The 72,089-nt window shown below is 36.1% G+C and overlaps 3 protein-coding genes, 1 long non-coding RNA gene and 1 other non-coding gene across 8 annotated transcripts; 3 read left to right on the plus strand and 2 right to left on the minus strand.

Annotated features, from left to right (window-relative positions):
• Window positions 1-853: 853 nt before the first annotated feature.
• LOC120088207 (cytochrome b5-like) lies at window positions 854-2,996 on the plus strand. The gene is made up of 4 exons (XM_039045334.1): window positions 854-990; window positions 1,095-1,196; window positions 2,253-2,319; window positions 2,442-2,996. The coding sequence occupies exons 2-4, from the start codon at window positions 1,110-1,112 to the stop codon at window positions 2,720-2,722; spliced, it is 435 nt and encodes a 144-aa protein (XP_038901262.1). The 5' UTR covers window positions 854-990; window positions 1,095-1,109; the 3' UTR covers window positions 2,723-2,996.
• Window positions 2,997-4,867: 1,871 nt separating this feature from the next.
• Window positions 4,868-7,925, minus strand: LOC120089118 (uncharacterized membrane protein At1g16860-like). Its single transcript, XM_039046541.1, has 4 exons — window positions 7,517-7,925; window positions 6,506-6,661; window positions 5,441-5,652; window positions 4,868-5,357 (listed from the first exon to the last, which is right to left on the minus strand). The coding sequence occupies exons 1-4, from the start codon at window positions 7,832-7,834 to the stop codon at window positions 5,132-5,134; spliced, it is 912 nt and encodes a 303-aa protein (XP_038902469.1). The 5' UTR covers window positions 7,835-7,925; the 3' UTR covers window positions 4,868-5,131.
• Window positions 7,926-17,099: 9,174 nt separating this feature from the next.
• On the plus strand, window positions 17,100-17,203 carry LOC120070414. Its single transcript, XR_005479906.1, has one exon. It is a non-coding gene; the product is annotated as a small nucleolar RNA R71 (small nucleolar RNA).
• Window positions 17,204-19,566: 2,363 nt separating this feature from the next.
• Window positions 19,567-32,532, plus strand: LOC120067322. Of its 4 annotated transcripts, none has more exons than XR_005478970.1 (5): window positions 19,567-19,867; window positions 25,640-25,717; window positions 25,916-25,974; window positions 27,204-27,374; window positions 31,213-32,532. It is a non-coding gene; the product is annotated as an uncharacterized LOC120067322 (long non-coding RNA). The 4 variants fall into 4 exon arrangements; XR_005478966.1 differs by lacking the exon at window positions 27,204-27,374 and adding an exon at window positions 30,374-30,730; XR_005478971.1 differs by lacking the exon at window positions 27,204-27,374.
• Window positions 23,929-25,318, minus strand: LOC120067315 (homeobox-leucine zipper protein ATHB-7). The gene is made up of 2 exons (XM_039018877.1): window positions 24,875-25,318; window positions 23,929-24,793 (listed from the first exon to the last, which is right to left on the minus strand). The coding sequence occupies exons 1-2, from the start codon at window positions 25,214-25,216 to the stop codon at window positions 24,443-24,445; spliced, it is 693 nt and encodes a 230-aa protein (XP_038874805.1). The 5' UTR covers window positions 25,217-25,318; the 3' UTR covers window positions 23,929-24,442.
• Window positions 32,533-72,089: the final 39,557 nt, after the last annotated feature.

The raw sequence follows: 72,089 nt of genomic DNA on the forward strand, positions 1-72,089 counted from the left end.
ATTATAAATAAACAAACCACGTGATGCACGTGGCAAGGATAGGCAGTATTTTAGAAATTATTGTTATTATCATTACAGATCCATCCAACGTCCACATATTATAATAATTAGATTAAAAGTCATTTCAGGTCTGAATTTTTGTAGAGAATAATATAGTCCTTTTAATCTTTTTGCAAAAAATTTTTATTATATTCAGTGCTAGTTAGTTATCGACCCATAAATAATTTCATTAAATCTTAACCATCCGGAATAAAACATGTTTGGTGAAGAGTCATTTGCATAAAGACAATTCAATAAATTGCTAAATATATGTTCTTTCTTAAAGTACGAACTACTAAAAATATTTTTTATCCTCAAATATTTGGATATTTTACAATCTAATCTCTTACTTTTTGAGGATTTTCAATTATACCAGTTTAATTAGTAAATTGTTAGCTTATGTGAGTATTGAAAAAAAATTAAAATGAGGAATTAAACCACTTAAAACATGAAAAATAGAAAATAAAAAAAAAAAAATTGCTCTTATATAAATCTCAAAAGAAAAATTTAAAAGTTCCTTGTTAGACAGTATAATTCGTCACCTTAATTCCTATCAAATTAGTAAGTATTGTATTGCATTAGATTATCCAAAATCAATTTTAACATTCGCCGATAATAAGAATAAAATCGGAACTCTTGATATCGAAAGAAATGTTGAGACCTTAAATTTTAATGAAAATGTTAACAAAAATTTAGTACCATGAAGACACGTTTTAGTCAAGTATCACGTGGGATGGGAAATTAAAGGAAGATTTGGGGAGCACTTGGTAAAAGAGTAGGAAAACAGGGACTGAAATGAAATTGTTTCAACAAATTCAATCGGGTTGTCTTTTAGCGCCGTGAAACCTGCCAAATAAAAGTCGCAAGAAATGGCTTGGATGGTAGTCAAATACAGAAGAAACCGTGCTGATTTGGGTCGTTTCTTCTCCAATTTCTTTCTACGTTTAATCTGTAAGAAACCCAGATTCTTCCTCAATTGTTCTGCATTTAAATCGTCTGATTCTCTAATTTAATCGACTTCTTCAGTGTGAATTGAGCTTGATTTTTGTTTGCAGTTGATTGTTGCAGAAATGGCTTCGGATCCTAAGGTTTTCGTCTTTGATGAAGTGGCTAAACACAATCACCAGCGGGATTGTTGGCTTATAATCTCTGGAAAGGTCTGATATATGTAACAATCGCTCTTATTTGTTGGGTATTTTGTAATCTCCATTTAGTAAAATTGTTTGGTTAGAACTTAATCGTATTTCCCATTGGAACAGTAGACTCATATGTGACCAGATTGAGGGATGGGAGATTAAGCTTGTTTGTTTCTTGATCTTCCTCCTACCCATCTTCACAAATTGATAATCAATGTATTCGATTTAAATATTATTTTGATCCGTGTACGGTTTTGACTAATTTCAGTCTACGTACTTTTAACTTTCCTTCATGTTGGTCACTGTAGATAGGAAATTGAATGCACAGAAAAGCTATTAGCTAGCACTGTAGAGACTGATTTCCTTTATTTCTGAAACAACTAATATACATTGTACTGAAAACAGACAGGAAGTTATTTCCTCATCTTTTCTTCTACAGTGAAAACAATTGTTCAGGATTTAGATATTAAACCTATGTAGATGTGAGACACATTTCATGGAACTCATTTAACAAACACTTGTTGGCAAGACTCTGGTATTGTTAACTTTGCAATGAGTAAGCTCCAACAATCAAAGAAGAATGTTAGGGCCTTGAAGTTATTTGGAGTTTAACTACATAATATGAATGCATATTCAAAACTCTGACCTTTTAAAGGTCTATCTTTAAAAGTCTATCTTTAATTTAAAACTCTGACCTTTTAATAATATTAGTGATTCTATCTTTAAAGGTCTAGGTGAACAGAAAGTAATACTTGAAGAATATATCCCAAAACTTCAATTAACGTATTCTGTATAGAACATTGAGATTTTTTTATGGATCATCGGAATACCCTGTTCAATGCTACAAGTCTTGGGGATGGAAGACACATTGCAAGCCATGGCAACATATCACTACAGAGTGTAGTGAAGTTGCAGTTTCTGAAATTGTTTGTGCTGTTGTTATATCAGTACTCATCTCCCAGATATACATATAATCAGACCTTTCCAACTTGGGTGCATATATATATATATATATCCTTACTCCTTGATATTGTCATTGTGTTTCATTGCTTTGTCCCTGTGCATTTCCCATTGTAGGTTTATGATGTCACCCCTTTTCTGGAAGAACATCCTGGAGGTGATGAAGTCTTGTTATTAGCTACTGGTAAGTTTTGGCTCAACATTTTTTTCCCAACTTGACTACTTGTTACTGTATTTCAACATATCCAGAAAAGGTTATTGCATCAAGTTATGAATGATTGGAAAAACAATCTTGAATCTTTGCAGAAAAAGATGCAACCGATGACTTTGAAACTGTGGGTCACAGTTTATCTGCAACAGAGGAAATGGAAAAATATTATGTTGGGAATGTTGACATGTCTACGGTTCCAAAGCCAGTCGATTATCGACCAGCTGCTTCCCAATCAGCAAAGGCATCAGCAACGGCAACAATAACAACGTCGTCAGCTCAATCTTCAGGATCTTTGATAAAAGTATTGCAATATCTGATTCCCCTGTTGATTATAGGTGTTGCATTTTATCTGCAATACTATGGCAAAAAACAGTAATCGAATTTCTCAAACCATAAATGTCTTGAGTTTTGCAATAAGCCAGAGCTGTGAAGACATTCTATCACTTTCTGTTGAAGACATTCTGTGTCATCTAGGTTTATAGGTTTCTTCCTAATTTTTTAGCAGAGAATTTCAATTTGTTTCTTGTTCATTCATAATCCTGCTTTTCTGTCTTTTGTTCTACAATATTCGACTTTCTGTGCATGATTTAACACAATTGACTCATCAGATATATCAGGTTGAATGAAGATGAAATAATGGGTTGTCTGAATTGAGATTCTTTCCCACTTGCCAACCCTTGTTGAGGGAATTATACTGGTGTTTTAATGAAGTGGCTTTCAAAGTACAGAGATGAGAATGACAAGCATGGTTACTGATTCTGATAGGATTAGAGATATTGAAAATTGATCCAAGTGGAAATTATATTTTTCCCTTGGTTCAACCATTGCAAGAGAAAAAAAATTAAACCATTGATCTTTGAGGTGGTAATCCGTACCAGATTGACATTTTAATTATTTTAACTAATTTAATTAAAGTGCCTAAAATTTTTAAACTATATAAATTTCATATAATATACCTTTTATAACAATAAATAAATAATAGGTAAAAATATTAATATAACATCATTAATATAATAATAAATAATAAGTACAAATATTAAATCAAAGTGTCCATTTTATGACAACTCTCACCATCTTATGAGGCCTTTAGTGGATCTAGTACAAATATTAAAAGTAGCTTTCTCATATTTATTATTATTATTATTATTATTTAATTTGGTTAAGAATTTAACTATTGTAATTTATAAATATGCAAATCATTGTTATAAAGAAAAAAGAAAATAAACTTAATTTTTAAAAACAAAAACAAAAAAAACGAAATGGCTACCAAATGAAGTCTAAACTTTCCAAAGAACTTTGGTAAATGTAAAAATCAAACCTTCAAGGCTCAAACTAACTATCTTAATTTCCACCTCTCTTCCTCCATTATTCATTATCTTTCCTTCAATCCCCACCCTACTCCTCTCTCCCTCAGCACGACATCGATCTCCCTCGTTTCCTTCAATTGTTTTCCATCTAACTCAGCGTATGTGTTATTTTGCAACATTGTTGTGAACAAAGTACGGAGGCGAAGGAGGCATATACGCTCACTAGATCGGAAGATTATTCCACTTCAACCAAGCTCCCTTTTTTGTCGCCTATATTTGCTAAAAAGCAATAGAAAGAAAAGGCGTTAGTTAATTTTAGCTATTCATATTCTATCAATTATATACTCTGGGAATTCCTTCTTACAAGGACTTCCATTTTCTTATCATCCCACAATCAGAAAAAATTTATAAGAAAACATTCAAATGATTCATCAATATCATTAGTCAGAAAGTCCTTCTCTAAAAAAATAAAACTAAGAAGAGTACAGCTTGGCTAACACTGTAAACAAAGTTGGAAAATAAACTAAAAGCTTTAATTGGTTTAGTTTTTGTTTTTCTAGTGACTCTTGTACAGCAAAACCAGCAATAACGAAACCGCTATGAGCACCCCATTGCCGCCAATGGATGGAAATAATGCTTTTGGGACCTTTCAGCCACTGCAGACTGTCCAACCTCCTCTTCCTTTCAGATTTTAGCCTTAAAAAATGACAGAGTACCAAGGGAGAGTGGCGTTGGTTGCGATTGAAGGGAGGGGGAGAGGTGGAAATTCGAGAGAGAGATTTTGGAGAGATAAATTAAGTAAAATATAAGGGTTTAATTTTCAAATTTATTAGAGTTTGAGGGTTTGATTTTAACCTTCATTAAAATTTAAGGGTTTAATTTTTCTACTTGAGAGGGTTTAATTTTTCTACTTGAGAGTTGAGGAGTTTAATTATTACTAATTGAGAGTTGAGGAGTTTAATTGTTACTACCGCTATAATTCAAATGTAATTTTTGCAATTTGCCCAAAAAAAGACTTAATGTTACATATGTATGCTTTAGAGTTTAGATTCTATTTAAAAGAGATTGATCTCTTGGTTTGGGAAATATTGAGAAGTCACATAAAAAGTCATCCTTTCAAAACGAGTACAACGAATGTTATAAAATGTGAACCTCTAACTTCAAAGGAAGAAGTACATACTAATTACTAGAGCTATCTCATCATCAAGTTGGCAACATATTTTGGTTAGCAACTAAAAGGTTTAGCTGAGATGGTTGATTTCCACAAAATTAATCAATGTACATTCAAGTAGAATTTGTAGTTGACAGAAACCTATAGAGACGTGAACAAATGTAACTCTGGAAACTGAAGGAGTAGAGAAAGATGAACTAAAAGAAGAATAAAGTCACTAAAACAAAAGGTTAGGAATTCTAGTGGACTTCGCCTCTCATCCAAAATTTCCATCCAAAATTTCCATCTACAACATACAATCCAAGCTTCATCCGTCAGCAAACTGTTCTTGATGACATATCGATCCCTGACCGAGCGAAGGGCCAGTCGTCTGTGAGACCCCAAGAACTAGTCCCTCAATATGAATGGGAAGAAGAAGTTTCCGCCATACACATCCGGTAGAGATTACTTCTGGAGGTTGAACTATTGTTATATGACCGTTATTCCTATGCAATATTCCCATTACAGAGACAAAGCCGCCTTCCTGAACATATCTGCTAAAAATATATGGAATTAGCTACTAAAATTATGGCCAAACGTAGTCAAACAAATAGGTGTTATCACGATAAGTGGTTACCCTTCTTCAAGTCGAAGCATTCGGGCTTCAGTAGAAATGTTTCTGTCTCTCAGCCATTTTCTCAAGGAAGGAGACAGAATCTTGCGGTGTCTTGTAGTACTAACAAGCTTGCTCTCCATAATAAGAGGAACCAGTTTACTACCAGGGCCGGCCCTTACCATAGCTCTAATACCAGATTTTCTATCAGTTATGTAGAAGTCAGTGGTGAACCTCTGCCAGGTAGAAATTTGAGCACGTGATATCAAAAATCTAAAATACATACCCATGTCGAAAACAAACAGGTGCAAGCTCTCTAGATTTCCAGATGGGAATAGACACGTATTCCTACCTCATCTTAGATGTCTAAAAGGGAAAATGATATAAGGTATATCATTGATGCATCAGATTAGCAATACAAGTATAATCCATAAGATTCTTTTACTGTATTCTTTAGAACAATAAAGATTGAATTTGATCGTTTAGAAAAAAGGAAGTTACATTAAAGAAGTATAGTTTTTCAACTTTATACATTCCTTTGAATTTGATGGCTTAGAAAAAAGGAAGTTACATTAAAGAAGTATAGTTTTTCAACTTTATACATTCCTTTGAGCAGTATGATACCAAGGCTTCCGGAGAAAGAACAACAGCAAGTTACTTTGAAAATATTATGCTAATCCTCCCAAATTTGTTTCTTCATATAAGAACTCTAGACCATAAAGGTCAACGATGGAATAAGAAAACTCAAAATTACATTTTTGGTCTGACATAGAATCTAACTCAGCTATGCTTCAGCTTCATTAAACAGCTCAAATAAATATCAAAATGAGCAGATAAGAGTATCGAGATAATGAAAACAACTGGAACCATATGACCAATAAAGAAAAATGAAGCTAAATGCCACTTCTTTCACTTCATGCAGTAGCTTCCAAACAACATAAAGTGCCTAGCCTACTGAGCTAGGGAAAGAAAAAGTATGCAGAAAATTTAAAAGTTCAGGAAAAAAACAAAACCTCTATTGCTTTATAGTTGCAAAATAACAATAAAAACAAAGAAATGAAACGTTTCTTGGGAGTAGAATTTGCATACCTCACTATATACTAACCTCCAACCACAGTAAGGTTGAGTTATCTTTTGAAAAATCAGAGGCATTCCTCTACATTCATATAAAGAGGTAGATGCATAAATGCACCCAGTAGCCTTTTCATAGGATGATTCCAAGGAGACCGTCCCGCACGAAGCATACTGAATTTAAAAAAGCAGTGGAATATACTTAAGAACAAGAAAGAATCAAACCCCAAACAGGTAACATCAAGCCCATGTAGGAAGTACTTCCGACCATGGTTCATATTATATACATGGTGGAATAAGTTCAATTCTAAAGTCAATTCCTTTAAATTTATAATTCCAATTCATCACCTGGATGATTGGTTAGTCCTCACAAGAAACTAAGGCTCAAAATAAAATTTTCCCCAATGAAGTAGCTAGCCGATAAATAAAATTGAGCTCGAGACGAATTCTCATGAAAATGCTTTTAAACAAAACACTTCTCCCATAAACACTATCGTGGAAGGAACACCTTCAAAGTATTCTTCAAGTATTCTAGGATTTACCAAAGGACTTTTAAATATCTTTAAAAGTGATTATAATGAGCTTAATACACTTTTCACCTTTTCAAAAATCATTCCAAACTCAAAGGTTTGAGTTCCTAAAATATCAAATTGTCACAAGAAAGCATTTCACAGGTAGGATAACACATTAAAAAACACAAGAAACTGCCTGCCTCGTATTATATCCAAATGCAAACTCACTTTAGGATAAGCAAACCTACTTAGGATACCAAAGCGTATTAACAATTATCAAGTCTACAAAACGTTGGCTACTCAACAAACACATCAAAAAACAAATAATAAAAAAAGGTCCTCAACATTCACTTCAAAGCAGAAGTTAGCAGCCTCTCATAGCAATTGCTGAAAGGGGGAAACAAAGATATGCAGAAACAAATCACACCCATCAGTCGCATCAATTGAAAAGATTAAATACAACCTACTTACAAATATGATTACAAAAAAGGGAAATGGGATTAAAGAGAAGGAATACCCCTGTAATCTTAACGAGTTGACCATCGCGAGCGAGTGTGAGGTCGGAGTCGGGAAAGGAGTGAAGAAATGAGTTAATGGCGGCTTTGGAGGAGAAGTTGAGGTTATTCCAGAGGGCGAAAGCAGAGAGGAAGATGGATAGAAAGAGAAGAGAGAGGAAGAAGAAGGCGTTGTGAACTACAACAAGGACGAAAATGGAGACGGAAAATCCCAAAATGAAAAGGGGTATGAGAATGTAAAGAGCTGCAGAAGGAATGGGGCTGCAGGCGCTATAATGGTGGTGTTTTACGGTTGGAGCTGCAATGGAGAGGTCACTCATTACTCGCTCCTCCTTTCTCAGTGAAACCCACCGCTTTACTTGGTGCTAGTGCTACCATACCATACTCAAACGGCTCATTCTTTTCCTCTCTCGTTTTAATTATTTTTTTAAATAAATATTTATTATTTGACTAAATTATCCTATTGTCCAATCCTAATGGTTTTAAGCAACATCTCAAGTTTCCCCCATAGATTTCAAAATCATGCAAAATATTATTTGATATCATTTGTGCTCTCGATGAGTCATTGATCAATATTTAAGAAACGAAGAATGTGGTTGAGCTTGTCTTCAATCTCACCAAGCAGGCAAGTGTTGTTTCTTTAATTAAATGTTGTTGATGACAAATTTTGACCAAGCAATTGTACCTGATCTTTATGGGACAATAACGATAAATTTGTTATTTAGGGAAAGAGAGCTCGCGTGCAAGCAAAAAAAAAATTGGACACCGGCGTGGTGTAAACCATAGCCAGGTTGGAAGGAGATGAGAGAATTTGATACTGGTTTTTTAGAACTTACCCCTCGTTTACATTCTTCTCTGTCTTATTTATAGATTTTGACCCTCCTCCTTATTCAATTAGGGATTTTGACTAGGTTGCCTATTTAAGAATTCCAAAAGGTTGAGGCCGACCAGCCCAACATTCTTACCTGACACCTTTAGGATTTCATCCTTTTTTGGCCAAGCTTATGTTGGGCCAAATGACCTTAGGTCATTTCTAATAGGCTCGGCCTCAACAAACTTATATCCCTTTTGATCTTATTCTTCTCCTTTTCATTTGTTGTTTATTGACCATTCTATCCCTGGTTCTAGAATCCACCCACAACATCAGTCCCTACTCCCAAGTTAGGGTTTGTAGTTTCTTGGACAAAGCATATTTCAATTCTCTGAACCTATCTTGGGAGAACAATCTCCCTTTCAAACTCCACACTACCCTGTTGTGAATAATTGGAACTTGTTAGGAGCTTCTAGGCATATCAAGCAAACTCTTTTAAGGTTCAACCGACTTCCAACGCACTTCTCCATCTTATGATGAAGTTATGCGCCAAATCGCGTCAGGCCACCTCTTGGATAGCCCCCGACAACTGGTTATTGCTCAACTGGTCCTGGATTGCCCTTGGACCAATAGTCTATTGGGTTTTATGCCCTAAAACTCATAGATAGTAAGTGTTATTAAATGATCGTCATCAATAAAGAGTTATAGCTTTTAATTCAATAAATGTTATTGTGTTGTTTTCTATTTTGTCTTAATAACCCTAAATCCAATAAACTAACATCCAAGGTTGCCTTATGAGTCTTGAACTGTATGTGGAGACATATAGGGATCAATTTTCAAGATACCTTATCCTGGTGACACTATGAATATGATCCACTTTATATTTGATACAAATACAATGATCCAACGCGTTCATGTAGATGACATGCGAGTGGAGGTATCCTATGCAATGAGTTTGCATAAGAACGGACAGCGAAATAGTGACCACTAGATGTAACACCATTAACTAGTTAGGTTCTTATTTCAATAGGATGACCTAAGCAACTTAGTCTTAATCTTGAGTGTGAGGAATTGTCCTTTAATTTGTATGGCTGAGGGTGGCCAGTTCGCCTACTCAATATGCCTACCATTTTGGGGACAAGATCGAGTGGGGAGCTGGGAACATAATAATAAAAGATAGAATTCACTTCTTCCTTTCTTCGAGTTAAGTAGATGAGTTTTTCCTTAAGTGGTGTCTCCAGGATTTTAACAAAAAGCTCTATCCTCTCATTGTCCCTATAGGGATTTCTGTTTATTGGTTGGACCATAAATAGGTTGTTCATTAAAGGAGCACTGGTATTTAAGGAGTCAGAGGTAACCCAAGGGTAAAACGATAATTGACTCAGTTGGAGTTACGAACACTCGTGAAGGACTAATTTGTTGTTTTGATCTATATCCATGGACACAGAAATATATCTATAGTGAAAAGAGTGCGGTTGTGGGTCTTTAGTGGAGTATACCCACAGTTAACGAATATTGGTTAACTTGGTTAATGAGTTTAGCCAATTAATCTCATATCGTTAGAGCTTCTAATTTACGTGTCCATCAAGTCCCTTTGTTAGCTCATTAAAGGATATTAAAGAGGGATGATTTGAATTGTTCAAATCAATTTAAGGAAATTGTATATTAATATGATTAATATGCGGTGAACCGTGAAGCAGACGCCTGATTAACTTGATATCCATCAGACCATCGATTTCCTCATAATCATCCCTCAGAGGGATGCTCCCGCGTTTACACAGCGCACAGATCAGCCAAGGGAAGTAAAGTTGTCCTCGTGGTTTTGTTTTAATGGCTTTGATTTGGTCAATTATTATCCTCCCTACGTCTAGAGGAATGCACTGCATGATGCAGTAAATGGCCAGGACGCGTTCTCTTGATAATGTTTCATCATGCATTGTAGGCATGATACTTTTCTTAATCAAGTAATACTATAAGTTTGCGTTTGGTTTCAGATTCCTGGAAGCTAAGATCTTTACTCCACTTCTTGATGTTTGTCATGTGCTTCTAGGTTTGGCTACTACTCTTAACGCATCTTCTATCTGGCTTGGAGTTGGATGTTCCAAGATGCAGTTTCCCTCTGTGTTCGGGTTGCTTGTAATATTGAATACTTCATTAATTTTGTCGGCTGAGAAGCGCACCAAAACACCATCAACGAACACTGTATTTTTCTCCATATTAAACTCACTGCTATAAAATTGGCGGACAAGGTTGGGCCAAATCCTCGTGTGCCCAATGCATAGTTGACCCCAGCCTATTACGTCCACAGTTTCGATTATATATGGCAGCAATAGGTTGCGTTCGGGGAGGAAGCCCTTCTCGGCAAGGATGTCACTAAATTGCCACTTCCTTCCTTTGATATTTTTAGGTAACACGATAGTTACCTTGTGTTTGCCCGCCTCATGTGATTTGGCTTCCCGTGCCAGCTCCCTTAATTCATTTTCCAACTCTTTTTGGAGGGCAGACTTCCTTCGCCCCTGTCATGCAGGTTGGTACCACTCCAATTCCTTTTCCAACACTCTAGACCTTAAGCAGCTCTCATGCGTTGCACCCTTAGGACCAGATACGAACTGTTATTCTTCATCCTCCAAAATTAATTTTCTTTTTCTCATCACTCTCTTTTCTTTCGATGGCCCTTCATCCACGTCAGATTGACAAGGTTGCGATGCGTCCGGGCCAACTTCCCTTTCTCTTCTTCTTCCAACTTTGCTTCAAGCATCATCACATAACGCTCCGCTTCATCAATTTCAAGTGATGCGTCAGTTGGGTCAGGACGCATCACTTGTTCCTCTTCGACTTGGCCCTGATTCAAACTTGCCAAAATTGCTCCAAAAACTTCTTGCTCGTCTCTTCGAGCCAATTCCGCAAGTTCCGTGCTATTTTACTCTGACGCGAGACTATCAGAGTTGGGTCTGGGGGGAGTGATTGGTGGGATGCCAGATGGGGTATGCGGCAACCCGAGAGATGAAATGATAATGGGTGAAGGCGGCTGAAGAGGTTGGCTAGTCCTTTTGCTTCAATGGGGTAAATGGTGGCTAAGGGTTGGATGGATAAGGGGGGAAATGGACGCACGATGGGCGATGGTGCGGCGTGGAGATGGGCGGGAATAGGGTCATGCATCGTACCCACCGGCGTAATAGTCAGAATAAATGGTGGTAGGGCGGGTTGTGTGTAGGGCTTCTTGGCAGCTGTAGAGGTAGAAGGGCGTTGCCGCCTTGGTTTGGTGGGAATTTTGGGTTTAAGATTAGCGGTAGTTTTGGGTTTTTGGTGGGTTTTAGAGGATTTCAGATTTGTGGTGGTTTCGATAGGTTTCACTGAGATGGTGGCTAGGATATGGAGAAGGGTCCGTCGTGCGAAGGCTTGGTCGGAAAGGGAGGTTTTGAGGTTCGGTGAGGGTTTGAAAGAAGTGACATTGAAGCAGAAGAAGATGAAAAGAAACTTACCAGCGACCCACCTCCGTAGCTCAATGACTGGTTTTGGCTGTCGGATGCTGAAGACATTGTTGCTAAAGGCTGACCGGAGTAGCGAACTTGATCGAAGGGGCAGTAAAGCTTCGGGAGCTAGGGTTTTTGCAAAGTAGGGTTAAAAGAGGTAGAAGAAGAGAGAATCTCGAAAATTTGCGTTTTATAGGTCTGCGGGAGAGGACGTGGTGACGTCAGGCGGCACCTGACATCCTCATTTATTATGCAAATGAAAGGACGTGCCTAGAGTTTCTAGGTAATCGAGTGCTTTGTGCTTTCGAGATGCGTCTTTTCAGTTTGGGCTATGCGTTGGCTTAAGTCCAACGCGTTAGTTTTATTCCCATCCTAAGCTTCTTCCAGTTGTACACAGTTTTTTTTTAGATTAAATAAATCTCTTAAATAAAAAATCAATAACAATCATTAATTAACTTAAATCGTAACGCAAAGACAAGCAAACAAATAGAGTAAACACAAAAATATATAATGCAAAAGAAATGAAAGTAGACGAAACGTCCCTGGAATATGTGTCGATGTGAACGCAAGGATGCTTCGACGCAAGCCTCAGTTGGCTTCGCGTAATATGAGGGATGACTTCTGTCATTCTACACCATCTTCAAAGTAAGGCTTCACTCTTTGCCCGTTTACCTTGAAGGTATTTGTGCCATCCTCCCTCGTCAACTTTACTGCTCCGTGGGGAAAGATTGTTTTGATAATGAATGGTCTTGACCACCTTGACTTTAATTTTCCTGGGAACAAACGCAATCATGAATTGAATAATAAAACTTTTTGGCCAACAACAAACTCTTTCTTACTAATGCGTCGGTCGTGCCAACGTTTGGTCTTCTCCTTGTAGAGCTTGTTGTTCTTGTATGCGTTCAACCAACATTCCTCAAGCTCATTGAGCTGAAGCTTGCGTTCATCGCCCACAGCGTCCAAGTTTAAATTCAGCTTATTTACTGCCCAGAAAGCTTTGTGCTCCAATTCTAAGGGTAAGTGACAAGCTTTTCCGAATACTAAGAAGTATGGAGACATACCTATGGGAGTCTTGTAGGAAGTCCTGTAGGCCCAGAGTGCTTCATCCAACCTCTGTGCCTAATCTTTCCGCGATGCGCTGACGAATTTTTCCAATAATGATTTTATTTCCCAATTCGATACCTCAGCTTGACAGTTGGTTTGCGGGTGGTATGTGGTAGCGATCTTGTGCCTGACATTATATTTGGCAAGCAATTTTCAAATGATGCGGTTAATGAAATACGTACCTTCGTCACTTCACTAGGGCTTTTGGTGTTCCAAAGCGTGTGAAAATGTTTCTGGTGAGAAACTTAGAGACAGTCGACACATTATTTCTGGCAAAGCTACTGCTTCCACCCACTTTGATACGTAATCTACTGCCAACAAGATATATTGTTGACTGTAGGACAGGGGGAAAGGTCCTATAAAATCGATGCCCTAGACGTCAAATAATTTGACTTCAAGAATATTATTCAAAGGCATCGTGTCCCTTGATGAGATATTTTCAGTGCGTTGGCAAGTGTCGCACTTGCAAGCATACTCCCTTGCGTCTTTGAAGAGGGTAGGCCAGAAGTATCTGCTTTAAAGAACCTTCGTAGCAATTCTTTGCCCTCCGAAATGCCCTCCGTAAGGAGAGTCATGAAACTAAGCCAGGATGCGTTGTGTCTCTCCCTCCGGAATGCATCGATGCATGATGGAGTCGGAACCTTATTTGTAGAGAAATGGTTCATCCCAAAAATAGAATTTGCTATCGTGTACCAACCGTTTCTTTTGCTAAGAGTTGAAGTGTTCGGGGAATTATTTGGTAGTTAAGTAATTAACTATGTTTGCGTACCAAGGTTCCCTGCCTTCAACTTTGAATAAGCTTTCATCAGGAAATGCATCTTTGATTTCATTTTCTTGGTCTTGTATTTCCTGATTCTCTAATCTGGACAGGTGGTCGGCCACCTGATTCTTAGTCCCCTTTCTGTCCTGAATATCGATGTCGAATTCCTGCAATAGCAGCACCCATCTAATTAATCTTGGTTTCGCATCCTTCTTACTCATTAGGAACTTAATGGCTGAGTGGTCTGTATAGATGGTTGCTGATGCACCAACTAAATAAGATCTGAACTTTTCGATGCCAAACACTACAGCCAGTATTTCTTTCTCTGTGGTTGTGTAGTGTTCCTGAAAGTCGTTCAGTGTCTTGGATGCATAAGAGATGGGGTGTATCAAATTTCCTTTTTTCTACCCCAACATGGTGCCTACTGCAACATCACTTGTGTCACACATTAGAATGAAACGTTGCGTCCAATTTGGTGTTATTAGTACTGAAGCTGTAGTCAACGCATACTTCAGTGTTTCAAATGCGTTGCAGTAGTCGTCATTCAATTTGTAGGGCCGGTTCGCTTCTAATAATGCGCTCAGAGGTCGCGCAATTTGAGAAAAGCTTTTACGAACCTTCGGTAGAAGCCAGCGTGTCCTAGAAAACTTCGTTGAGCTTTTACATTTGATGGCGAAGGAAGTTTAGCTATGACATCTACCTTGGCCTCATCAATTTCCAACCCGGCTTTAGATACCTTATGGCCCAAAACAATGTCTTCAGTCACCATAAAGTGACATTTTTCCCAATTCAACACAAGATTTGTTTTCTCGCATCGAGCGAGGACGGCCTCCAAGTTATCTAAGCATGATTGAAATGAGTCTCCAAAAACTGAAAAATCATCTATAAAAACTTCAACGGTCTTTTCCAAGAAGTCAGAGAAAATTGGCATCATGCACCTTTGGAATGTTCCAAGTGCGTTGCATAGTCCAAAGGGCATGCGTCTGAACGCAAATGTTCCAAAGGGGAAAGTGAATGTCGTCTTTTTTTGATCTTCTGGGTCGATTAAAATCTAGTTATAGCTGGAGTATCCATTAAGGAAATAATAATATTCTTTTCCAGCTAGTCTATCAAGCATTTGGTCAATGAAGGGAAGAGGGAAGTGGTCCTTCTTGGTTGCCGCATTGAGTTTCCTATAATCCATGCAAATGAGCCAACTCGTGACAGTTCTTGAAGGGATGAGCTCATTATTACTATTGACTATCACTGTTATTCTTCTTTTCTTGGGGATGCATTGAACTGGGCTTACCCAACTGCTATTGGATATAGGGTAGATTACTCCTGCGTCCAACCATTTTAAGATTTCTTTCTTGACTACTTCCTTCATTATGGGATTCAGCCTTCGTTGAGGCTCAATCGATCCAGTCTTCCCTTCTTCTAGCCTGATTTTGTGCATGCAGTAAGATGGGCTGATGCCACGGATGTCAGCACTTTTGCAACATCTGCAAAAAAGAATGTTCGTTAGGCTCGGAAAGATTTGCTGAAATAATTATAGGTAAGGTTTTGTTTGTTCCAAGAAAAGCATATTTAAGGTGGTTAGGTAACAATTTCAGTTCTAGTTCTAGTGGTTCTTCTAATGATGGACGTGTTGGTTTCGTCTGCCGCTCACTCAGACTTGGCGGCTCAAGTTCCTTCATGTTTTCTTCCAACGCGAGAACACTCACACACTTTGGTCGCTTTTTCTTCAGGCAACTCTATTTTGTTCAGTTGACATTACTTCATTAATCTGAGAAATTTAATGACGTTTAACACATTAAAACTTCACTTCTGATTGTCTACACGCATGGTTCAGTTCTCTCTTGTGCACGTCTATTAATATTTTCAAGTGGCTAGAAAGGGTCGTCCAGAATGTATTTGTACACTCCTGTCTGCTTCATAGTCTAGGATGATGAAATTCCTGGAATATGAATTTGGTCAACTTTTTACCAGAAACATCTTCAATCTATTTCTTCAGGGTAATGTTGATCATCCTATCAAGCGAAAGTTTTTGAAGTGGGGTTTTTTTTTTACTTCACCAATTCCAATTCTTGCTGAAGATTGAGAGTGGCATGAGGTTTAATGTTTGCTCGCACGATCACACAACGTCTGTCCCTACCGTTCCAACGCCTCCTGATTGAGCATCGGACTAGTGAAGCTTACTCGGGGTCCTTAATGTTTCTTGGTAATCTATTTGCTGACTAACGCAGTTGCACTCTGCCGTTAGCGCAATTACTTCGTCTTCTGATTCTTCTCTTCTTTTGTCAAAATATCCTTAAAAAAAATTTGACCGTAATTTTGCGAATTGTTCTAAGGCTTCTACAAGTAGCAATATTAATGTGCAGTTGCCTCAGGGTTCAAGAAAACACTTAAAAATTGCTGTTCATTCTTCTTCTTCATCAAGCATCTAGGAAATGGATGCGTTTGCTGCACTTGCAGGTTCTCTCGCGTTAGGCACTGTGCTTGGCTTTGAATGGCTTGTGGATTCAGGCGTCCTTTCTTCTTGATCTTCTAATGTCGTTAGGCGTGTGTTGAGTTCTTTTGAAGGATTGTTGGTTCTTGGGTTCATGGTTCTTTCTGCAAGAGCTTTGCCACTTCGCAATGTCACCGCATGACATTGCTCTTTTCCGTTGTTATTTCCTGGGAGTTTCCTTGTTGCTGGACAAGACTCTTGGCTACCGATTCTTCAACTCACTGGCAATCTGCCCCACTTGTATCTCCAGATTTCTGATGGAAGACGTCTGGCTTTTTAGCAATGCGTCGTTCTGGGCGATATATTCCTTTAAAAGGTTTTCAAATAGAGATGCTGAACTCGACGCATGACCTCCTCTATTAAAGGATTGTTGGTGCGGCTGCTGTATTGGCTGGAATCCAGGTGGCGGTCTTTGCTTTTGCTGCTAGTTTACCCTGGGTGGTATGGCTTCTATTGATTACCTGCCCAAGAGAAATTTGGATGGTTCCTCCATCCGGGATTATAGATGTTTGAGAATGGGTTATTTTTAATAAAGCATACCGATTGCGGATTTTGTGAGCAATCAGAGTAGGAATGGGGATCTCCACAGCCCACACAACTAACAATGGGCTGTACGAATGTTTCTACCTTATTTACCTTTTACGGGTTTGATGCATTCCCCAGTGACATATTCTACAAAAGGTTTGTCATAGTAGCCACTTGTGTAGAAAGCGTGGCTATTGCATTAGAGTCAATAGAATTCACATTCTGAGACCGCCTTTTCCTTTCTGCTCTTGCGTCGTAAGTGTCATCCACCCATTCCATATTATGCTTGGCTATGCGGTCCAGTATTTCCTTAGCTTCATTATAAGATTTGTCCATAATGCCGCCAGTTGCAGCTGTGTCGACTGCCATTTGAGACGCTCTGTTTAATCCACCATAGAAGGTCTCCATCTGGATGGTTAACAGTAATCCACGATTGGGGCAATTCTTGACTAATCTTTTAAAGCGCTCCCATGCGGCACTTAAGGTTTCAAATTCTTCCTACTCGAAGTTCATGATCTCTTTCCGCCTCCTTGCATTTGTGGTGGGTGGGAAGTATTTCTGCATGAATTTCTCCACCAACTTTTCCCAGGTCGTGATCTCTCCAGGCTCCAAAGAACTTACCCATTGCTTTGCGTCGTCACGCAGAGAATATAGGAATAAAGATAGCCTGATAGCTTCTAGAGTGATTCCAGGAATCACAAATGAGTTGCACGTCTCCAGGAAACGTTTCATGTGGGCGTGAGGGTCTTCTCCCCGAGCACCACCAAATTTTCTAGCTGTTTGGAGCATTTGTAACATCCCAAATTTCATCTCAAATCTTGTCCCATCTATCGTTGGATATATGATCCCTGGTGAGAAATCATACAACACAGGAGACGCATACTCCCGCATGGGACGCGTACTACTGTTTGCCATTATGATAGGATTTTACGTAGTATGGGCTAGCTGTTGAGCTAAGTTATGATTCGCTTGTTCGTCCGCCATTTGTTGTTGTCTGGTTTGTTGTCTAAGTAATTGTTGCCTTAACCTACAGCGATGATTAGATTGATTTCTTCGTCGAAAGGTCCTTTCAACTTCGGGGTCGTATACAAGTTCAGGAGTGCTTTCCCTGCTCATAAACGTTTACAAGCTTCGGCTTAGCTTGTAATACTCCCTCAGCTACAGTTTTCCTACAAAAGATACAAGCAAAATTTCTAGTTAGTTTTGTTGTTGAATCCCTGGCAATGGCGCCAAAAACTTGTTCGTTGATTTCGGGATTCGAGTTTAGGAGTATATTGTATAAAGTAATTGGAAAAATAAGTGTAAATGTGAATAATGCATTGATACGTTTATGATGCGTTAGTGACGCGTTGATGCATTAATGATGTGCAACAGGACGCATGACACTCCTCTATAGGCGTTCAAGTTTTCCTGAATTAGATCCAAGTATAAATCCAACTCGGGTTCCTGGTAAGTCCAGGGTCGAACTCAGGGATTCAGATTAAAGCTAACGCAGACCTTGCATTGTAACTGTTGTAGAAATATCCTAAGTGAATGTAGAAATGAGTTATTTACACTAGCTGCTGTGTGCGTGCAAGAAGATACAAAAGGGTCAAGTAGAGAATAAGGGGTTGTGTGAAAATGGAGTTTGATGCAAGTGATATGCGTCGATCTAAGTTAGATGTACATGCACAAGAATATGATGCGTATGAGATGACTTGCTTATCTTCGTTTATGCGTTAGACTTCTATTCGGCACTTATCAATGCGAATATCATACAATACCTGTCTCTAGGATATATGAGTCAGTCACAGGATGCAATAAAACACCAATGCATCTATCTCTAGATGTACTAAGCGTTTCTAACTTGATGTTGGCTTACTTATTCTCTCGAATAATTTAAGCTAAAGCTGCTTTTACCAATTGATTTAGTTGGTTTAAGCGTTTCAAAATGGAATTTTGCATGAAGTTATAGATGCATCCAACATAAAACAAGAAATAAACAATGGCAAAGTATGATAGATCAAATATGTGAATTTATAAAGAAACTGATTGTCTTTACAAAACCAACACTTAATCAAATGAGAAGATGAAAACGATAAATAGATGAAATGAAAAGAGTCAAGCCGCAGAGTACAACCTCTTGTCCTCTTTGGCTCAATTCTAGTTCGTGTACAACCACTTGTGGAAGAATTGGAAAAAATGTCTCTCTCGAGCTCAGCTTTCTCCGCTCCTTGATTGGCGATGGTGGTGGTTCTCTTCCCTCTTGTTCTTCTCTTCACCACAGCACATCTCTAAGGTCTCAAAATTTCAAAATTATGCAATGAGCTAAAAGATCCGTTCATCTGGTGGGATTTCTTCTATTTATAGATGTCGGTCTTCTCCAACTTGATGATGGGCAGCATTAAATTCCATACCCTAGTCAGCCGCCTGACATGCTTTTCAGACACCACTCGTTGCAAATGCCCATGCTTGCAAGTGGTGATTTGACACAAACAGCCTCAATCAATTAATCACGTGCCCCATGCGTTAGACTTTGCCTACGACACTTAGAATATTTGTTGAGATCCTACAATATCATGCGTTAGTGCTGTAGTATTTTAGCAATAAACATTCTTTTGCATGTGTGTTATAGTGTTCGAGTAATTCAATGCGTTTTCTCTAAAAATGATGAGATTTTATCATTAAAGACTCTAATTGTTCCAACTTTTGAGCTACAATAACTTGTATTTCTACAAGTTATCAATATGTAAAAGAATAAAAAGCATGGAGTTAAGTGCAGCCAGACTTTATTTAATCATTGTTTTAAGTACAATAACTACACCATGGAAGATCGATGTTTTTGACCTTAAATAAGGAAGACCACGCGAATTAACATGAGTTAAACTCACTTCTGCTAAGTTGATTATATCTTTACCATTATACAATATTGATCGTGTTACCACTCAATTTTTGCTCGCTCTTCGAAAAAATTATTTTCAAATTCGCTAAAATTTTATATTCAAAAGTGAGATAATTATTGTAAGTAGTTTAGTATTTTTTATTATTTTTTTCAGGAAAAAAAAAAAAAAAAGATTCCGAATCCGAATGTAGCCTTGATCGTCTATATTAGGTCCAAACCCGCGCTTATGTATTGCGAATTCCAGCGGGAAATCGTGGAGCAGCGGCGCCTCATATTTCTATTATCGAAAGCAAAGAAGTTCCCAATCTAAGGTTTGATCCTCCTCTTCCATCATTTTCAAGCTGCCATTCAAGCTTTATATCATGAAATTTCTATAACGAATACCGATTAACTTATGTGATGTCTAACTGTTCTTATTGCATTGATTTTCTTTTCGGCATGTTCCTTAGAATCTGAACGAAATAGAATATGATCTAAGTTAGCAGATAACGATTTAGGGTTTCATTCATCGCATAGCATTGGGAAACTGGAATCTTGGCCGTGAATGTGGCATTTAACTATCGTCCTAGAATTGAACTCACTATAGCGATTAATACTGCCATCATTGAGGTTCCCCGTGACCCTCTAGAAATTGTGCTCATAAAAAGTTGTTTTAGTATACAGTGAGCAGAGCATTTAATATTGCTGTACCACTTGATGACGTCTGACTTATCGCATTAAATCCGCATTGAAAGAACCCTATCCATTTACTATTTTTTAATCCAAATTGCTTCATCTCGCATTGGATTTACTTTCCTTCTGTTTTTCTTTTCTTTTTTTTGTCCCTTTTGAAAACTGAAAAAGTAAAAGAAATGAAAAGGACGGTTGGGGGCTGCCTGTGAAAGGTAGAATTTTAAATAATTTTTCATTCAAATGTGAATCTCAAGTGAACTTCTGCTTTCAAGAATTGGGTCTTGTTTTTCCCCCTTTTTTTTTTTTTTTTTTTTTAAAATTAAATATGATCTTACTAAATTTCGCAAATATCTGAATTGTTGTAGAACTGATCAAATTAGGAGAACTCATGCTTTCTTGTGAATTATAGTGGGCTATTATATATTATAAATTGACTGCTGAAAATGTGTGATCAGGATCATACATAAGCTTTTGGAAGTTGGAGATAGTCTGCTTTATTTTGGACTAGTAATGGAACTGAGCAATTGTAAATTAATCAGTGAGAAAAGTTGCAGATAGAATTGTACTTTAAAGCTCTAAAGTCCTAATCATAGTTTATTAATATCTTATGTTTAAAAAAAGAAAAAGCAAAGAAAAATTGCCTGTTATCAGATTTATTTGACTTTGTTTACATTAAATTCCGGAGTTTTTATTGAAGCAGTACTCGTGACTTATAAATTATCACCATACGATTATTGATTTAGCTTTCCTCCTCCTGATATTCGCATGCGTATAACGAAGTTCTGGATGAACTTGACTCTGTTTCTTTTTAGGTTATTAGTTTCCAGTAGCAGCAATGAAGCTGGACTGCTGCTTTTTTCGAACTGAAATAATTGTTTCTCTGCCCTTTGTCACATTAAAAAATTCTGTTGTGCTGTCACTGTTTTTTTGGTTACATGATACATCGTTTTTATAACTTATCAGTGGACGTGACTAGGTTGATATAGATTGAAGTAGAGTGGTACAAGAAAAGGGGGGAAGGGAGGTTAAGAGATAGAGATGGGGGAGAACTGGAGAGAATCAGGAGGGGGGAAAAAGCAACAGTTTAATACCACTTGTTTTCAAGCGTGAGTTCTTATCCACACGGTTAATGTTATTTTAAAAAAATGGAAATTTATTCAGTGTTTCAAGATTTTAGAAAGTTTGATTCAAAATCTTACTTCTGCGATTGGTTTTTCAAAAACATGATTTATTATATTATTTTCAAGTAATTCTCTAAAATTTGCTTTCTTATCTATGGTTAACATGAACTGAGCTAGTTGAAAATTTGAAATTGAAGAAAGGGGATTATTTATGCTTAAAGTGAAGAAAAATGTTTTTAGTGGACAAACAATGTATGCACATAAATAATAGTTAGGGGTGTTTGGAGTGCTAAGTTATATGTTTGGAGTTCATATGTCTGTAGAGTTGAGTTCATATGTCTGGATATCTAATACAGTTTTTTGAACTCTAAATAAAATATGCTTTTATAGTTACTATTTTTGTTTTGAAACTTTTTTATTTAATAATTCTATCCATCTTTGTTTGAATAAAATATAGATTCAATTTTTTTTTGTTCATTTTTAAAACTTTTCTTTCTTTTTTTTTTGGACAATAAACGACAATTAACCTATTACTTTTCTTATAGAAATATGGTTAAATAAAATGAGAAACTAAAGTGAAATCAAAACTTTTGATTTTGATTGATTTTTCTCCATAAATTTTGTTATTATCTTCTTCTTTTTCTTCTTCTTCCCATTGTTGCTCTATATTTTTACTATGTTGTGAATTTTTTTAATCAAATCTCCCCCATCATCGTAACAGCCAATGGAATATCACCATATTTTTTCAACAGTTTCACTTTCATTTCCTCTAAATTTGGAGGATCATCAGAGAACAAATCTCTATTTTTTACTAATTCTTGATGAAAAATGTTCCAGATAATAAATTTTCATTTTATAGTTTTTTTTTTGTTTTATATTACATATTTTTCAACTACATACATACTTTTTGTTTAAATATTCTTAATACTCATTTAATATGTGAATTCATTACGTATAAATATTGCATTTAATGCAGACAAAATAATATTTTTTATATAATCAACAACTCTACAACATACTTTAAGAGTCATCAGTCTTATAGTAGTTGGAAGTGGTTGTCAAAGTTGATTAACGAAGATGATTTTTGCTGGAGTTTGTAGTCAAAGGTGGTTGTCAGAGCCTGAAGTTGGTCACATGAAGGTGTATTGGAGTTGGTTGTCAAAGTTTGTCATCAGAGGTGGTTTTTGAATTTCGGAGTTGGTTGAGCGAAGGTGGTCGTCGTAGTTGATCATCGAAGATGATTTTCGTTGGAGATTGTAGTCGGAGGTGACTGTCGGAACCCAAAGTTAGTCGCATGAAGGTGGTATTAGAGTTGGTTGTCGGAGTTTGCGTCAAAGGTGGTTGTCGAAGCCTCAAGTTGGTCATCGGAGTTACTCGCTCAAAGGTGATCATCGAAGGTGGTTTTCATCGGAGTTTGCAGTCGGAAGTGGTTGTCGGAGGTGGTTTTCAGAGGCTAAAATTTGTTTTCGAAGTTGGTCGCTAGAGCTGTCATCGGAGGTGGTTGTTGGAGTCCGGATTTCATCGTCAGAATTGTTATCGGAGGTAGTTGTTGGAGCCCGGAGTTGGTCGCCGGAGTTGTCAACGGAGTTAGTTGTCGGAGCCCGAAGTTGGTCACCGGAGTTGTCATCGGAGGTGGTTGTCGAAGCTCGAAGTTAATTCTCGGAGTGTGACAGTGGCCAATGGGTGGAGTCATTAAAAACATAGGAAGAAGGGGGAGTTGAGGTGAGTTGGTAAAATATACCAACTCAACTCCACCAATATTTAAAGTTGGTGGGCCAAACAATGAATTGGTATATTATACCAACTTAACTCAACTCATGTCGGTGAGCCAAGATGAAGTTGTACAGGTCATTACATATGTGGACTCGAAAATTCAGAAAATAGATGAAGTGTGTAGCAAAATGATCAAGTACAAGGGTAATTTTTGCATTGCGTTCATATAAAACAAAACTTTAAATTCATGATGTAAAGTTGGAGTTCCACGTCTTATATTCCTTATGCAAAACAATCATTTGCTGATTCGCATTCAAAAGCCTTCGCTAACTAGGATTTTGCACCGGTTAGTCAAAATGGAATCTCACAGTTTGATGGTCTGCCTCTAAAGTGGTTTGTGTCTTCTCATACTTGCTTCGTATAGTTGAAAATTTCCGGTTTTAAGTGTACATGAGAAAAGTATTTAAGATGATAATATGCTTTAATATTAAGATATATGGAGAGGGGACAAGATAAAATGAGATTGGAAGGGTCAAGTTATCCACCTTAGTTTATGGAAAAATGTTTGGTTATTTTTTAGCTACTTCAGCCTTTTAGTTCTTAGTGGCCGAATATGAGTTACATTGACTTGCTAACGGGTTCTGTTTTATTGGTTTCATTAGATGATATTTAGGTTATCTTACATGATTAAATTATCTATATCTTACATGATTAAATTATCTATGGAAGAACCTCCAATAGAAAAAGATGGACATCTTCTAGCTATTTTCAGCAGAGGAATAATCTCCATGATATCAAATTGGACCATTCAAAATCTAGATTTTACTGACATTATTCCTCTAGTTTCTTATGGGATGGATTGAATCTTTTGTTAGATCACTAATCAAAAGAAGCATGAAAAACCTGAGATTCTTTGTGTATAAAATGAGCACTAGTTCTAGTTCATAACTGAGCATATGAATAAAGAGTTTCATAGTCGTCCCCCATCCCTACCCCAAACCAACCAAACAGAAAAAGGGGAAAAAAACAGAAGAAGAAGAACTCTCACACACTGAAAACACTCCAGACTGCATCTCTGTCTGCATATGAGCATATATTTTTTCAGTTTTCCAAGGCAACACTCTTTGCAGGTGGTATTTCCTAGAGTTGCTCACCGAATTGTTTGGTTTTTTCTGAATTCCATCTGAAATTGTGGTGAATTTGGAGCATCAGTGCTTGAAACAACCACATTTCAGTCATTGCTATCCTTGATAGAAGTCGTTATGCTCTTAACTGTTCCTCGTCCTGTGAGCCAAAATCATTGCTAGGATGATCTATTTAAAAAGTTGGAATTTTATTTGTTTACAATTCCTCTATAGTTTCTTTGGGTGGCTCTACTTTTCACGACCAGAAATCCCACCACTGGCCATTGGTATTGGACTGACTGAAAAGGCCTTCAGAGTCTAAATTGCTCCAATTTGGTGTTGATATCAAGGAGCCTTGAGTAGGTTCCCTGAGCTGGGGATCCTCTAATCCAAGATATGCTTCCTTTATGCCACTACCATAGTTGGAAAGAACCTCTAATTCATGTCCTGATTTCTCCTCAGCTGACACACAAGGTTTTACTTCAGACTCATACTTAGTTCTGTGGCCATTTTCTGATTTGCCATCAATGGTTTCTACGGATAGACCTCCCCTGCAGCTCTCAGTTTCCTCCATAGACCTCTGCACCAGATTATTTAGCTTCTGCAACTGCCCAAATAAAAGAAATAACAATGATTAGCAAAAACAAGTAACAGCCAGTATTTTCCTAGAGAAACAAAGGACAAATACCTGTATAGTCAAAGCTTGCTTTTCCTTCTTAAGAGCTTCAAACCGGGAAGCTAGAGTGTTGTAATTAGCTCGTAAAACACTGTAGTCTCGTTCAAGTTGCTTTGACTTCCATCTAGCTCTTTTGTTCTGGAACCATATTGCAACCTGGCGTGGATGCAAACCCAGCTCTCCCGCCAGCTGCAACTTCTTTCTGGGCTCAAGCCTCGACTCAGACTCGAAAATTGACTCCAGTGATTTGATCTGTTCTTCGCTGAACCTTCTTCTGTTCATACTCTTCTTTCTCATGGCCAAAGCCTCTGCCATGGAAGCTGGAGGAGAATATTCAGCATCATCATTTAGCATGCTGCTTAAGATTCAGTTTGGTTACCACAAGGCTTTATTCCTAAACCAGGTGTTACGAGAGTGAATGATTTGTACTATCACTAATATATTTGCTCATTTATTTTATGCCTCATATATATCCAAGGCTTGTGGGGTCCTTGAGAGAGAGAGAGAATTTCTTTCTTGGCTGGGGAAGGTTATTATTTCTTCCCCCCCCCCCCCTAAAAATTAAATTAAATTAAATTTTAATTCTTTTGGCATTTGCTTTGCTTCCTCGGTTTTTTTTTCTTGATACTTTTGAAATTACTTTTAACTTTTTTTTCCCGTTAATTTTAAAAATTACATGAACAGTAAAAACAAACCATCTTCTTGTCATTTGATATGAGATTCATATGCATCTGATGTTCTCAATTTCCATTGTTGATACACAAATTTCTTCTGTAGGGTTCATAAAGTCTTACGTTTGCAGATAAGAACGAAGGGATGGGGACTCGACAAGGAACTGTGTGATGGTTGAGTGAGGTTGAACTTGTAATTTACTTTATGATTTATTTTAATTTTCTTTTTGGTAATAGGATCTGATTAGCCTTGTGAATGTAATAAGGTCTGCATCAGAAGTGATAATTTTCCCCTCTTTTTCTAATTTGTTTTAGATCATATTTTGCATAGCTTTTCATTAAAAACATTTATACAAGTATTTTACGATATTTGACTCTACAGTTGAGGCCAAGTCGTAGATCTGATCGTGAGACAACTTGAGGCATATGAGAAATAATGAGGTATTTCATTTCGTAATCTTATTTTTATTAGATTCATGATTTTTTTTTTTAAAAAACATAATATAGATTCATGAATTGGTTGCAACATTAACACTTCTATTTGTGAATTCTTTTTATTAAATCTTTAAAAGAAATTTCCTTTTCTTGAAAACAAAAAGGACGTAAAAATAATCATGAGTGATCTAAAAAATTAATGAAAATACTTTTTTTTATTAAATATTAATTAAAAGTAGTTTTTTTAGTTCAACAATTTTGAGGTGGGATCAAACTTTTGACTTAGGAATGAAGTACATTCAATTAGGTTAAACTAAGTTCACTTTGACTAATAAAAATATTTTAACAACTTAGAGAAGTTGATTAAAGTATACGTTAACTTCAAATCACTAACCTTAATTATTGAATACATTGTCACAAAGCTTTTTTTTTTAAAAAAGAAAAAAAAAACTATATTTCCATATTTAAGGGACAAATAAGAACTTAATTTTTGTAAGGAAACCATAAGTTCTGAGTAAAAAAGTTCTGAGCTTCAAAATTATATATTTGCCAAAAAGGGTGGACGTGGTTTGGCTTAAAACAGCCAGATTTTTTTTTTTTTTTTTCCTGCTAAATTTGAGGATGAAAATAACAAATTGTTAAGAGAATTAGTAATTTTAAAAGAAAAATAATCAAAGCACGTGTGATATATTGAAGTGAAGAATTGTCTTGATCTTGAGACTCAAAAATATTTTTCTATAATGTAAGTATTTTAAATGAAAATAATTTTCGTCAATTAGGTCCATATCTCTATAATATATTAATATCATGTACATGAATCATGTCGTTCATGTCCTCTCACACTCATATTTCAATATTAATATTTTTATATACTATTTAATTTGGAAACTGTTATCAATTTAAAATTATTATTTTCAGTGCAGAATTGTCTTGATCTTGAGACAAAACTATTTTTCTGTTTAATATTATTGAGTTTATAATTAAAAGGAAAAAATGGTTTCTAGAGTTTTGTAGTTTATTTTAAAAAAAAAAATAATAAAGAAAGAATATTGTCAGGATTAGGTCGAGTCACCAAAGGATGGTGCCCCACTTCAGCTTTCTTCTTTATTTCTTTTATTAAAAAAAAAAATCGAATAAAACAACAATAATAAATTTCTCTTAAAAAACAATAATAAATTAGCAACCAATAAGATCAGTTGCCGAAGGACAAGTAACCCTTACCTGTCACATGACAGCCAATGAGGTGTTGCCACATGCCCAGAAGTCAAACTTAGCGTCTCAACACGTCGTTTATCATTTTGTTGTTTCATGACGTGGCGGACTGTGAGTGGCTGAATGGCAAGACATTTGTCTAACATTTGGACACGTTTTGGGGTCTTGCTTTATTAGCTTCCGAGTCGTGTAAGGTAATAAATTTACTCGAGTGCTGGTCTCTTTTTTTCTTTTCTTTTCTTTTTTTTCTCATTTCCTTAAGCAACCTCTGTGTGCTCGCCACGTGGAGAATTTTGCACCCTTACCTTTCCAAAGAAATGTTGTAGATATTTTTAGTTCTTATTTGGGTTAAAACAACGTTTTGAATCATTTCTGATTTAAATACTATTTTAGTCTATTTATTTTTAATTTTAGTCTATTTTGATTTCTTTCCAAATATCTAATAGTCTGTTTATTGAATTTTCAAAAATCTTAAAATTAGTTCGTGCTAAGTTTTTATTAACATTTTAAAATTGTAAAAATATCTTCCATATAATGGTTTTTTTTAATGAAAATTATTATTACTATTTAACTAATTTCAATGACAACTTAACTTTTGAAGGATTGAATTTAAGATTTACTAAAAGTATAAGAGTAATTTTAAGATTTATTAAAAATACACCTAGACTGAAATTGGACCATTGAAAGTCTAGAGACACTAATATTTTAACCCTTTTTTCCCCCTTATATACTATGAGGTTTTTGACATTGGGTTTGAACTCCATCCTAGTAATCAATTTAAATAAACAATTTTAAATTTTCAAAAAAAAAATCAAAATTAATTATGACTAGGCAAGTTCAATGAATTTTCACTATGTACTTTCAACATTCTAAATCTCATCTAAATCTTGATAAGTGTTTTAATCTTACTTTAAACTTAAATAACTATTGCAACTTTTATTTTCCGCTAGATTTTCATTTGAAAGGTTGACAATTTTGAAATATTTTCATGTACACTAGTGTATAGTATTAAACTAATGACATTTAATAGAAAAGTAAACCAAATTTAGATTTTTGTTGAAATTTATTTTGTGAGTTAATTTCAAAACATTTGTTCAACTGTCAATTTTGTATTTCAATGGATTTAATTTCGTCCAAAACTTAAAAGACTTTTGCGAAATGGGTGCATTTCTACCTAGTGCAATTGACATGAATGGATATTATCAATTTGAGGTTCCAAGTTCAATCTTTTCACCTTACATATTTATAATTTATAATATATATATATATATATATATATATATATATTATATATATATATATATATATATATATTATATATATATATAAAAGTAGCGAAATATATAGTTAAGATTTTACTTTATAACGATTTAGTTTTTAGTTCTTTATTTATCTTTAAACATTATAATTGTTTTTCATAATTTCTTTATCATAGTTTTTATCTCTATTCAAGAACCAATTAAATTTTGTCAAATTTAAAAAGTACAATACAAAATTTTAAAAACTACTTTTTTTAGTTTATAAAATTGGATTGCATAGTAGATACCAAAATAAAGAAGCACATTGATAGAATTGGAAGCAGAAGTTATATGTTTAAGTAAAAAAATCAAATAGCTATCAAAATGAGACCTAAATTATTTATGTTTAAAAACCTAATAAATGTTTATTGAACTCCAACTTTGTTTAAAAAAACATGATTTTTGTTTTTGTTTTTGTTTTTTTTTTTTTTTTGAGTTCAATAACATATGAATTAAAGGATTTGAACTTCTGACCTCGTAGTCGGGAGTTTAAATTTTATGTCAATTGAACTAAGCTCATGCGTTGGCAAACACGGTTAAATGTTTAGGATATATATAATATATATAATTATTATATATATATATAATATATATATGTATATGAGTTCAATAGGATTAGGAAGAATTGAATTATAAACCTTTTGATCGCTATCACATCCGTGTGCTAGTTGAGTTATGCTTGTTTTGACAATGTTTATGATTGGAACTTTCAAGTTTCTGTCTAATTGATTTTGTTCCTAATAGGTCATAATTGATGAATTTTGAAGTGTCTAAAAAGGCAACACAATTTAATTTTGTATTTAATAAGCTACTATCATATTCAACATTTTTTTAGAATTCACAAATCTATTAAACATAAAAGTGAAATCTCAAGACTATAAGACACAAAAGTAAATTTTGTATATAATAGATTAAGACTGGTTAGATACAAAATTTGTAGTTTTAAGATATATAAAACATTTTTAAACTCTAGGATTTATTAAACTCAATTAAAATTCATAAGCTTATTTTAGCTTTTTTTTAAAGATCAATGTTTTATCAGACACCGTTTTAGTTTTGAAAATAATAACAATAACAACTAAGAGAAGAAAATAGCAAGGCAACTACCCTTTTGCAGAAGTTGTTTTCAATAGATCAAATCATTCTTTTTCCCTGAACTAATAAAGTTGAAAACTATGGACTATGTGGAATTCTTATTAACTCAATAAGATAACAACTCAGCTCCTATAGATAAAAGCAATTAAATTATTTTATTTTCCACATTATAAAAACCATAACTTGAAGTAGGCTGTTTTAAATTTATTAAGAAAGTTATGGCATAATTCATTATATATCAATAGATGTAACTAATCCCAATTTCGAAGATGTTGACATCATCGATATTGGAATTTGTTAGTGAAAATTTAAGTTTTAAAAGAAAAAAAGGTATTTTGAGAATCCCATGTTATTAACATTGGGGAGTGAGACCTCCTTTTTATACTCTAATCATGAGTTGTGGATTTGGGCCTCAAGAGATACCTATGTTTTAGAGGAAGTGGAGAGATAGATAAATGTGGGTATAGTGGACATCCCACATGCGTGCCATTGTTTTCTGGTTAGGTTTGATCATCTCATTTTTCATCCTTCACATTCCATTCTCTCGCGAACTCCTTTTTTTTTTTTTTTTTTTTTTTTTTTTTTTTTCGTTTTTCGAGCATCTCAGTTCTGATGAGTGTGAGTTTTCCGGTCGGGTACAATCCATCTCTGATCGAGACAGCTTTGTATATTCTGAGTTGTTTTATCATGGGGACGACGTGGCCATTTCGTAGAACTGCTTGCACACTTGGGAGAGCCTCGAAACGTTTTAAAGAGAGCGAGATTTGCGACTCATCTTGTAATAAGTTTCTGTTTTTCAGGTTCTATTTTGTTGACGACTGTTGTTTGTGACTGTTCATTGTTGTCAAATCTTGTCCATTGGAGGGTAGCGGTTCCAACAATTTTAGGGTGCGTTCCTCTGCCATACTGTGATTGCCCTTTCAAATCAGAATGACATTATGAAATTTGACCTCAATCGTCCATTCTGGTTTAAAGGAGCGAACTTCAAATGGTGGAAGTAGAAGATGCTGTTTTTCCTCACAGAGCCAATGGTCCCAAATGAAGATCCGACTGAACAACAAATAAAAGAAGTTGTTGATTGGCCGATTGTTGTCTGTTTTTCAACAAATAAAACAAGAGATGCCCATGTTTTAAAGGGAATGGAGAGATAGATAAATGTAGGTATAGTGGACATCCCATATGCATGCCATTTTTGTCTGGTCAAGTACGGTGCGTGTGTGATTATTTTTTATTATTAAAAAATCATTATTATTTTTTTATTTAATTAAATAAAAGAAAAGGTCTTCCGCCGATTTCATGGTCCACATAACTTTCTGCGTCTTACAGTTCTGGTTTCGAGGCCTATAAAAGGCACATGCTTTTTAGCAGTTTGATCATCTCATTTTTCATCATTCACATTCCATTCTTTTGCAAATCCTTTTATTTTTCGTTTTCTGAGCATCTCAATTATGATGAGTGTGAGTTTTCTGGTCGAGTACAGTCCATCTCTGATCGAGACAGTTTTATATATTCTGGGTTGTTTTATCATGGGGACGGTGTGGCCATTTTGTAGAACTGCTTGCACACTTGGGAGAGCCTCGAAACATTTTAAAGAGAGCGAAATCCGCGACTCAGCCTGTAACAAGTTTTTGTTTTGCAGGTTCCATTTTCTTGACGACTATTGTTTGTGACTGTTCATTGTTGTCAAATCTTTCCCATCGGAGGGTAGCAGTTCCAACAATTTTAAGACGCGTTCCTCTTCCACTGCTGTGATGGCCCTTTCAAATCAGAACGATATTATGACATTTGACCTCAATCGTCCATTCCGGTTCGAAGGAGCGAACTTCAAATGGTGGAAACAAAAGATGCTGTTTTTCCTCACAGTCAAGAAGATTGCCACGTTTATATTACGAAGAAGCCAACGGTCTCGAATGAAGATCCGATTGAACAACAAATAAAAGAAGCTGCTGATTGGGAAGATTTTTTTTTTTTTTTTGTGTAAAAATTTTAGATTAAATGGTTTGACTGGTGATCTGTATGATTACTACAGCACAATGAAGACAACAAAGGAAGTTTGGGACGCCCTACAGAAGAAGTACGATACTGAGGAGGTCGGATCGAAAAAATATGTTGTCAACCGTTTCCTTAAGTTCCAGATGACGAATGACAAATTTGTAGAGCCCTAGTCCCATGAACTGCAGAAGATAACCCATGAAATAATAAATGAAGATATGCTCCTAAATGAGCAATTCCAAATTGTCGTGATAAGTTGCCTCCTTTGTGGAAGGATTTCAAGAACACCTTGAGGCATAAGACCAAGGAGTCTTCCTTGAAGAGTCTGATCACTCGACTGAGGATTGAGGAAGAAGCCCGAAAGTAGGACCAGAGGGAGGAGATGAATATTGTTTCTGGGAAAGTCACCTCTACCGTGATGAAGCCTAACCAAAAGTCCAAGGGAACCAAGACGAAAGGTCAAAACCGTGGTTCTAGCAACCAGAACAATCAGAAGAAGCAAAAACAACCCTCGAGAGAAATGGTATAGTTCCTTTGCTTCAACTATAATAAACCTGGACACATGGCTAGACATGGTAGGAACAAACATCGTTCTGTTAGTCAGGCAAACTTGACAGAAGAACCGTTAGTTGCCATGATCACAGAAGTAAATGTGATCGGTGGTTCTGAGGGATGGTAGATAGACACTAGCGCTATGTGCCATGTCGACAAACCTTAGTCTCTTTAAAATTTATACTGAAACTAAGGATAAGAACATTCTGTTGGTGGATCACCATTCAATGAAAGTTGTTGGAACCGACGAGGTGGAGCTGAAATTTACATCTAGGAAGACTCTCACCTTGAAAGATGTCCTACACACTCCGGAGATAAGAAAGAATTTGGTCTCGAGCTATCTTCTCAACAAGGTCAGATTTAACCAAACAATAGGGGCAGATTTATATACCCTTATTAAGAATAATGTATTCGAAGGGAAGGGTTATGCAACTGAGGAAATATTCAAATTAAACCTAAACATAAATAAAATGAAGTCTTCTGTTTATATGTTGTGTTCTTTAAATGTTTGACTTCGTCATGTTAATAAGAAATTAATTAGTAACATGATTAGGTTGGAAATGATATCTAAGTTATCCATGAATGCGAGTATTGTAGTCGGGCTAAAATAACTAAGACTCCACATAAATCTGTACTTAGGGAATTTGCGCCTCTAGATTTGATTCATTCTGACTTATGTGAATTTGATGGCATCTTGACTACGAACAGTAAAAAATATTTTATTACTTTTATTGTTGATTGCTTTGATTTCACTTTTGTATATTTGCTAAAAAACAAAAGTGTTGTGTTTGATGTTTTCAAATTGTTTGTAGCCAAAGTAGAAAATTAGTTTAATAGAAAGGTTAAAAGACTTCGTAGTGATAGGGGAATTGAGTACAACTCTTTAGTGAGTTCTTTAACTCACATGGAATAATACATGAAAAGACTGCACCTTACTCTCCTGAAATGAACGAAAAAGCCGAAAGGAAAAATAGAACTTTAGCTAAATTAATAGTTTCTATTATACTCAATTCAAGAGCTGCATCTTATTGGTGGGGTGAAATCATTCTTACCGTGTGTTATGTCCTAAATAGAATACCAATATCTAAAAACACAACTTCACCTTACAAAGTCCTCAAGAATAAGAAATCAAACTTGTCATACTTTAGAATATTGGGATGTTAGACTTTGTAAGAATTCCAGACCCTAAAAGGAGAAAGCTTGCTAGTAGAGTCTATGAGTGTGTCTTTATAGGTTATGCCATAAATAGTAAATCCTATAGGTTTTATGACCCAGTAAACCAAGTGATCATCGAGTCAAATGATGTTGACTTCTTTGAGGAAAGATTTCCTTTTAAATCGTGAAATAGTGAGGCTTGGGATCTAGTAGTCTAATCCTAGTTAGAAATCCTACTTTTATAGAGGAAGCCGACCAAGAATTTAGAAGAAGAAAAAGAACTAGATCCTTCAAGGATTTTGGGGATGACTTCTAGACCTATAATGTAGAAGAAGATCCTAAAGACCTAAAAGCTGCCCTGTCCTTTGTAGATGCCAACTTATGGCAAAAAGCTATAAATGATGAGATGGACTCTTTTGAGTCAAATAGGACTTGGCATTTAGTAAACCTATCTCTAGGATGCAAAGTAATATGTTGCAAATGGATCCTAAGGAAGAAACTTAGACCTGATGGAACAATTCACAAGTTTAAAGCTAGGTTAGTAGCAAAGGACTTTAGACAAAGAGCAAACATAGACTTTTTTAACACCTTCTCCCCGATCACTAGAATTACCTCAATCCATGCTTTTTCTCTCTCGCTGCCCTTTATAAACTCGTAGTAGATTAGATAGATATAAGGACTGCCTTCCTAAACGGTGAAGTTGAAGAAGAGATTTATATGGAACAACTTGAAGACTTTATAGTCCATGGTCAAGATAACAAGGTTTGCAAGTTAGATAAATCTCTTTATGGTCTGAAACAAAGTCCTAAGCAATGACATGAAAAATTTGATAACCTAATCTTATCTAAAGGTTTTAAGGTTAATAAAAGTGACAAATGCATCTACCACAAGTTTGGAAACAATCTTTGCACTATCCTGTGTCTATATACTTGTTAATATTTGGGTCGAACTTGCACATCATAAATGATGTAAAATCTATGTTGAGTGCTAACTTTGATATGAAAGACTTAGGAGAAGGGAGTGTAATCTCAGGCATAAAAGTGACTAGGCCTAAAAAGAGAATTTCTTAGATCAATCTACTATGTAGAAAATATTCTAAAGAAATATAATTACTTTGAATGTAAACCAACATGCACTCTTTATGATCCTCGTGTTAAGTTATTCAAGAACACTGGTGACAGTGTTAATCAAACTGAGTATGCAAGCATCATAGGCAGTCTCAAATACGCTGCTGACTGCACCAAACTTGATATAACTTATGCTGTAGGATTACTTTTGTTGGTTTACAAGCAAACCTAGTATAGAGCATTGAAATACTATAGAAAGGGTTATGCGGTACTTGAGAAAACTCAAAACCTTGGATTACATTATCAGAAGTTTTTTGCTGTCCTGGAAGGGTTCAACGATGCTGACTAGAACTCCCTCTCGGATGATTTAAAGGCTGTAAGTGGCTACATTTTCAATATAGCAGGCAGAGATTCTTTTGGAAGTCTAAGAAATAGACTATCTTAGCCCAATCTATGATGGAGTCAGTAATGATAGCACTAGCAACGACTAGTGAAGAAACAGGCTGGCTTAAAAGTATGCTATCAGAGATTCCCCTATGGGAAAAGCCGGTACCAACTATATTGATCCATTACAATAGTACTGCAGTAATCGCAAAAGTTCATAACTGTTACTACAATGGAAAGATACGACAAATATGTCATAAGCACAGTACCGTTAGAGAGTTCCTCACTATTGATGCAGTTATAGTGGATCATATATGGATTGATGAAAACTTGGCAGATCCTTTGACGAAGGGACTGGCCAGAGAGAAGGTTTTCAAAACCTTAGAATGGATGAGACTCATGCCTATAGAGAGATGAATTACCTGTGAGAAAAACCCAACTTGTAGATTAGAGATCCCAAGAAATAGGTTCAACGGGTAATAACTGATCATAAGTGATATGTAGTGAATCATGCTAAAACGAACACAAAATTCCCTTCCTATGAACTAGAGTCTGAGCATGATATCTTGAAGCGTAAGAAAGGTTGAACTTAGTTCTTAATGAGATCTATACTTAATGTCAAGTGGGATACCTAGCTACAGGAGTACTCTTGATAGACTCACCTATGTGAATGTGGAAATGGAGGCCGCTTCCTATGGAGTTTTAGCCAAAGTCTCTAGAGCGTTCACTAAACCAGGATACACTGTTAGGCTTTAAAGCATAGGCTTTTGAACTACACTCTAATGATGCTATGTATGAGATATTGTTAGAGATAGGCTTCAAAACCATGAGTTACTCTAGTATATTTTGAATCGTCTACATTACGTAAAGGTTTAAGTCATAAGACACCTTTGCTTATGCACAGTGTTGTATAGACTGATATTGCTCAATGAAAAATGCTTTTCTTATGTTTTAAATTTTCAAGTGGGGGATTGTTAGTGAAAATATAAGTTCTAAAAGAAAAAAGGTATTTTGAGAATCCCACATCGCTAAGATTGGGGAGTGAGACCTTGCTTTTATACTCCCACCTTGAGTTATGGATTTGAGCTCCAAGGGGTACTTATGTTTTAGAAGGAATAAGAAAATAGGCAAATATGAGTATGGTGGACATCCCACACGTGCGCACCACTGTCATTCGGGTTTTCGTGGTCTGTGCAACTTCTCGCCTCTTACTTGAGGTTCACGCGCACGTTCCATGGTTGCGAGCGTGCAGTTGGCTCTCGAGGCCTATAAAAGGTTTCAGAAGTTTGATAATCTCATTTTCATCCTTCACCGTCCTTTCTCTCTTAAAATCTTTCTTTTCCCTTTATCTTAGTTTTGACGAGTGTGAGTTTTTTCGATCAAGTACAGTCCATCTTCGATCGAGACAGTTTTACATATTCTAGGTGGTTTTATCCTGGGGATGACGTGGCAATTCCATAGAACTGCTTGCACACTTGGGCAAAGTTGCGAATTAAAGAGTGCGAGATCCGCGATTCAACCTGTAACAAGTTTATGTTTTGCAAGTTCTATTTTCTTGACGACTGCTATTTGTGATTGTTCGCTATTGTCAAATCTTGTCCATCAGAGGGTAACGATTCCAACAGAATCTTATGTGTGGGAAATGGAGGACTAAAAAAGTGATTGTTTTTAGAATTTAAAAGGTTGGTAATCTTAATTGTAAGGAGGTGTTTATTTATTTATTAAATGAATAAAATTAAAGAAGACAAAATCACACATTCACACTAAATTTTAATATACGTTTAGAATTCATCAGTTTCTTGCAACTTTTACATGTTTTGTTATGAATATGAAGGTTGGTGATATATTTCCATCATAAAATCAATTGACAAGGAGAGGAATAACTAATCTATCTTATGCATCGTATGAGGTACCTTGATTTTTCCAATGAGGGATCCTCAAGATTTTGCCTCCTTTAGATTCACCATTTTTTAATCGAATCCCAATTTTATTTTTGGACTGAATGTTCATTTAGGTTTTATGGGCTCTTGATACTATAATAGAGAACATGTGATTCCATCATAAAACCAACTGATAATGAGAGGAGTAACACATCTATATTATGAAAAGTATGAGATTTTTCTAATGTACGATCCTCAACATGATAGAATAATAGAATTCTCTCACATTATTAGATTATATTTTTAGGTTAAAAAATATCTTTTGGTCCTTAAACTTTCATAAAATCAACAATTTAGTCTCTAACTTTGGTATGTAAACTATTTAGTCTATGTACTTTTAAAAAAGTAACAATTCAGTTGATGAACTTTAGTATATAGGGATTTAATCCTTATACTTTAAGTTTATAACAATTTAATCCCGACCGTAACAATTTTCATCAAAATTAAATATCGGTTTTTAATGTTTAACAATCTAAACTTTGTTGTTCATAAGCATATTAAGTTCCTCATTAGTTTATCGATCTACCTAGGGAAGAAATCTTAATACTTTCCTGACAGGGCCTAAATTGTTATAAATTCTAAAGTACAAGAACTATATTGTTACGTCATACTAAAGTTTAGGGGGCTAAACTGTTACAAAATAGTAAATATTTGGACTAAATTGTCACAAGTGAAAATTTAGAAACCAAATTATTACTTCCATGAAAATATTAGGAACCAAAAGTGACATTGAATTATAGTTTCACGATACTATGTGTTAATTGACTTAAGATTATGTCGTATAGGAGTATGGAGAGATCTTAACCTCTAATTTCAAGAAAATGAGTACATGTCAATTACCGCTGATTTATGGTTGGTTAGGTGAATTAAGATTAAGTTTAAGATCAACATATTTGGATTCGTTTATTTCACACTTGAATTACGTTTTAATCACTTAAAATAAAATCTCTCCACAATTGTACGTCATCTCTATTTCTCTAAGACTAAAAAATTATACCAAAGACTTTTCTTAACAAGTAGTCCTAAACCCTCACAAAAGGCTTCCATCCATTCCTTGGTCCTCCTTACTACTACACTAAGAAAGTCTATTTGCCTACCTATACTTAGCTACCACATCCTAGCATATTCCTCAACAACACCATTGGGATGTTTGTAGCTCCAAAATTCTTAGTCTTCAGCCCAATATTGTTGGTTGGGGATAGATTCCAAGAAGTCTTGGCTTGGATTATTTTGACCAAACTTCAACCTAGACTTGTATAAAGTCTTGGCGAGTGGGCAGCACAAAAATCCAGAAAGTATAAAGAAAACAGAAAATTCTCTCTCTCATGGCCTATTAAAGGGCTTAGCTAGGTTGTTTGATAATGAATGACGAATATAGCTTGATGTCAATAGTTGAAGTGTAGTGTAATCTTATATCTTTCATTTTCACAAGGGCCGTGCCTCTTCTTCTCTCCCATATTCCACTCTCCAATTGTCAGCTCCTTAGAGGGAGAGAGAGAGAATGGCGTTTGTTTTTATTTGTATTAGGAGGTTTTGGTTGTGAATTGTGATAAATTCAGATCACTTATCCTGTTTTTGCTTTGAGGTAAGATTTCAGAAAACACAACCAATCTGAATCCTCAGAGTGGCAACCACCAATTTTTATCCCAAACAAAAGTCAAAGTTGTGTGCTGGAGATGAAACGCAATTAAAAATTGCCACTTGAAAACACCTCCCCTCCCAAAGGACTGGATTAGGTTTCATGGCGTAAAGAGAGAGCCGTTGCCTTTTTTGGGCTTACATCTCTCTTGGTTTGCTATCCATTTGTCTACGATTAACCGGTGGAAAATGATAATGTTACCCATCCATACCTCAAAACCATTCACTTCATCTGAATGTTTTTGTGTTTTTGGTTGTTTGTTTCGTTACTTTTCTTGTTTTTTCATCTTGATATGTTCTTTTCAGCATTTTCTACTGCTCTCTCGAACAACTTTTATTTTAGAAACTGTGGGTTATGTTGATGGCTAAAGTGGTTTAAAGATTTATATATATTGTTTGGTGAAGCGGTACTCAGATATGGTTTAAGATGGGACGTTTCTTATGGAAAAGTCGGTATCCTTTGGAATTATAATGAGCTTTAGATAAAGTTTGAGTTGATGAAACAAATTAATACATTCTCTCCCCACAGTCGACCTTGCCAAATTAGAGATAACTCAATTGGTTAACGAATATGTTCTGGAAGAAAAAGTTAGAAATTTGAATCTCCTCATCAAGTATCTCCATATGATGTTTGTTGATTGAAATGCTATCAAAGTCTCGTATTGACTGTGAGTATACAAGGGATGGACAACATCTCTATTAGTATGAGATTTTTTTGGTAAAACTAAAAGCAAAGCTATGAGAATTTAAGAGTAAATTGAATAATATCATCTTAACATTATAAAGTATATGTGAAGATATGTGATGATCCATTGTCCTAACATTATAGAAGTATATAAGATCAAGGTTTGATGAGAAAAGTATAGGAGAGTTTAGAAAATTTTGGCACTAGAAGGATTTGTTGTGAGGACTTGAATAGGGAGCAAAAGGGAAGTCTTTGGGGGCATAATGCTTCAATAAATACCAATTATTGAGACAAAGGACTTCCAATCGCTCTCACCCAAATAGGGAAATTAAGGGTCTGATTAGATTGATTTGAGAAAAAAATATTTTTCAAAAAATTCACTTTTATTTAAGCACTTTTGATAAAATTTGTTAAAAATACATTTTAAAAATTATTTTAAATATTTGTCAAACATTTCAATTTTTTCTAAAATGACTTATTTTTTTAAATTAAACACTTGAAAATGCATTCCAAATACATCATAAATCATGCTTTAGAAACTAGACTACAACTTTCTTTATATGCACCACATAAAAGCCTCCTTCGAATCTTATTTTATTCTTTTTTTTTTTTTGGGTTAAATTACAAGTAATCTCTGAACTTTTAAGTCTTTTTAAAATAAGTTCTTGAAGTTAAAAAGAATTTAATTGGTCTCAACTTTTAATTGTATTCATTAAATTTATGAGAACCTTGTTTTTTTTTTTTTTTTTTTTATTATTATTCTTCAAAATTAATGAATTTATTAGGCATAAAATTGAATTTTATATCTACTATAATATTAAACTTTTAATTTTCTGTCTAATAGGTTTGTGAATTTACAAAATATCAAACATGTTGAAGATTTCCTAGATGCAAAATTAGAAGTCCAATGGCATATCAACACAAAATTGAAAACTTAGGTCTCATTTGATAGTCATTTGTTTTTTTTGTTTTTTTGTTTTTGTTTTTAAAACTTAAGTCTATAAACCCTACTTCCATTCATTGGTTTCAAAGTTTTGTTATCTATACTTTTACCAGTGTTTTCAAAATCAAATCCAAATTTTGAAGATTAAAAAAAAAGTTTTCAAAACTAATTTTCAAATAATAGTTTTGTTTTTTTAAAGCTGACTAAAAATTCAAATGTTTACATAGTGAAATATGAAAACCATGAGTAAGAAATTGGGAGAAAACAAGCACAAATTTCAAAAAAAAAAAAAAAAATTACCAACCGAAGTCTTGGTGACTTAATATGAACAAATAATTCACCCTACGATCTCCAGACAATTTTTTTTTTGTTATTCAACTTGGCTTCACAGTTGAGTCATATACTCGTTTTCAAGTTAGAGGTTGAGGTTCCCTCCTACCTTTATTATAGGAAAAGAACAAATTTTTGAACTTGAAGGTAAACTTTAAATATCCCTTTTTTTACCGTAATAATATGGGGCATGTTATGATTTTGGTTGGCTAATAATATTTCTTTTATTTTATTGGATATTTTGTCTCTGAATTGGTGTTGGTACTCTTTCCTTATTGGTGGCAAAGTTGCTGGGGTTATCATTTCCTTGTTTAAGTTGTTGTCGTTGGTGGTTTTCTTATCTTATGAGGATTGTATTTATTTGTCTTCTCTATGGTTTTAGGGTAAGCCATATTTTTGTCTCTGGGCTGATCGATTGTAAGTTAGAGAATCTCGTGTGTTTTGTGTGACTATTTTAATAAGTGTGATCATTAGAAGTCGTGCGGTTCTTTTAAGCTTGGTTTGACCAAGTAGATTCTTTGTAGTATGGTGGTGAAGTGCTGGTTGAATGTTCTTTCAACTAGCAGGTGAGAAGGAGTGAAGTCGTTGCTGTGTCATCAGATTTAGGGAGAGCCTAAATTTAGACTCATTGATGTAGTATAAATGTTAGGGGGAGCCTAACTTGCTCGCTATTATTCAGTTATGAGTAGATTTATTTTATGTAATCTTAGTTGAATTGCATGTTGTAAAAACTAAGTTATATTCTAGTGGATCTCTTTTCACCCAGGCAGAAAGCCTCCCGACGTAGTTGTGATTACACTGACTAGGTTAACAAGTCTCTGTATGCATCTTCTCTACTTATTACTTCTGTCTATATTTCTTTACTTTCATTAGTGGTATTTTTCTTAGGTTGTGGTATTATTGTGATTCACCTAATTTTCACTTAGTATCGGAGCGGGGTTGACTGCTTGTTCATTGAGTCCTTAATGGAGTCGATCAAGGAAGGTGGATCTATAACACGTCCACCAGTTCGTGATGGCAAATCTTTTTTGATTGGATGAGAATGCCAATTGGAAAGTCTGAATGGCCGCCTTCCTTAAATCTATTGACAGCAAGTCTTGGAAGGCGGTTCTTAATGATTGGTTATGTCCAACAGTTACTAACAAAGATGGGATTGTCAGTCAAAAGCCTGAAAAGGATTGGTCTAATGAGGAAGATCAAGCCTTTCTTGGAAACTCACGAGCTTTAAATGCTATCTTCAATATTGATCAAAACGTTTTCAGGTTAATTAACACGTGTGTTACTGCTAAAGAAGCGTGGAAATACTTGTTATGGCCCATGAAGGAACATCAAAAGTAAAGATATCAGGGTTGCAGCTCTTGACAACTTAATTTGAATCTCTTAAAATGTGTGATGATGAGAGTGTTACGGAATTTGATGTGCCCTTTTTCGATATTGCTAATGAATCTTTTGCTCTTGGAGAAAAATTTTCAAAAGAGAAACTTGTTCGTAAAGTGTTACGATCTTTACCTAAAAGATTTGATATGAAGGTTACTACTATAGAATAGGCGCAAGATATTAGTACCATGAAAATTGATGAATTATTTGAATCTCTTTGAACGCGTGAAATGACTTTCGATGATGATACGGAAAGAAAGGTCAAAAAAATTGCTTTGCAATCTTCGATGAATATAAAGCTCATTAATTAAATTCAAAGAGCCTGATAAGAATCTAGTAGAACCTATATCTCTGTTAGTAAAACAATTTGGCAAAGCTCTTAAATGATGGGACAAGTGCTCTACCTCCCGAGGCCCCTATGTTCCCCCACATGTCAAAGACATAAATAACAACAATAATAATAATGTTTTAAGACAGGGAAATCAATTTTTCAAAAAGACTGAAAGCGACGAAGGAAGCAGTAGTGGTCAAGGTGCTCGCGAAAGGAACTTCAGGTGTCATGAATGTGAGGGTTTTGGGCATTTCCAAGCTGAATGTTCTAACCTTCTGGGAAGGCATAAGAAGGAATTTTAGTTACCTTCTCAGATGAGGAAATAGACCATAGCAGTGAGTTAGACGGTGAAGTGCGTGCTCTAGTGGGAAGTCTCTCCCTTGTCTGTTTTGAAGACTGTAAGACATCTTATCATGTTGATTCTGCTTCAAAAACCCAATTTGACAAAGCTACTGCTTCTTGTGACAAATTGTCTTATGAGGAAGTTCATTAGATGTGGCATGAATACTCAAGAGCTTTAGCTGTTCAAAAGGAGAGAATCGAGAATCTAATTGCAGACAACTGTCGTTTGTTAAACACCATATCTGATCTAAAGAAAGAGTTACAAGTTATCAAGACTGACCTTGAGACCATGTCAAAATCTATCCAGATGCTCAACTTTGGCATAGATGATCTCAAGAAAATACTATCCTTAGGAAAGTCTCTAATAAACAAGGTATTGGATTCGAAAAGTCTGGGAATCGATTCTTTAAAGAAGAATCCTCTATTTTTAAAATATTCATTCCTGCTAAAGATATTGTGATGTTCGAGTCAGTGTCTAAAGCAGGTGAAAAAACTTCGATCCCCTGAAATCAATCTGTAAAAAGAAAGTGGATTTGTCACCACTGTAGGAAGGAAGATCATATTCGACATTACTGTTATCAATTAATAAAAAGAATGAGTGACATGCTATGATGGAATTATCCCAGGTTCCTTCCCCGAGGGAGATATGTTCAGAAATCCAAAATGGAGTGGAGGGTGAAAAAAGGTCATCCTAAAATTGATGTTAGATGCCATGTTGCTTTCACCTCTTTTCATGCCTCGTTAAAAGAGGATTGATACTTCGACAGTGAGTGCTCAAGACACATGATAGGTGTGGAATCTTTTATTAAAAATATTCAACCTTGTGTGTAACACCCGAGCCCTCGCGAATTTCCTTAGAGGGAGAGAAGAACTCAGAGTTCAAGTTTTGGAAGGGAAGAGTTTAACTAAGTACCTAGACTATGCCTTGGAGAAAGGAAGATTTTTAAGTGTTGAATGCATAATAGTTTGAAATAAAAAATTTGACTAAGTGTCCAACTATGCTATGAAAAATAAGAGTTGGATTCATAGCATAGGAGAGCATAGGAAAGCCTGATGGGTGCATAACACATTTAAGGGAGAGAAATTGGCTCACCACAAGTGGAGGAAACCCTAAAGAGGGAAGGGTTGGACACATAAATGGGTGCATGCTTGGAGGAAGAAGAGAGACAAAAAGGACACATGGCTATGCTTTGAGTGGAAGGAGTAAGCTATGCTTTGAGAAGAAGATAGAACCAAGGGAGAAGGACGATGAAGAAGGATGGGCGCATAGGACTAGGGTTTAGCACATAGAAGATCTTGTGAATTCTATTATGGATCTATGAAAAGCAAGATGAAAGCATAAGACAAACTTTTGTGAGAGAGTTACACCAAGGAAGCTCAAGAACCCTAGTGAACACATACCTAGGAGGGGAAAATGTAAGGTGGATATATACCCTTGCTTTAAGTTAAAGAGGGAACTATGTGGTAAGTAGGAATCAAGTTGGTGACATAGTTAAGAAACCATACGCCAAACCTAAAAGAACATGTGTTGGAAGCACATTATGGATGCATAGAGGAGATTATAGATGCATCTAGGGTTGTTGGTGAAGCCACCATGCAGCCAACCTAGGTCATTATGCATCGATTTGGAAACTGGGAAAGCAAGGTCAGATTGACAGCAAAACGAGGAACGTGGCTCAACCAAATGAAGCCTCGGTTGAGCCTAGGGTGAGGTGGACACATACTAGAACATGCAAAAGGCTAGAATGATAGCTCAGGGAGGGCCTATGTGTTGGACTGGTGGAGACACCTCAAGCTCACATGCAAATAGGAGGTGTCAAGGACCTATGTGTTGGACTTTGCATGGTGTTGACACTTAGGATTTTCATGCAAACATGTGTCATGTGTTGGTGGCCTAGGAAGGGTGACAAGGACATCTATGAGGGCCTATAAATACCCCGGAAGAACTTCATTTTAGCTTGCAACTTAATCCTCTTCCAACGAGACTCAAAAAGAGAGTTTTAGGAAAAAATTAGAGTTTCGAGGTAGGGCCATGAGGATATTTTAAAGTTAATTTAGCCCTAAACACGGGATCCTGAAGTTATTCTTGTTGGGTTGTATGCCCTAAAACTTGCAGTCTATAAATTTAAACATATTCTATTTGAAATAAAGATGTTACTCAATAAATATGTTATTGAATATGTAAATTGTGCTTGTAAATGCCTAAATCTAATAAACTAAGATCCAGACTATTACATGAATATTTGGACTTTTGTTGGAGACATAAAATAGATCAAGTTCGAGTAGATAGCCAAAACGGTTTATAGTATATGAATAAGGTTGGGTACTTTATTCTAGTAACACTATCGGATGTGAACTTTGTATCTAGTATAAAAAAATGTGATCATGAATCGTTCATGTGGAGACATGAAAGTGACGTATCCTATGCAAAGAGTTTGTATAAGACCGGACTAAGAAATAAAGTCACTTTTACTTTATAACATTGTTTACTGTTTAAGACTGACTATTTTAGAGTGATGACCTAGGTAACTCGACCTTAATCCTGAGCTAACTATGAACTCCTGTTTATTCGGGATTATCCTTATATTTGTATGGGCGGGGGTTAGTTTAACAATGCCAGCTCAATAAGCCTCCCATTTCAGGGGTAAGATCGGGTAGATAACTAAGGACATGGGGGTCCAAGACGGAATTCACTTCTTCCCTCTTTGAGAATTAGTAGAGAGGTGGTTCTCTTAAGTACTGATTTTAAGTCTTGAACATGGGGTCCCACCCTCTCACTGGCCTGAGAGGGACTCAGTTTGTTGATTGGATCACAAATCAATTGTTATCAATGATACTTAAGGAGCAAGATGTAATCTCGGGAGTAAAACAACATTTGACCCAATCGTTATTACGAACAATCTATGAAGGGTCGACTTACTGATTATAATTAAATCAAGTGGATAGAAATATATCTATAGAGAAGGGAGTGCAACTACTGGGTTTTAGTATAGTCAGCTGGTAGTTAACGAATTTTGATTAATTCGGTTTAAAGAGTTTAGCCAACTAATCTCGAATTGTTGGAGCCCATGATCTGTAGGTCCATTAGGTCCTCTACTAACTCATAAACGAATTAAACCTTAGAAGTGATGAGTAAATTTGAAACAATCAAATTCGAATTAAGAGAATTGGTAATTATATATGATATAATTACACGTTTAATTATCGAATTAAAAGAATTTTGAGAATTGGATAATATTTAAATATGATTTCACTATTAATTACATGAATAGGATTCATGATTGTGGAGTTGATGTTTAAATAATTTAATATTTGATATTAATTTAATTTAATTAATTAAAATTATTTAAATAATTATTAAGAATTAATTTTAAAATTAATTATAGAATTAATTTTAAAATTAATAGATTTTATTTAATGTTAATTATGAACTAATATTTTTTTCATTATACAATTGAAATTTGATTTCAATTAAAAATTTGATTTTGTTTGAAAATCAATTTTAAAATCCCAAAGTGGGTTTACCCCACATTTGACTTGCAAACTCAAAATTCCACTTAATTTCTCAAGGAGGTGGTGCCACTAGTGGATGGATTTGGTATGCATGCTGAGAAAAGGGTACATCAATTGAGGGGTTGAAGAAATGGTTCTTCTCTCTCTAACAGAAGTCGGTTCTTCTACTCTCTAAATTCCCAAAAATTCAGTTCATTTTGAATCCCACAATTCAATATAAGATCCTAGAGAATAGTAGAGAAGATCAAGTGGTGGTCCACAACCATTTGCTGAGGAGAATAAAGTTGGCTTTTGAGGATTGAAGAAGTTCTTCAAAGGTAAACTCTCAAAACCCTCTTTCATTTTATGAACATGCTTACTTTGATGCTAAAATTGATGAATTAGAGTACTTAATGATTTCAATTTCTTCTGCTAATTGCATACTAACTCCCTCGATTCTGACTCAGTACAGGCTCGAGATTCAAGGAAAAACTCGAAAAGCTAAGCGAAAACCTAGGGAAAAGTGTGAGTGACATGTCTTTCAAAATGAATTAATGATTTCATGATATAAGCTTATTACATGCTTTACTTAAGAGTTTTCCCGAGCATGCTATTTGTAGAGTTTAAAATGAGTTTTATGTATGCTTTTCTTATAAAATTTCTTAAGCATACTTGAGTTTTAATGCTCAGAAGCATATTTTACAAAGTATTCATTGAATTGATTTATTCCTCAGTAATTCTATATTTATGATGTTTATGCTACTGGATTGCTTGATGTTTTAAGATTGAGTACTTAAATAAATTTGAGGTTTTATGATGTTTTAATCAGGAAACCCGATACTGAAGGACTAGGATAAGGTATCTGGGTCAGTTATTGAGAAACCCGATACTGAAGGACTATGAGAAGGTATCTGGGTCCCCTGATACCTAAGGTATAACGGTATCAAGGGTACACGTAGGTGTTATTCGATATTGGTTGTGTTGAGATTACTCCGCACCAACTAAGGACTCCAACGTTGAGCGATTGAACAAAATGGCTCTCCCTCAACTAAGGCTAGAGGATGATGTTTATCAAATGTTTTTAGGGTTCTATAACATTTTTCTAAAATGTTATACCTTATGTTCAAATTTAAAACCCTGAAATTCATTAAATTGATACTTGAATACGATGATGTTTTGGAAACATGTTTTTAATGTCCATCATCGGGCGTTAGCTTATTCTTTTCCATTCTTACACTTTTTCCCCAGGTAGCAGTCTACACCCCCGAGGCTAGTTAATCTGTCAGTATGCTACTCAAAGACTCAAAGTTGTAGGGAATCCAAAGTTTAAATAGTTAGGTGGTTGAGTTTGTAAATTAATATGTGCATGTTAGGGATAAGGATAAACCTGAGAATGGTGCTTTGTAATATTAACTATTTTGGAAAGTATATATAATATAAATCATGTTTTTTAAGATTGTTGCGTAATTTGTTTAAGGAATATCTAGTTAATCGCATGTTTATAACTATTATCGGTTGCAAGGGTGCAAGTGTCTAAGGTTGGAGAGGACAATGGCTGTCACGAGAAGGTTGATATTTGCTGTCGTCACATCTTCTCCTAGGTTAGGAAGGTAATCTGGGAGGGGGTGTGACATTATAGTTCTGGTCATGTTACGTTTGGAGATAGAGCAACAGGAAAGGTTCTTGGAAAGGGCAACTGACATATCCTAGGCTTCCCTCTCTAAAAAATGTTATTCTTGTGCAAATTTAATCCGTATAAGTTTGTAGCTTTCCTTAAAGACAAATGCCTTGTGACCAATGTAGAAAATGTTGCTATCATGACATGTATGCGCTCATTTGATAACTTTACCTTTGGACTCCTAATGTTTGTTCTGATGTCTGTCACACAACTCGAAATTATGGTGCTACATTTGGCATACGCGGTTAGGACATGTTAATCATTGCCTATCAAAAAGGTTGTATCCGAAAAAGTTATTCTAGGGCTACTCTATTTATTTGGAGACAGAGATGTAGTGTGTGTACTATCAATTGAGTCTCGGAATTACTTCACATGGATCTAATGGGGTTTATGCAAGTGGAGAGCTTAGAGGGTAAACGATATGCCTTTGTCTGTGTTGATGACTTCTCTCGAAACACATGGGTGCGCTTTATCAGAGAAAAATTAGACACTTTTCAAGTTTGTCAGACTTTATGTCTCCAACTTTAGAGAGAACAAAAGGTACAAATTGTGAGGAAGGTCTGATCATGATAAAGAGTTCGAAAACTTTCAATTTGAAACTTTTTATAATTTAGAGGGTATTCAACATAAGTTCTCCTCTCCTATAACCCCTTAGCAGAATGATGTAGTTGAAAGGAAGAATCACACTTTTCAGGAAATGGCAAGGATAATGTTGCATGCAAAACGTGTGCCTCTACACTTTAAGCAGAAGCTTAGAATACAACTTGTCACATCCACAACCAAATTTCTATTCGCCCTGGCACTTTAAGTACAAACTATAAAATCTGGAAAGGACGCAAGCCAAATGTTAAGCACTTTCATGTGTTAAGGAGTGCTTGCATCTCGCAGATCAATATTCTAGAAAGAAACGGGATACCAAAGCAGATGAAGGTATCTTTGTTAGGTACTTTTCTAATAGTTATGCTGATCGTGTCTTTAACAAGCGCACTCAAAATTTGATGGAATACATCAATGTCTATGTCGATGACTTGCAAAATATTGAGCATCCCCATTGAAAATGATGAAGATCAAGGTGATACTCCTTGTGTTCACCTGATGCAAGTGACATCGGTTCCCTCATTCCATATTGCAACAATATGTGTGAAAGTAGTAATTCAGACCCAGTTGTTGTTGAGAACAAGGTGTTTTCTATATCTAGTCATGCTCAAAAGAATCATCCTCTCAGTAACATAATTGGTGATTTCAATACAATTGTCTGTACTCGCAAAAAGGAAAAATTGAACTATATCAAACTGATTGGGAATGTTTGTTTCCTCTCCCATCGAGCCTAAGAATGTCAATGAGGTTATGAAAGATGAATTTTGGATGATTCTATGCATGAGGAGTTAAATCAGTTTCAACGAAACGCGGTACGAGAATTAGTTCCTCGTCTAGAGTCTGCAAATGTCATTGGAATAAAATGGATCTTCAAAAATAAATTCAATGAACATGGAACAGTTACTTGCAATAAGGCTCAATTTGTTGCTCAAGGATACACTCAGGTGGAAGGTGTTGACTTTGATGAGACCTTTGCCCTTGTGGCTCAATTGGAGGCTATTCGTCTTCTTCTTAGAGTATCTTGCCTGCTCAAATTCAAATTATACCAAATGGATGTAATAGGGCCTTTCTAAATGGTTTGTTGAATGAAGTGGTTTATGTTGAACAACCAAAGAGTTTCACAGACCCGTCTTGTCCTCAACATGTGTACAGACTTCGAAAAGCCTTGTATGGTATAAAGCAAGCCCCAAAGGCTTAGTATGAGAGATTAACAGAATTCTTGATACAAATGGGGTATTCTTGATGCAGTTTCGAAAAAACTCTGTTTATAAAGAGAACAGGAGGAGATTTTATAATCGCTCAAATATATGTTGATGACATTGTGTTTGGCAAATCACCACAGTCCTAGTAAATCAGTTTGTTGATTAGATGAAAGCTGAATTTAAGATGAGCATGGTGGGAGAGCTAACGTATTTTCTTGGTTTTTAAGTTAAACAACTTCCTGATGGTATATTTACATCCCAAAGTGTATGCCAGAAATATGCTTCAAAAGTTTGGCCTTGAAAAAGCTAGTCCCAAATGCACTCTGGCCTTAACTTATGCAAAATTTACCAAAGACTCCGATGTTGTAAATGTTGATGAGAGCTTATACACGAGCATGATTGGAAGTCTTCTTTATTTGATAGCTAGTTGTCAAGACATTGCTTATGCAGTGGGAGTTTGTGCTACATATCAGACTAATCTAAAGACAAGTCATCTAACAAGTAGGGGTATTCAAATGATTCGACAACCCGAGCAACTCAGATTACTCAACCTGGTTAGTTTTGTTCTTGGATTGGTTTGGGTTAAATATTTTCTATTTTGTTCGGTTGGGTCGAGTTGCGGGTTGGCTGAAAAAAGAAATTGGGTTGACCTAACCCCTGTCTCTTATACACATCTAGATGTGTATAAGAGACAGCCACTAAAGACTGACAGCTGCACTCTTCGCATTACAAATATAATTCTGTGTCCATTGGATATAACTAATCAACAGTACGATGACCCTTCATAAATTGCTCGTAAGTAAAACTAGGCTAAATTACCATTTTGCTCCTGTAGTTACATCTAACTCCTTAAGTTCCACTGATCCCTCTAATGAACAATGGATCATAGTCCTACTATGACTAAACCCCTCTCGAGTCAAGAGAGGGTGTGGCGCCACATTGTTAAAGACTCGGGTCAGCTCTTAAGAGAGCAATTTATCTACTTACCTCTGCTTCGGGAAAGGAGTGAATTCCATCTTGTGTAGCTGTGTTCCCAACTTCTCAATCAGACAGATCCTAAAATGGTAGGCTTGTTGAGTCGGTGATCTGGCCACTCTTATCCATACAAATCAAAGGACTGTCCTCATAGACAGAAGTTCACAACTCACTTAGGATTCAAATCATATTGCCTATGGTCATCCTTGTGAAATAAAAGTTTCTATTACGAACGGTGTTATAATAAGACTAAACATTTCGTGGTCCGGTCTTATACAAACTCCTTTGTATAAAATATCCCCCATCGCATGTCTAATACAAGAATGATCAAGATTAGATCATTTGTAGCACTTTACAATAATTGTAACACCTACAAAGCGGGCCATACTCGTAGTGTCACTAGGATAAGGTACCCAACCTTATCCATATACTACAGACCATTTAGGTTATCACTTAAACAGAATCCGCCTGTATCTCTCCACATACATGTTTAAGTTACAAGATAACCTTGGATGTTAGTTTATTGGTTTGTGGTTAATGCAACTAAAATATCACATATTTTATAGACAAAGTGAATAAAAATATCATATATTATTAATCACATAAGAGTTTGTTCATACAAAATTTAGAAACTATAGGACCCTAAGAGATTTAGAGCATCAACCCCAACACTACTAACAAGTGCTAAACGGATTCTCAAATATATTAGTGGTATAGTGGATTATGGTCTTCTTTATTCCTCTTATACTAATAAAGTTCTTGTAGAATATCGTGATGCTGACTGGGCTGGAAATTCAGAAGATAGAAAAAGCACCTTCGAAGGATGTTTCTTCCTAGGAAACAATCTCATATCTGTTGGGTTTTATGTCCTAAAACTTGCAGTTTGTAAAATAATAAACATTTTCTATAATCAATAAACTTGTTATTGATTTCATAAACTGTATGATAGTCTAAATCCAATAAGCTAAGACCCATGACTATTGTATGAGTACTTGAACTTTATGTGGAGACATAAGAGTGGATCAGGTTGGAGTAAATAGTCAAAATGATCTATGGTACATGAATAAGGTTGTGTTCTTTATTCTGGTAACACCATTGGATGCGGCCTACTCTGTAGTTGTTACAAAGAGTTGTAAAGTGCTACATACGATGTGATCCTAATTCGTACATGTTATGACATGAGGAGTGGGGGTGTCTTATGCAACATGAGGAGTGGGCGTGCAATCTATAGAGAATCTTAGAGAAAATTCGAGTTGAAGAAAGGGTTCTTCAACAAGGTTGTTGCAGTGAGCTTTTCTCCTTCATCCCTTGATTCAAGCTTATTTTGAGTCCCACAACTCAATCTAGAGCACCAAGAGAATAGTGGGGAAGATCTTGAGGTGCTCTGCAATAAGATTTGGAGAAGATTGCAGCTGGAGAAGGAGCTTTGAAGAAGTTCTACAAGAGGTATGTCTTGAAACTCGTTTTCTGCAAGAGTATGCTTTATATTTTGCCAATTGAGTGCTTAGATGATCATTATGCTTCCACTGTTGTTGATACAATCCTACAATATCATGGTTCAATAAGAAGCAGAATTGTGTTTCCTTGTTTACTGCTGAAGCTGAATATATAGTTGTTGGTAATAGTTGCACCCAACTTCTTTGGATGAAACAGATGCTTCATGGGTATGATGTTATCCAAGATGTCATGACCTTGTTTTATGACAACATGAGTTCTATTAACATTACCAAAAATCATGTTTAGCATAGCAGGACTAAGCGCATGATATCAGACACCACTTCATTAGAGAACTTTTTGAATCTAAGGTTATATCTTTTGAATATATCAATACTGATAAACAATTTGCTGACATCTTTCCCAAACCGTTGGATGCTTTTTAGTTTGAATCCTTGCGTGTTGCTCTTGGGCTTTGCAAAATTGATTTATAGCAATTAATTTCTATTTTGGTAAGTGGAAAGATTAAGGCCAAAATTCAAATTTTCCAACCCATAATTAATTCTTACAATATTTCATATAATGTGGTTTTCCCTTTGAATTTAATTTTTTTCTCTCTCCATTAACAATTCAATTTCTAAATGATTGTGGTGTTGGTTTTTACCCTATTTTTTCGATCACATTGAGTTCACATGTCACCCTATATTTCTTCCTTGAGTCTACAGTACCTCATGGTGAACACTCGGAGTGATATTCATACTTCCAGCAAGAGAATGGTTAGAATGAAGTAAAAAGCTAATTGAAAATGATCTGCTTCTACTGAAGGACCTTTAATCGGGTTTCTTCAGTTTAAGCTACAAAAGATAACCTTGGATGTTAATTTATTGGTTTGTGAGTTAATTTTACTAAATGTCGAATAAAACATCTCATATTTTATTAAATAAAATAAAAAGTTTGTACATTACAATTACAAACTACAAAACTCACGAGATTTAGGGTATCAATCCCAATACTTCTATTATCTCATCCTAGGGATTGAGGGATTCTACTAAAGATGTGCCAATTGTTCAACTTTCCTTGCATGTTGGAGATTCCGGTCAGTTGAAGGCTCTTGACATTCGCCCTCTTACTATGGTTCTGTGGGATGGCTCTAATGTAAAAAATGCTGAAAATGATGTGACTGAGGTTCATTCTCTATCTATTTCCATGCCTAAAATTGACCCTCCTCTGACCATGCATAGGTAGTTAAATGATAGTACCTCTGTGCCTGTGGTTGCTTTTAACTTAGAAGCCGAGTCTGTTCTGAAAAGTGACATCTTTGTTCCCGCGACCTTTGTCAGTATGGATGTTTCCCTTGCTGATGTTTAGCTTCCCGTGAGTTCTGCTGATGACAGAGCCTATTAAGTACACCTGTTGTTGAAAAAGGTGCACTGGTTTCTACTAACCTTCTCTCTTCTGCTGCTGCTGAGAAGGATTCTAATGTTATTTTAGAAGTTACTGACATTCCTCTTATCATGGGAGATTCTATAGTTCGCTCTGAGCATAGTTCTACAGGGTCCTCTTCAGTTGCCTCTCTTCTAGTACAGGTTATCAGGTTTTGGCTTCTTCCTCCTCTGTTGATTCTGATGTTGGTTAATCTGTTTCTGGCTCGAGTTCCTTCGAAAGGACTATGTCAATTTCCTCTGATGATAACGAGCAAGAGGAATATTATCATCAGAGGAAATTGACATAGTTGGGCAAGCTAAAGAAGAGGGCCTCTGTGGATGTGTCTGCTGACTGTGGTCCTTCTACTTGTACAAGTTCAAAAGGAACTTCCCCTAAGAAGAAGAGCCCTAACTCTGAATTAGAATCTTTTATGCAGATCTCTGACTCTAGCACTGAAGAAGACATGGCCTTTATCAAGGACAAGCCTCGTACAGGAGTTGACAATGTAAAATTCCTCCTAACATTTCTACTGTTCCTATTGATGGGATATCCTTTAATAGTGAGGAGAATGTTCGTAGATCGAAATATGTGGTGCAGCGATGTATTGCTGAAGGTTTTGTTTGACCAGACCAAGCCTTGTTTGGAAATTATGGACCTTTTTCAGCGTGTTGCTACTCAAGACTATTGTGGACCTCAGTCCCTTTTATCCCCAATTGATGAGGGAGTTCATTGTCAATCTTCCTTCTAAGTTCAATTATCCCAGTTGTCTTGATTATCAGAAGGCTCATATTATAGGCATGTGTTTCACCACTTCTCCTACTTTATTAATGTTTATCTTGGGTGTGTTGATTCCCTTCCTTTTTTGTGAACCCCATCTCTCCACATCGGATCTTATTGCTAAGCTTACAGGTGGTACTCGATTTGAGTGGCCTCCATCTCACCAATTGTCCGACTCTAACTTCAGGGTGAAGTATGCTATTTTATTTTGAATTGGCATTGCTAATTGGTGTCCTTCGACTCATAGGTCCAATCTATCTCCTTCTCTGGCCAATCTTCTGTATCATATTGGAACTCTGTCTACTTTTGATTTTGGTATGTTTGTGTATAATCAGTTTCTTCGACATGTTGACTCCTTTGCTATCAAGTTGCCTATCTGTTTACCACACTTATTCACTAGTATTTTGCTGTCTCAGTGCCCTGCCATTCTTGGTCCGAATGATGCCTCTGGCCTTGATCCCAAGTTTCTTAATTTGAGTCAAGATTTTTCAAGGTACTCATGTCCCTGACATTGTGCATAACATCCGCTCTCCCAAGGCTTCTGACATTCCTATTCTTGAGGATTTGCAAGTTCCGAAAGGTGATTTATTGATTCCTACTGAGCTTAGGACTCACATTTTTCACATTTTGGCTTCTAAGTCTCGTACTTTGAGCTGTATTATTCATGATTTAACGGAAAGCCTCCCAAACGTAAGTGTGATTACTTATTTTTGTTTCCCTTCTTTTGATAAAATTATCCTTTTAGTCCTCAAATTTTGAAGAATATGTGCATTTGGTATCTGAGTTTTAAAAATGTATCTTAGTAGTCCACAAGTTTATAAAAATAGGTCTATTTAGTCCCTAAGTTTTCAAAATGTATCTTTTTAGTCCCCAAGTTTATAGAAATAGGTTTAAAAGGTCCTTGAAGTATTTTTTGTTTTATTTTTTTAGAAATAACTATATGATATTTAAAATTAGAAAAAAACAGTTTTAGAGAGGATGTGATGTTTAAAAATTATTCTTCTAATTTAAAATGTAATATAGTTATTCAAAATAATAGTATAAAGTTATCTGAGGGACTTTTCAAATCTATTTTTAAAAATTCGAAGATTAAAAAGATACATTTTGAAAACTAAGTACCAAATTGATCTATTCTTATAAACATTGGAATTAAAAACTCAAAGACCAAATGAATCTATTCTTATAAACTTGGGGACTGGACCAAAGACACATATTCTTCAAAACTTGAGGACCAAAAAGTAATTTTCCCTATTCTTTTTCTTTAGCTTGTGATACTGTGTCTTTTCATTTAATAGAAACTCTATAGTTTTGAGCTTAGATGACTCTTTTGAAAAGTTGCGCTGAAATAAATGAAAGTGAAATCAAAGTAATTTAAGAAAAAAAAGCCCAAAAAGAAAATTGAAAAATTACAATGTGAAGATTAAGATTCAAATAGTAGATAATAAATTCTATATTAAGGTAAATAGAATTTTGAATTAGAAAAAAAAAGAAGTGTAAATTGATCAAGGATAAGAAGCTTTCAATACTGTGGGCATTAAAGATATGAAAGAAAATTAAATTAATTCTCAAACCAAAACCACATTTTCTTATTACAAATGGTTGTTACCGTATATAAATTTGTTCAACAACTATTTGGTTGTTTTATTTTTAAAATTTAAACTTAACACTATTACAAATGGCTGTTACCGTATATAAATTTGTTGTAAATTATCTTAATTTTTAGGCTGATTTAGTGGCTAGAATTGGTTTTTTTTTTTTTTTTTTTTTAATGTGTATTCTTTATTGTAAATATGAAGATTAATCAATAATATATCAATATATCAACATGGGCTTTGCAAAACCGCCGTCGAGGGTCCAGTTCATTCACTTCAGATTTATCGTCGACCACAGTTTCGCTGTCAACCTCAGTCTCACCGTCATCTTGTCCGTGATCCGTTCAGATCCGCTACTGCCCAGATCCCGTGCCGTTCAGATCCGCGGTCGTCTTCATCGTTTCAATCTAAATCTGAGGACGCCGGACCTTCTCCGATCTGTTTGTGGGTTAGTTTGCACTGTCCAACCGTCACTCGAGCTAGGTCGATTTGTTACAGATCCGCCAGATCCATCACCGACCTGTTCGGGCATCGTCATTCGTCTGAGACCATATCCGACCTGATTCGGCTACAAGTCTCTGTTTGTGCTGCCCAATCGATCCGATTCCTTCTGTACCGTTCAGACCCGCTCACCTCCAGATCCGTTCGTCTGAAATTTCTGTTCGCGTTGCCAACCGCCCGCATTCTGTGTGTTCATGCGAAGGAGAAGGCCGGTTCAGCTATTTCCATCTGGTCTGGTTCAGTTTGTTAAACCGATTTGGTCCGGTTCATTTTATTAACCGGTTTGGTTCAATTGAAATCGGTCTGATTCAGCAATTTGGCCCATTTGAATTGTTTGATTTGATTGCTTTAGTTCCCATGTCTAATGGCGAAATATTATGAATCTCTTCTCTACCACCTTGCATGTTAGGTAGATCTATGCAACCATGGAGCTTGAAAGTTGATTCCTCATTTATTGCTTCTGTTGTCTTTTCCTTGAATGATCCTTCTCCAACTAGGTTTTCACTCACTACCCTTCGAGAATTAGTAAAGCAGGTGATCTTGATAAGCAATTAATTGGTAATGATTAACCCAAGCATTAAATGAGTTACTTTCAAGCTAAACTTCCCAACAGAGTTGAAGAGTTACATCCTTTCATGCATCAAAAGGCAACTTTTCATCCAAAAGTCACAATGAATCTAAAAATTCATTATTCATTCACATCTTTAATGAATTATGTACCAATTTAATTTCATGCATTTATATTTATGAGGTAGTTGAAAGGTGTTAGATTAATCTAAACAATTAGGTGAAAGGGTATGTCTTTTCAAAGTGTCTTTTCAATTAATATAAATACTTATGTATTTTTGACATTTTGGTAACAAGAATTTGAATTTGAATGAAATATTCTTAGAGTTTATTCTCTCAAGTTTTAAGCTTTATTTGTATTCTTGTGCATATTTTTAGAACTTTCAATTTAATTTGATCAATTAGATTGTAGAGAGTTCGAAATCTTGAAGTTAAGAATAAGTTCTCCTTTCTTCTTAATCATCGATCAATCTTTCAAGCCAAATCTATTTAGTTTTCTTGGTGTTATCAACTTGTTTAATCGGGGTTATTCTTATTACTATCAATGACATCAAGTAGTTCTTGGCTTCTCGATTCTGTTTGTTGTAATCACATGACCTCTAACATTTCACTTCTCTCTTCCTTAACCTCTGCTTCATCACTTCCCTTCATTCATGCCACTAATGGAAATTGTATCACTATCTTTCATATTGGTAATATGGTCACACCCACCCAAACTCTTCTAGATACATATCATGCCCCTAACCTAAACATTAATCTTGCTTCTATCGGCCAACTTTGCGGTCATGGCCTAAATGTTTCTTTTTCTCCTAACAGTTGTCCGGTTCAGGATCCGCACATGAGAAAGATAGTTGGTACGGAATGCAGAGTGGAACAATTGTTTGAACTCACATCTCTTCAGCTTCTTGCTTCCCCATCCATCTCTACATCTATCACTGATTCTGCAATATATCAATGGCATCTACGTCTTGGTCATGCTTCCTTTGAAAAACTTTGCAAGTTAGTGCCTTCTGGAAATTTAAATAATATTTCAAAATTTTACTCATTTCATTGCTTAAATTGTAAACTTGCGAAACAACTTGCCTTGTCTTTCCCTAATTCCTTAGTGTGATTTGATACATCGTTTGACTTGGTTCATTCTGGGTTTGTTTTTACATTTTCGCTCGCCAGAAAGTTTGTGCACAAATATTAGGCCCTGGGGCTGTCCTGCTGGGCCCAATAGCCATTTAGGGCACCAAATGAGCTCCGTTCGCAAAACCGTTTGGTGCACGAATTTTTTTCATCGTTCTTAACCCCTGGGTACATCTTCACGTTTTCGCCCGTAGGAAAGTTTGCGCACAAAAATTGGGCCCCGGGGCTGCCCCGCCATGCCCGATATCCCTTTAGGACACCAAATGAGCTCCATTCGCAAAACCATCTAGTTGTAGTTTGATGCTCGCATGACACCCGTGGGGGTAAGCCAAAACGAAGTTAAGTCTCCTAGACCAATGTGTCTGATAACGGGCAGAAATGCACATTATCATAGTACTAAGTTCTTAAACAATGTTGGATTGCGTTGATGAAATATGTTAAATTACATCCATTAAGCATAAATTCTATAATATTGTGGTCGCATGCGTCTAACGCATTAGAGCAGTTGATCTTTATATTTTTGTGCAAAATATGCATTAACGCAATGCATATATTCCGATCATAGGAATACATTGGTCGAGCGCAACTTCACCGCAAGACTTTGTGTTGATCGTGCTCGCAAACATTTGCCCAAGAAGAATCAAAGTAACTTGGTCAGCGCAACATGGTGGACACATCCGGATGAAAGGATAATTAAGAGCGATGGGACAGAAAGGTGACGACAGTCAGATCCAAATTAAGTTGACAGCCGATAACGGTCACAAAGTACATTCAGCTTTATCGGTGACAATTATCCGACGCATCAGTCAGGAATTAAAATTGTCCCATCTATACAACCGAGAGAGAGAAGCCGCCTTTCACCATGGAAACTCTATAAATACCGAATGCATTCTTCAAAGAAGGGGTTAAGCAGTCGATTAGTTGATCAGTTAACAAATTCATCAGTGCTTCTATTCATAGTTTTCTTTTCCATTTTACGGCGGAGTAAGAGAAGAGTGGTGACGCCGAAGATCGCCCAGGGCAGCTCGAGAGAGAACATTGGGGCATAAGAGCAGAGAGTGGGCCGACTCTCGCAAGAGCGAGAATATCTTTGGAGCACGAGTAGAAATAGTGTAAACGCCTAGTAACAAGAAATTACTCCAGGCTCTTTACTATACTTGCATTGTTATTGGTACTTCATCTCATATTTATTCAATGGAAGTTCTATTTCTACATCTGCTCACTCTCTTAATACACATGAGTAGCTAAACTAGTTGAATGGGTTGAGAAGAACTAAGTTAACTTGACCTAAGAAGTTCATTACTTGCGATTGTCTTGTTGTGCAAAATACCCTTTAGAGTTACTCGAGAGAGAATCTAAAGACAGAACCTAATGTCTCGAGAAAGCTAGGTTAGAATCTGGACTCTAAAGAGCAAGATTAGGCTTGCATGAACAAGAGATAGGGACTTAGAGATAAGCTTTGTTTGTCAACTTGCATCGCATGCATCCTAGGAATGGGAATGATATTATGTGGTCGCATATTCGTGTGAATGTCATGTTGTCATCGCATAAATAGAAATAGAGGTTTATGTGTAAACCTTATAGACTTATCGCATATTTATCGCATGTGTTCTAGCCTTAGAAGCCGTAGCATTCACGCCGAGAGGTGGTTTACTGTTGTATGCATGTTGCATGATCGCAAAGCATGGACGTATTCTAGGGAGTGTTAGCCGAAACTTTTTTCAACCCGTTAACCACATATTAATCGTATTTCCCGTTTACCAACTCTTTTCGAACTCTGCCGCATTCATCATTTATTTTCATCAATGCAAACAACAACCCAACGATTTATTTAGTTAACTGGTTACCGCAAATTTTCATAAGAATCACCAACACAACTATTTTCACAAGTCTCTGTGTTCGACCCTGGACCTGTCTCTTATACACATCTAGATGTGTATAAGAGACAGATTCTAGGGAGTGTTAGCCGAAACTTTTTTCAACCCGTTAACCACATATTAATCGTATTTCCCGTTTACCAACTCTTTTCGAACTCTGCCGCATTCATCATTTATTTTCATCAATGCAAACAACAACCCAACGATTTATTTAGTTAACTGGTTACCGCAAATTTTCATAAGAATCACCAACACAACTATTTTCACAAGTCTCTGTGTTCGACCCTGGACTTACTAGGAAACTCAGGGGAATTTACACTTGAATTCCGCTGGGGAAACTTGAGTGCACAACGCAATCCATCAACGCATATCATCCATATTTCCATTCAATAAAATAACGCATTAACATCCCAGAACTCCTCTCTCTCTAGTTTAAAGAAGTTGTATCCTGAAATGCATGCATGCTAGATATGAGTTTAGTTGTGAAGGGTTCTCACCAGTAGTTAGATGCTCGCATGACACCCGTGGGGGCAAGCTAGAACGAAAGTGGGACACCTGGAACAACGCATGGGTAATCGAAGATTTATACTTTTTCTTTTAACCGATATCTATTTTAAATAAGTATCTAATGCATTGTTGGTTTAGAAAAAATGAGAATGTTTTGAGAAACGAAAGGAGTTTTTGACGAAAAGCTTGCTGCACCTGAAATAAAACATTCTTCCTTTTAGAAAAGAATCAACTTGCATTACATTTCCAAACTCCAGTCTCAACCCTGCACACTAAAGACAATGGAGATAACAAAGAATTATTTGTGGAATGCTCGAGGACAAGCATTATTCAAATTTGGGGGTGTGATAACTTGTAGAAATACAAATTATTGTGGCTCAAAAGTTGGAACAATTAGGGTCTTTAATGATAAAATCTCATCATTTTTAGAGAAAACGCATGGAATTACTCGAACACAATCAAGCTCATACAAAAGAATGTTTATTGCTAAAGTACTACGACATTAATGCATGATATTGCAAGATCTTAATAAAGTCTAATGCATGATTAGGAAAAGTGTCGCAGGCAAAGTATAACGCATGGGGCATGCGTTGGAGGGATTCGACGCAAGGAAGATTCATTGATTCAGGCTGTTTGTGTCAATTCACCACTTGCAAGCATGGTCATCTGCAGTGGGCGACGTCTAAAAAGCATCTGAGTGTCAGGCGGTTGACCATGGTATGGAATTTAATACTACCCATTATCTAGTTGAAGAAGACCGACGCCTATAAATAGAAGAAATCCCACCAGATCAAAAGCTGAAGCTTGAATCTTAGATCTTTTAGCTCATTGCATAATTATGAAATTTTGAGATCGTAGAGCTGTGCTGTGGTGCTGAGAAAAACAAGAGGGAAGAGAACCACCACCATCGCTGATCAAGGAGCAGAGAAAGTTGAGCTCGAGAGAGACATTTCTTCTAATTTTTCCACAAGTGGTTGTACATGAACTTGAATTGAGGCAAAAAGGATAAGAGATCGTACTATGCGACTTGACTCCTTTCATTTCATCCTACTTACCTTTTTCATCTTCTCAGTTGATTAAGTGTTGGTTTTGTAAAGACATTCAGTTTCTTTATAAATTCACATATTTGATCTATCATACTTCACCAATTTTTATTTCTTGTTTTATGTTGGATGCATCTATAACTTCATGCAAAATTCCATTTTGAACGCTTAAGCCAACTAAATCAATTGGTAAAAGTAGCTTTAGCTTAAATTATTCAAGAGAATAAGTAAGCTAGCATCAAGTTAGAAACGCGAGTACATCTAGAGATAGACGCACTGGTGTTTTATTGCATCTTGTGATTGACGCATACATCCTAGAGATAGGTATTGTATGATATTCGCATTGAGAAGTGCCGAATAGAGTCTAACGCATAAACGGAGATAAACAAGTCATCTCATTCGCATCATATTCTTGTTCGTGTTCATCTAACTTAGATCGACGCAATGCATCAAACTTCATTTTCCACACGACCCCTTATCCTCTACTTGACCCTTTTGTATCTTCTTGCACACACACACAACAATTTAGTGTAAATAACTCATTTCTACATTCACTTAGGATATTTCTACAACAGTTACAATACAAGGTCTGCGTTAGCTTTAATCTGAATCTTTGAGTTCGACCCTGGACTTACCAGGAACCTGAGTTGGATTTATACTTGGATGTGAGTCAGGAAAACTTGAACGTCTATAGAGGAGTGTCATGCGTCCTGTTGCACATCACTAACGCATCCGCATCACTAACGCATCATAAACACATCGATTATTCACATTTGCACTTATTTTTCTGATTACTTTATACAATACACTCCTAAACTCGAATCACGAAATTAACGAACACATGCATTAAAAGTGTGTTATAAATTTTTATAATATATAATATGCATATATAGGGTTTCTTTTAATATAAATGTTATATTGAATGATGAATGCCTTTGATGTATGTTGTGGATGTTTAACATGACTAATTTTTGTAAGTTGTTATAAAATGAAATTAGACTTTAAAATCCATAACAAAGATACACAACATGCTCACTTAGATTAACAACTAGTTTTAACTGTTGTTTGCTACCTTATAAAATTTGGTTACAAACTCAAATCGGTTCATAAACTGTCTAAGGTTAGGGGTACTTAAGTTGACAATTTACGTAACACCTCCTACCTGGGGATTATAACCGAATTATTGATCGTTGTCAACTCATTTTATGAGCTTGCGTGAGTGGTCTTAAGTTTAAAACTGGTTTAAACACTTAGACCTTGTAAGGTTATATCAAAATATAAAAGTTATACTTGGATGACAATGATATAGACTTAGGTTGTTTAAAAGTTAGTCATTTTTAAACTTAAGTAAATAGATACCCAAACATTTATGAACATTTCAGTGGGAGATTAACAATATATTAGATATATAGTTATTAGCTCTGACGTCTTTAAGAGTTCACGCCGTGAGATCTATGCTCGGCTTCGTGTCGCTTTTACTGTGACTACTCCATTCGGGAAGTGTTTGCATGGGTCAACAACAAGGTGAATGGGGGAAGTAGTTTATAGTAAGTGGGTGAAAGAAATGTGTCAACATTATCCTACGGTCTCCTCCATTAGTTTGAATTATGAGATTCCTATGTTGAGCCTGCTGTCATTTTTAGGCCGCACTAGCTAGTCGTTAACCACGACGATCCCCACGAAGGGTTATAACATAGGATTTTGAACAACCCAAGCTTTAGTAATGAATAAGGTCTTATAGTTCCGTCTTGGGTATTGTCTTTTGTTGAATGCTAGGATTGATGCTAAAAAGATATGCTATGCTATGCTCGAAATGATGTGATACTACTTCTAGATATGTGTTAATTATGAATGTTCTTGTAGTATGCCATGCGTTGTCACAGGTTTCCTTACGTTGGAACAAAGTGTAATTCAACCGCAAGTTTCTCGGTGTGATCCGAGGTCGAACACAGGGACTATTTGAGGTTATTGTGGTATGTTTGTGATATATGCGACCAGGTTTTCCAATCTTTAAAGTGTGTTTTGTACAAGTATATAAAAGTGCGGTAAAGTAAAGAAAAGCGGTAAAAAAAATGCGATAATAAAATAAGTACAGTAAACCTAAGCTAGATGATACAAGATACAGGCTTTATGAAACAAAATGCTGGGGTCCAGGCTGGCTGTGAAGGTTATGCAAAGAACATAGAATGCGGCGGCAAGTCTTATGTACAACACAGAAAGAGAAAGATAACTAATATAAACAGCACAAGTTTCTTTAATACGTTGAAGCTATAAGTACAGTTCCGCTTTTCTCTTGGCGTACACCTTTCAATGATCAGCCGTGCTCCCACATGTCTGTGGTGAAACGGAGACGAACGTAATGAATGCAAGGTTACTTCCATGTCTGGAATTACTACTCGCTTTAGTTAACGCATTCTTCTAACCTTCTCTCGATAGATCAGAATGGCTTCTTCACTTCTGCTCTCACAGGTGAAAATGTCGTCTAACATGCCTTAGCTAAACACATTTACCTCTTTAACACAAGTTAAGTACTCATTTAATTCATATTAACTACCAGGGTATGAGGAAGACATCATGGAGAAAGTGATTAACGGAGGAACGGAAGTAGATAGAAAATGGGATATGAAAGCAATCGAAACATTTAATATATCTATTAAGCGTTTGATACATAGTGTGAATGAATAGATAAAGAAGGTGAAATACAATGATGAAAAGAGATAGAACAAATACAAACAAGTGCCAATGTCTTGGCACCGATTCGAGTGGAGATCTGCTTGCCGAATTGAATGGATCAGATAGATGGATGAGCTTCCCTCTCAGGCTTGCTCAATCGATAGCAAGGTTCTCAACACAGAGCTTCTCAATAGGTATTTGGCAAAATAGAACTGAGATGCACCTCTTGGCCTTGTCTCGTCTTCTTCCCAGATTTCTTTAGTTAAGCACTTAGCTCAACCTTTCCTCTCACACTTTAGCAGCAATTAACCCCGTATCCAGTAGCATATTTTTTTATCTAAAATCTATGGGGTATTTATAGGTGAGGATCTTTGACTCCGGCCTTGTTGTCCCTACTTGTTGTTATGGAAATTCCGAAGATGGAAGGATATTATTCCTTCTGTTATGCAATCAGACCGTCAATTCTGCACAACCGTTAGTTGTACACGTGTCTCAATCCTCCGCTTTTGCATTGCTTAGTTGCATCTTTCGATTGTGAGTTCGCATGCGGTGTTGTTTTTATTACTGCATGCGGTTCAAAGTCAGCTCTGATCGACTGTCGCATTGCGCCGTCATTGCGTTAATCGTCTTTTCATTGTTGATTGACGGGCGCATTGTGACAGAGATGCGTTGATCAGTTCTTCTTGAGCCTTGAGCGCAAGCGGTGACTTGGTTTCCTGCAAAACAGAGTAAAATCTCCTTTTCTTCCATCTGAAATATGTTAGTGAGTGTAATTGTGATAATTTATAATTATTGTATTTCAAAGCTAATTTTCATACAATTGGCGCATATTTATTCTCTTTTGGCCGCAATATCTAGATAAGGTAGTATAAATAACTTATATTTCTACAAGTTATCATTTTCCATCTTGGGGGTATATTCATACCGTTCTATAAAATTTGAAAATGGCAGGTCACACTTATAAGAATTACTAATCGTTAGTAAAGATCTTAACCGAAAATGATAACCAAAAGAACTATAGGAATAAAGAGTTATTCTGATATAGTATTTGGTCTACAATTATCTCACTTCAGTGAGGGAATTGTTGACTGCCCCATGGTAGTAATTTTTCTAAATCACTAAAGTATCGTTGCAAATAAATAAAGATTTTTTGGGTACTTCATTATTATTTGCTAAAATTGGATTTAGATGCATAAGTTTAATAGAATTTGTTTAATTTTTTTCAGCAATGTCGAATTCAATTATACAACTGCTTGCTTCTGATAAGTTTAACAGAGAAGGATATTCAAACTGGAAATCCAACATTAATACGATATTAGTTATGGATGATTTGAGGTTTTTGTTGATAGATGAATGTCCTCCGGTTCCCAATACAACAACAAACTAAAATGTTCGGGACATCTATGATCGGTGGGTTAGGGCTAACGAAAAACCCCAAGCTTATATCTTAGCAAGTATATCAGATGTACTAAATTAGAAACATGAGGTAATGCCCACCGACCATGAGATAATTGTTGGGGTTAATGCCTTAAAGTCTCGTGTCCTATCTTGTAATTTTACTCAGTTACTTGTTTTATTTCCCTTACCACAAACCAATTGATGGAGCACGAGACATACGCAGTGGAATAAGGATCTAATTACACTCTAATTGCTTTTAATTAAAAGAAAAAAAACATGCAAAAAATAGGAAAAACAGTAAATTAAAAAGGAGTAGAGTACAACCTTTGTAGCTCCCGAAAAAAGCTTTTCCTCGCTGAATCTTGACCCAAACTCTTCCGGACCACCACTAGAGTTTACCCGCTATTCTCTGAACTCAAAACCGGGTTGTGGGACCCGGTGAATGAAGGAATGAAAAGGGGAAGAAATTGTGGTTCAAGGTTAATGTGTGAAAGAAAGGAGAAATTTTGGTGAGAATTATTGGAAACCAAAAAGAGAAAAAAAAATTCAAGAAGAAGAGAAAAAGATTTCAAAAACCTCTTTTTATTAAATAATTACATGCATCTAGTGCATGTAAAAACTCACAAAAATTCAACACCTCACAAAGCACTAAACTAAAGTGGGTTATGTGTCATTTTATAATGTTTACACATAGTCCACTTTAGTTAGTGGGATTTTCCAACAAAAATGTTGGATAATTCCACTAACTCTCAGTCAAGGGCAAAATGGTCTTTTTCTATTTGGTCAAAGTCAAACTTTGACTTTTAGCGAAAAAGCCAACCCTTTGACTTTTTATAGTTTTGACCCTCTTGACTAATTTTGACCTCCTGAACATGAATCCACATTTATATTTTCGAAATTCAAATCACATTTCAATATAGAGCGCCATACAAAAAATCGATAGCGATATCGCATATACTTGTCGATTTTAATTCTTTTTCTTAATTTGAATAATTCAAAGTAATCCAACATACTGTTCTAAGTTTAATCCATATGAGCTAGCAAGGGGACCTAATGGACCTACAGATCATGGGCTCCAACAATCCGAGATTAACCTGTAAAATTCTTTAACCTAATTAATCAACATTTGTTAACTAATAGATCATTCCACTAAAGTCCCGTAGTTGCACCCCCCTCACTGTAGATATATTTCTGTCCATCTGATATAACCATAACAAGTAAGTCAATCTTTCACAGGTTGTTCATGGTCTTGGCTGGCTCAAAATACTGTTTTACCCCCTAGAACACTTCTTGTTCCTTCAGTCCCACTGAACCTCTAAAGAACAATTGATTTGTGGTCAAACCAACAAATCGAGTCCCTTTCAACCTAGTAAGAGGTGGGACCCCTTGTTCTAATTCCGAAGTTAGCACTTAAGAGAACAACCTATCTACTACCACTAGAGACGGGTATGAGTGAAATCCGTCTTGCATCTTATGTTCTCAGTTATTTACCCGGTCTTACCCCTGAAATGGGAGGCTTATTGAGCCAACGCTGTTGAGCTGCTCTCACCCATGCAGATCGAAGGATAATCCCCAATAAACAGTAGTTCATAGTTAGCTCAGGATTGAGATCGAGTTACCTAGGTCATCAAATTTGAATTAGTCAGTTTTAAACAGTAAACGACGTTATAAAGTAAAAGTGACTAAGTCGTGGTCCAGCCTTATACAAATTCATTGCATAGGATGCCCCCACTCACATATCTCTATATGAATGATTTAGGATCACATCGTTTGTACTAACTACAAAGTGGACTGCATCCATAGTGTCTCTAAAACAAGGTGTAATGCAGATTTTGATAGGTATGATTGATGGTGTTCTATGCTTGAAATGATGCAATACTACTGCTAGATATGCGTTAATGATGGGTGTTCACGTAGTATGCCATGCGTTGTCACAAGTTTCCTTACGATAGAACTAAGTGTAATTCCACCGCGAGTTTCTCGGTGTGATCCGAGGTCGAACACGGGGACTAATTTGAGTTATTGTGGTATGTTCATGATATATGCGACCAGGTTTTCAATCTTTAAAAATGTGTTTGTACAGGTATATAAATTGTGATAAAATAAAGTAAAGCAGTAAAGATGCGATAATAAAATGAAATACAAAAAACCTAAGCTAGATGATACAAGATACAGGTTTCATGTTGCAAGATGCTGGGGTCAAGGCTGGCTGTGAAAGTTGTGCAAAGACGTGGAATGCGGCGGCAAGTCTTATGAATAGAAAAGAAAGACAAAGACAAAGAATATAACAACGCAAGTTCTCAATTGCGTTGAAGCTACAAATGTTGTTCCGCTTTTCTCTTGGCATATACCTTTCAGTGATCGACCACTCTCCCACATGTCTGTGGTGAAATAGAGACTAACGTAATGAATGCAAGGTTGCTTCCATGTCTGGAAGTACTACTCGTTTTAGTTAACGCATTCTTCTGACCTTCTCTTGATAGGTCGGAATGGCATCTTTACTTTTGCTCTCACAGGTAAAGATGCCGTCTAGCATGCCTTAGCTAAACGCATTTTATATCTTTAACACAGATTAAGTACTTAGTTAATTCATAATGCTTATTAGGAAATTAAGAAGACATCATGAAGAAAATGATTAACGGGTGAACAAAAATAGACAGAAAATGATAAATGAAAGCTATCGAAACATTTAATATCTCTATTAAGCATTTGATACATGGTGTGTGAATGAAAAGAGAATGAGAAAGTGAAATACAACAATGAAAGAGATAGAACAAATACAAACAAGTCCCAATGTCTTAGCACTGATTCGATGGAGATCTGCTTGACGGATAGAATGGATCTGATGGTAGAAAGAGCTTCCCTCTCAGGCTTGTTCCACCGGTAGCAGGGATCTTTGCACAGAGTTTTTCATCGAGTGTTTGGCAGGTTAGATCTTAGATTCACCTCTTGGCCTTATCTTATCTTCTTCCTGAATTTCTTCACTTAAGCACTCAGCTCAGCCTTTTCTCTCAACAGTTTTGCAGCATTTACCCCGTATCCCGTAGCATTAATGTTGGGGACATGCGAGCGAGGGCGTCCTATATAAAGAGTTTGTATAAGACTTGACCACGAAATGTTAGCGTTTCGTTATATAACACCATTCATGACAGAGACTTCACTTCACTAGGATGACCATAGGTAACATGACCTCAATCCTATGTGAGTTGGGAACTTCTGCTATTGAGTGCGGTCCTTTGATTTGTATTGGTGCGAGCGGCCAGTTTGCCGATTCAAACCTACCATTTTGGAAGTTCGTCTTATTTGGGGGCTTGAAACTCTGCTATAAGAGATGGAATTCACTCCTTCCTCGAGGCAGGGGTAGCAAATAGATAGCTCCTTAAAGGCTGATTCCGAGATTTGAACGATGTGGCGCCATACACCTTCTTTTGGCTCGAGATGTGTTCACACATAATTGAACTATGTTGTACTTTTCATTAGAGGAATCAGTGCTACTTAAGGAGGGAGATGTAACTATAGGGGCGTAACGGTAATTTGGCCCAACTGTACTTATGAGCATCTGTGAAGGGTCATCCTACTCATGATTGGTTATATTTGATGGACACAAAAATATATCTATGATAAGAAGAGTTCAACTGTTGGACTTTAGTGGAATGCCTGATAGTTAACGGATGGTGGATCTCGTGGCTAAAGAGTTTAGTCAGCTATTCACAGACCGTTGGAGCTTCGAGCCACAAGTCTATTAGGTCCCCTAGGTAGCTTGGATAAAGTCGAGAACCAGTGTTTGGGTTAATTTGAAATGTTTAAATTGACAAGAGGAAGTTCAATTATATATGATATAATTGGATTGGTTAATTATATATGATATAATTGGCTAAATGTATGAGATACATTATTTTGGAGGAAATTAGATATAAATATAATTTATATCAAGTAGAGGAGAAAATACTATAATAGATATGTGATATCAAATTATAGGATAAAAATATAATATGATTATATTTACTAATTAATTAATTGGTTAATTATATGATAATTAAGCCAATTTTCACGTTCGAATGTGGGTTAGTGAGGAGCGTCGGTTAATGTAACCGATGAATAAAAATGAAAAAGGTTTTCATTTTGACCGTCCGTCATTAGGTTGTCCAAGAGAATTCGAAAGCACGCTGGCTCGAGAGACTATACGATAGCTTTTCTCTACCTAAACGATCGTCCACCTCGCGCTAATCGATCACACACTGTTTCCTACACAATCAGATAGCTTATCTAAATGATCGTACAGTGTATCGATTTAGCTAAACGATCGTATACCTTTTTTATGTGTTATTTTATGTGGTGAAATTAATGAAATGAATTGCGGTGATGGGAATGCATTGAGCAACAAGTTCTCTCAGCAGAATCCAAGTATAAACCCTACTGAGTTTCTTGGTAAGCCCAGGGTCGAACTCAGGGACTAGGAAAAATGGTATGCGGTGATAATTTTTAAGAAGACTTTGCGGTAACCAATAAATCAAAGAGTTGTTTTGGGTTGTTGTTTGCGATATAAAACGTATGCGGAGGATTTGAGAAAAGATTGATTATGCGGTAGATACACTGAGTAAATTGTGATAAAGGTAAAGTGTGGTAAAATAAACCTAAGCTATGATGATACAAGATACAGGTTTCATGATACAAGATACTGAGGTTGAGACTGACTGTGAAGAATATACAAAGATTGTGTTATACGGGGGCAAGTCCTATGTGTGAAGTAGAAAGAGAAAAGATAATTAGTACAAACATCGCAATTTCCTTAATTGCGTTAAAGGCATAAGTATGGTTCCGCTTTTCTCTTGGCGTACACCTCTCGGTGATCGGCCGCGTGCCTACATCTCTGTGGTGAAACAGGGACAAACATAGTGAACGCAAGATTGCTTCCATCTCTAGAAGTACTTCTTGCTTTAGTTAACGCATTCTTCTAACCTTCTCTTGACAGATCAGAATGGCATTTTCATTTCTGCTCTCACAGGTGAAGATGTCGTCTAGTATGCTGTAGCTAAACATATTTATTTCTTTAGCACAGATTAAATTACTTGTTTAATTCATATTAATCACCAAGGGATTTAGAAATCTTCATGGAGAAAATGATTTATGGAGGAACGGAAATAGACAGAAAAGTGGAAATGGAAATGATCCAGACATTCAATAATACTATTTAGCGTCTGATACATGGTTGTGAATGAAGAGATTGAGAAGATGAAATACAATTGATGAATGAAAGTTAGAAATAAATACAAATAAATGCCAATGTCTTGGCACAGATTTAGAATGGAGAATCGCTTGCCGGTGTTGATGGAGTGAATGGAAGGATGACCTTCCCTCATAGGCTTGCTCAACCGGTAGAAGGGATCTAAGTACAGAGCTTCTCGGCGGGGAATTTGCAGAATTACACTGAGACTCACCTCTCGGCCTTGTCTCTTCTCTTCTCGGATTTCCTTCGATCAACACTCAGATCAACTTTCTCTCAATAGCCTTGTATTAATTATCAAGTATATCTTTTCAGTGAATTCTATGAGGGTATTTATAGGCTGAAGGCTTTAACTCTCTGACTTGTGGTCCCCACTTTATTATTATAGAAATTCCGAAAATGGTGGAATAAATATTCCTTCTATTATGCAATCAGTCCGTCGAATATGCACAACAGTTAGTTGTCCACATGTTACAATCCTCCGCGTTTGCGTTGCTCATTTGCATTTTTCGATCATGTATCCGCATGCGGTGTTGTTTTTATTAACGCATGCGGTTGAAGTTCAACTCTGGATCGACAGTCGTATTGCGCCGTCATTGCGTTGATCATCTCTTCAGTATTTATTTGACAGGCGCAATGCGACGGAGATGCGTTGCTCAGTTTCTCTCCTAGCCTTGATCGCAAGTGGTAGCTTGGTTTCCTGCAAAACAGACTTGAAATATCCTTTTCTACCATCTTAATGGTCTTAGTGGGTGTATTTTCGATAATTTATTATTATTGTATTTCTTAGCTAATTTTCATACAATCGAAGCATATTTTCTCTCTTTTGGCCGCAATATTTGAATAAGACAGCATAAATAACTTGTATTTTCACAAGTTATCACCCCCACAATCTTCCTCCTTAGAAAGTCTGTTGAAGCAATATATGAGAAGAATGAAATTGTGCTTCAAAACGGCGACATCTATCCACAACCTGGAACTACAGATGGGCCAGATTGCGAGTGAACTTAAGAATAGACCGCAAGGGGCCCTGCCGAGTTCAATAGAACTCCCATGCAACCTAGGGGAAATGGTTAAAAAGCAGTGCCAAGTCGTGACATTGCAGAGTGGAAAGACGGTGGTAGGGGAGAAGAAGGAGCCTAGCCAGACTGCTCCAATTGCATTGGGACCTGAGATTGCGGAGACTCGAAAAAAAGGAGAAAAATAAGCGATAGAGCCCGAGATTGCATCCACCTCATAGCCAAGAGAACAGGGGACCGTGAGAGTACAGCTGCCACCTTTCCCACAGAGACTCAGAAAGAAGAAGAATGACGAGGTATAATACCAACGCTTCATGACTATGTTAAAACAATTGCATATTAATATTTCGTTCATTGAATCGATTGAGGAGATGCCCGTATATGCGCAGTTTCTTAAGGATATGGTGACCAAGAAGAGAGGTACTGGTAAGTTTGCAACGGTGACTTTGACGCAGAGCTCGAAATCCATAATCTTACCAAAGATGCACGATCTTGGGAGCTTTACGATATTTTTTCTCCATTGGAGGATTGTACATCGGGCAAGCATTGTGTGACCTTGGAGCCAGCATCAACTTAATGCCTTTGTCAATTTTGAAGCAGCTGAATGTGGGGCAACTTGCACCCACGACCGTGACTCTTCAACTAGCAGATAGATCTCTGGTGCATCT

This window comes from Benincasa hispida, chromosome 1, assembly GCF_009727055.1.
Source record: "Benincasa hispida cultivar B227 chromosome 1, ASM972705v1, whole genome shotgun sequence".
In the NCBI taxonomy this organism is placed as follows: domain Eukaryota; kingdom Viridiplantae; phylum Streptophyta; class Magnoliopsida; order Cucurbitales; family Cucurbitaceae; genus Benincasa; species Benincasa hispida.

Excerpts from the sequence above, each read along its gene's own strand:
- LOC120088207 (XM_039045334.1), top strand. The coding sequence starts at position 1,110 with ATGGCTTCGGATCCTAAGGTTTTCGTCTTTGATGAAGTGGCTAAACAC. Across the intron at positions 1,197-2,252 it reads GGCTTATAATCTCTGGAAAG|GTTTATGATGTCACCCCTTT; the intron begins GTCTGATATATG and ends TTCCCATTGTAG. Across the intron at positions 2,320-2,441 it reads AGTCTTGTTATTAGCTACTG|AAAAAGATGCAACCGATGAC; the intron begins GTAAGTTTTGGC and ends GAATCTTTGCAG.
- LOC120089118 (XM_039046541.1), bottom strand. The coding sequence starts at position 7,834 with ATGAGTGACCTCTCCATTGCAGCTCCAACCGTAAAACACCACCATTAT. Across the intron at positions 6,662-7,516 it reads AACTCGTTAAGATTACAGGG|TATGCTTCGTGCGGGACGGT; the intron begins GTATTCCTTCTC and ends TTTTAAATTCAG. Across the intron at positions 5,358-5,440 it reads ATGCTTCGACTTGAAGAAGG|ATATGTTCAGGAAGGCGGCT; the intron begins GTAACCACTTAT and ends TATTTTTAGCAG.
- LOC120067315 (XM_039018877.1), bottom strand. The coding sequence starts at position 25,216 with ATGCTAAATGATGATGCTGAATATTCTCCTCCAGCTTCCATGGCAGAG. Across the intron at positions 24,794-24,874 it reads AGCAAGCTTTGACTATACAG|TTGCAGAAGCTAAATAATCT; the intron begins GTATTTGTCCTT and ends TTATTTGGGCAG.